At 33.9% G+C, this 72089-nt stretch overlaps 5 protein-coding genes across 5 annotated transcripts; 3 read left to right on the forward strand and 2 right to left on the reverse strand.

Annotated features, from left to right (window-relative positions):
* Positions 1-4519: 4519 nt before the first annotated feature.
* On the reverse strand, positions 4520-23897 carry LOC118276328 (circadian clock-controlled protein daywake). Its single transcript, XM_035594592.2, has 5 exons — positions 23551-23897; positions 14898-15117; positions 11715-11845; positions 9830-9985; positions 4520-4858 (listed from the first exon to the last, which is right to left on the reverse strand). The coding sequence occupies exons 1-5, from the start codon at positions 23630-23632 to the stop codon at positions 4692-4694; spliced, it is 756 nt and encodes a 251-aa protein (XP_035450485.2). The 5' UTR covers positions 23633-23897; the 3' UTR covers positions 4520-4691.
* Positions 23898-33794: 9897 nt separating this feature from the next.
* Positions 33795-39194, forward strand: LOC118276317 (uncharacterized). The gene is made up of 5 exons (XM_035594578.2): positions 33795-34004; positions 34392-34617; positions 37324-37475; positions 37909-38070; positions 38923-39194. The coding sequence occupies exons 1-5, from the start codon at positions 33935-33937 to the stop codon at positions 39096-39098; spliced, it is 786 nt and encodes a 261-aa protein (XP_035450471.1). The 5' UTR covers positions 33795-33934; the 3' UTR covers positions 39099-39194.
* Positions 39195-42491: 3297 nt separating this feature from the next.
* Positions 42492-45295, reverse strand: LOC118276283 (uncharacterized). Its single transcript, XM_035594536.2, has 5 exons — positions 45164-45295; positions 44453-44681; positions 43894-44045; positions 43329-43490; positions 42492-43013 (listed from the first exon to the last, which is right to left on the reverse strand). The coding sequence occupies exons 1-5, from the start codon at positions 45228-45230 to the stop codon at positions 42838-42840; spliced, it is 786 nt and encodes a 261-aa protein (XP_035450429.2). The 5' UTR covers positions 45231-45295; the 3' UTR covers positions 42492-42837.
* Positions 45296-49577: 4282 nt separating this feature from the next.
* LOC118276352 (uncharacterized) lies at positions 49578-52951 on the forward strand. The gene is made up of 5 exons (XM_035594627.2): positions 49578-49732; positions 50031-50256; positions 50858-51009; positions 51597-51755; positions 52618-52951. The coding sequence occupies exons 1-5, from the start codon at positions 49669-49671 to the stop codon at positions 52794-52796; spliced, it is 780 nt and encodes a 259-aa protein (XP_035450520.2). The 5' UTR covers positions 49578-49668; the 3' UTR covers positions 52797-52951.
* A 7677-nt stretch (positions 52952-60628) lies between these two features.
* On the forward strand, positions 60629-69674 carry LOC118276414 (circadian clock-controlled protein daywake). Its single transcript, XM_035594713.2, has 5 exons — positions 60629-60746; positions 61717-61954; positions 67132-67262; positions 67679-67828; positions 69464-69674. Exons 1-5 carry the CDS (start codon positions 60686-60688, stop codon positions 69613-69615), a joined length of 732 nt encoding a protein of 243 aa, XP_035450606.2. The 5' UTR covers positions 60629-60685; the 3' UTR covers positions 69616-69674.
* The last annotated feature ends 2415 nt before the right edge of the window (positions 69675-72089 follow it).

The following is a 72089-nucleotide window of genomic DNA, read 5'->3' on the forward strand; positions in this document are numbered from 1 at the left end:
TGCCAAGTTGGATCAAGTATTATTGGAGGATTTTTCCATATTTTCCATTTAGTATTGGGCGCTGTCTATTATAGTAATAAGTTCACCCTTATTGCATGGAATTAAAGTCTTAATTAAATGTTGAAAAGACTACATTAATAATTCACTACCTTTTTTAACGTGTGGAAATCCTCATGGATCTTGCATAGCGGCATTACGTGCCGTAATGTGCACCTCTGCCTACCCCTTCGGGGATAAAAAGGCGTGACGTTATGTATGTATGTATGTATGAAAATTACCCTTCGAACACCAACCTACTAATTTTACTTCTTGCTCCTTGAATTACAAAATCAAAGTAATTCATCTGTCAATTTCCACTAGTAAGGTCAGAACTCGGAACAAGTTTGATTACGCCTTGTTATGTTTAATTACATATAATCTAATCTATGTTCCCATACATGCCTATATAATACAATGTTGAAGAAAAAACAAGCAACAAATCAAAAATTACAGAACCAAAATAACAGGTTTTGCGAGATTTGAGGAAACAGGTATTATTACTTATATCATACTAGTTATTTCCCTTGACTTCATTTTTGCGAAAATCCATAAATTGCAATAGTCACAAGTTTGATGAAGTAAAATAAAATCGTGAAATGGAAAGATTAAATAATCTTTACATAACAAATATTATGAGAGAGTGAGTTGTGTGAGTGAGGCTACCGGAGACTCAATACCCTTCCCAATTTTCCCAATCCCCGATTCCCCAACAAACTTTAAATTTCTAACCCCCAAAAGGACCTCGGGTGTTTCAAGAGTCTATGGGCGGCAGCGATTGCTTACCATCAGGTGATCAGCTTATTCCATAAAAAAACGAATCACCTGATGAAGTGACCATTTTCTACTAAGAACAACCTTAACACGCTAAAGAAGTCACGGGTGCATTGCGAACATCTTAAAAAGGAGAACGATTTTTTCTTATCGTAAACTCATAATACATACAATCCCATAATTCATATATGCATGCATAGATATCTTCATAAGTATTAGGAGGTTAATTGGCAGTAATTTGATTGATACAAAAAATATTGATGATTGAATGTTAGAAAAAGTTTATAACCCAATCATGCTAAACGACTGACAGGTTTTTAGACATTCGGAAAAAAATATGATTACGGTTACTCGATTAAAAAAAACTTGATGATAATGGGTTAGTCAACTTGATAAAAAATATATCGTTTTGATTTATCTTCCAACAAAATACAGACTTCGTCGCTGGTCCTGCAATAAATACCGATTTTTTTCTATCATGAGTGATCACTAGGACTAAAAATACCACGGTAAGAAGAAAATTTTCAACGAATTAAGGTACACAAAGTCCCTTGTCAGTTTCTAACATTTTCAGTTAATTTTCATAAATATTCGTTCATTGTCCTGTTTCATATTTCATGGAAATCTTGAAACAAAATCTCTGTTATTTAGCTGAGTAATAGGAAGCACAGTTTAACTAAAATACTTTTACCTCTGGACCTTATTTTATGATCGCATAGAATTTAATAAAGGTCACATTTTTGTTCTCAGGAGAAACGTTTCTAAAAATATCACCGACTTGTTCGCATTCCCTAGTCATACGCGTAATCATTTTCTCTTACTTACATTATTTCTAAATGTTAGGATTTTTTTGTACAGGAATTTGCCCTGGTGCTCATTATCCAATGCTCTCCGTGACTGCTGAGCAAGATATCCAAAACTCCTTAAGTGTGGATGCTTCTTTATGACATCAATCTGGAATCACATCATTGTTAGGGTTCCGTAGCCAAATGGCAAAAAACGGAACCCTTATAGATTCGTCATGTCTGTCTGTCCGTCCGTATGTCACAGCCGTTTATTTCCGAAACTGTTGGGCCTACATAGTTGAAACTTTGTAGGATGGTGTATTTCGATAACCGCTATTCGAATTTTGAATAAAAATGAATAAATTTAAAAATTAAAGGGGGCACTCCATACATGGGACTGATTCAAAAAAAAATTTTTTTCAGCTAACATATCCGTGATGGGTGTCTATGGATAGGTCTTTAAAAAAGACATTAAGGTTCCTAAAACCAAAAATCGTCAAAATCAATCGTTTGAAAGTTAGACGCTTCCAAAGTGGAAAAATGTGTGTCCCCCCCCCCCTCTAACTTTTAAAATAAGAGAGTGAGAAAACTGAAAAAAAATATGCTATAGATTTCAATAGAAACTAACAACGAAAATTGGTTTGAATGAGATATCATTATTAGTTTTTAAGAAATAAAACATTTTCAAAAACCGCAAATATAACTTTGTCGTTCATACAAACACTATGTAAAACCAAGTTATTTTACAACTTTTATATTATGTCATCTACTTGCTGCTACGGAACCCTTCATGGGCGAGTCCGACTCGCACTTGGCCGGTTTTTTTTTTTTTTTAGCTTGTCGTATACTTAATTAGAAGAATTGCGTCAATAGCAACAAACGATGTGAAAAACTTGTTGCTGTCCGCCTTGGATCAAATCTTGTTCAGAAATCATTTTTTCCCTAAAATATCTGATTGGTATGAACATAAAGCAATTTACTTAAAAAATCTTATTGTTCGAAAACTTACTGTATCAACCACTAACATTAATTGTTCCCACCAAAATCCACACTAAAAACAAATGAAATTTATATTCAATCTAAATTCGTGTTCTTGCGCATACCAGGAATTGGAATTAATTGAGACACACTTAGTTATACATTCAGGACCTGTACCACACAATCAGTGTTGGAACTAAATGCAAAGCGTTTTCGAAACTACACGGTAGGTATACCAACACATATGTTCTTGTTTTCAAAATTATTCATAACAGAATATAAAGTTTGTATCAAGCGGATAAACGTTTGTAGGGAGTTTTGGTAATTTTATTAGGAGATTGTTTGGGTTTATAAAATGTTTTTCGGAAATACAGGTATCAAATCAATTATACTTTTAAACCAAAAACTAAACCAATTCAGTGAGTGAGTGTCTTTAAGTCTTTGATTGCCAATAGAAAACTATTGAAGACAAATCCTTCGCTAACCTCGGTCACCGGTGACCACCACGGCGTTCAATGTGTTAACCTAATTAAGTGAGAATTAGTCCTAATTTTTAGGCACTTTATTCTCAATTCCTGAGAGGACGGCAACGTACTGGAAAATCCTTTTTTTATGGTATAATCCGGTAAACGAGCTGATGTATCACCTGATGGTAAGCAGTCACCGTTGCCCATGGACACCTGAAACACTAAATATACAAGTGCCTTACCGGCCTTTTGGAGGTGAGAAATTTAGGGATTGTTGGGAATTGGGAAGGGGGATAATAGGGCTTTCGGTAACCTCACGAACACAACGCAAGCGTTATTTATTCAGCCCAAACCAAAATTCAAATTACCAAAATCCTGTAGTGTTGCGTCAATAGTCGGAGTCGATAGCTTTCTATCAGAACATAACAAATATCAGATATAATTCCAGGTACCGTACCATTTATATCAAACCAAACAGAATCTACCTTTACTTCATTGTATAGACGCCTGTAATAAAACAAATAGCAATAACTACACACAGTAATCTACACTCTAATGTTTATCCAGTACCATCAATGAAATAGACTTAGTTATTACATAAAAAACTTTTTATTTAAAATACAACTATCTAATTACAAATCAGCTTATGTAATATTGAATCTTAACACTTTTATATTACAGTTCAGATTTATATATAGTTTTTATTTCTTTTACTGTACAATATTTATATGGTGGTTAATTATGGTAATACTTTAAGACATAACCTACGCATATATTAATATGTATCAACAGTATTTGTAATTTTAAAGCTCTTTTTATGCCTCATTTCTTTATTACAGTTTGTTCTTAATAGTAACCTTACATTTTAGTCTTAAGAAAAAGTCTAGGCAAGAAGAAGTCTACGTAAAAATAATATATATTTAAATTTGACATAAAAGGGCAAAGAAGACGAAATTATCTAAGGTCAAGGTGTAAACCGTAAAAATAATTTAATTTTTTAAACAAAGTAAATACCTGTGTAAACTTACAACGAAATGTACAAAAACTATTTACAAAGATTATAGGAGGTGTTTTTCTTTTGTTTGTACATGAAACAAAACAAAATAAGCGAAGATTATAATTAGTTAGGGATTTAGAATACAAATTATTTGGTAAAATGGTTTGATAAAACAAATTTTAGTTCGTAAATAAACATAAAAGGAATTGCTGTGAATAATAAGTTATTTCAAATATACATTTGTATTTGCGTGTAAAATAAAATTTTCGTTTATCTGAGTACATTGGCCCATTAGTATACGGACACATCTCTGTGTTAAATAACTTACTAGCTTTAGCCAGAGGCATTGTCAGTGTTCCCGTGGGATAAAGAGTATCCTATCCATCAAAATTCATTTTTAGCGTGATTGACGGACAAACATCGAAACAAACAAACTTTCACAATTTTAAATAAAAAGTATATCACAACTTTTTGTTCCTATATAAATTTGACATAACCAACAAAGTACCTAAGCAATTCAGGCTCTTTACTTATAAATAGGTATACGTTTCGCATAATCGAAATCAATATTAATTTTCTCAAATTTTACTAAGAAAAACATACAAGATCTTAAAAGATTTTGTAGAGTAATAAGTCTAATAATTGAACCTCGTTTTAATACTTAGGTATAGGCACATAAAGCAATTCGTCATATGGTACGGCGTCAAAGAATTTTTTCGCCGTTGTTACGGTGACATTCAAAGCATAGTCCACGACTGGTTGCCCGAATTCTTCTGTGACTATTCGCCAATTTTCATTCAGGAACTGTAGTACTGTGTTACCTGGAAAAGATGAGAAAAGTATTATGAGAATTGAGAAAAACTGCTATTTTATTGATGTTATATTATGAGTATCTTCTTATTTTTGTATATTTTCTTCTGAATAATACGCCACTACGTAGGAAAAATAAAACTTTTATACATAATGTTTTTAAGCTTAAATTGCTCAAACAATGACGCAAAATTACAATTGAAAACTAGAAAAAAATATCCGTAGTAAAAAATCTTGCTCTTCTAAAAACATCAGGCGATATGCATTCTTATGCAAAAAGTTAAAAAATAAATGAAATATTACTCCTGTGTATTTATATGTATAGTAGCAAAGAAAATGGCAGAAGTTCTTGGGGTATGATACCATTTTTATAATTTAAAGTCCACTTCTTTAATGAATGCTCTTAGATATTAGTCTTGAACTCAAACTCCCATTTGAGTTTTATAAGCTGTGCTAAGAAAAACCCTATAAGTTAAGGACGCGTTCTCATAATTGACAGGTATCGGATCGCATCACTACATTGACACGACTCTCGACAATACACACATACGCACGGATAGCTGCGGAAATTATGACAAAATGAACTTGATACTTTGAAAGTTTGAATATTTTCTTACTTTCTTTTTTAATATTTTTATTTTGTTTAGTGCGTGCGTAGACTCAAATGTTTTGTGTTATCTGTTGTTCAATTCCGTTCAGTGCCGAATTTGGGCTCGGATTATTCGATTGGTGTCATTTTCATAGTTTTCGGAAAGTAAGCGTTCGAAATCAAAAATCAAATGGTGCCAACGCAAAACTAACTTTTTACATGCTTTTATTTAGTTTCATATGTAAAGGATGTATGTATGTGTGTTTGTTTGTATGTTTCTATATAACCGACCTCTTCCAACTCGATTTTTACCCATTTTAAACGGACCGATTTCGTTCAAACTTTGTAGACTTATCAAGGACCGGTGGCAAATTAATACCTCGTAGAAATTAATCAAGGGTCAGGAATCCCTGACGTGGACACTTAACAGCCCAGATGAACCTGAAGAGATATGAATATACTATCTTAAGAAAAGTTGTTCAGCGTGATGAGCACATTTTAGCGCCATACGAAAATCGAGGATGTAGAATCCCTGACATGGACTCCAGCCCAGCCGAACCTGAAGAGATTTGAATATACTTTCAAGAAAAGATATTTAGCGTGATGAGCACTTTATATGAATATACTATCTAAAGAAAAGTTGTTCAGCGTGATGAGCACATTTTAGCGCCATACGAAAATCGAGGATGTAGAATCCCTGACATGGACTCCAGCCCAGCCGAACCTGAAGAGATTTGAATATACTTTCAAGAAAAGATATTTAGCGTGATGAGCACTTTTTCGCCATATCTTTTATACTAATTATTCTCATAACAATACTAAATTTTCCGCCTACTGTTAGTATTAATATTAAAATTATTTTGTTCGGTTCATCACAAAAACATGTTTTTAAGTTTTTTAATCTACAATGTGATAGGGGTGGGACTTCTAACCCGTTAAGGCTGAGTACTACATCTAATTTTATCGACAAAAAAAATAATATGGGGGTTGAACCCCTAATTGAAAATATTGAAAAATTGTGATTTTTTCGGTAAAAATAATTCACAAATGATTTTTTTCTCACCAAAACATTATCAAACATTTGAAAAAAGTAATGAATTAGTTAGCCAAGGTTATTAGCTACCGTTTGTCGTTTTTTTTTGTTTCTACGACGCATACAACCTTTGATATCAAAAAAAGTAAAAAAAATATTAAAATTGCCATAATTTTAAGGGGGAGGGGATTCGACCCCTTCGACCCCCGACTTTTGTCGATAAAATTAGATGTAGAACTCAGCCTTAACGGGTTAGAAGTCTCACCCCTATCACATTGTATATTTTATTATGGTTTTATATCAATGGTTTTCGGGGTCGCCAAGATAAAAAAAAAAACAATTATGGTAACGAACGTGACAAGACCTGGGTGGAACAAACAAAGAAAATACATAATATAAATTAAACATCAATTCTTTATTTTCACGATATTTGTTTGAATATGCGAGGAATGAGCCCGTAAATTCATATTTCTTGCCTGTCTTGGGTCAATTAATTCCGGAAGAAGACAATTTTTATAAAATCGAATGATTCACTCCGTATTCGATATTAGCGACCCCAAAAACCACAACAATGACACTCATGTCGAAAAATGACAATGCCAGAATCTCTATAGAGCTTTGTCCCACCAAAAAAATATAGTGTACAGACATGCCAAATGTAGCATTCTATTGCTGCTCTATTAGTGATAACTAAAAACATGATTAAAAGCCTTTAGATCTTGCGGTTTCTATATGAATCTAAGTACAAAATATTACATTTAGGTTAGGTTAATTGCAGTTATAATGGTAGAAATAATTAAATTACAATGCTATCATAGGGTGTTTAGCTATGAAAGGAAGGAATGTCATCACTCATCACCAATATCACCTTTAGTAATCCTACTTTAATTCATAATCATAACGAAACAACAATGTAAACAGAACAGACAGAGCGAATGTCAAATAATGACTTTTTGGACATAATGACACACGCACGCCAATGAGGTTTCGTTACATCTAATCACTAACGTTCAAACACGAAATCATAATTATAATATGCATTCATTATAATATATATTATAAAAAAAAATTAACTAGCAGTATGTATTAAAACCAAATTCATATTAAAATTCGTACACATTACATTAATAAATCTTTTTTTTATTGAATTACTCGTTTTGTTCCTTGTGCAAGCGTACTAAGAAACGCAGAGGGTCGCGATAAATACAGGAAATAGGCCTTGGGTTTTTAAAATTCTTTTTATTTCCTAATTTTTATCCGCAAGTTTATCAGAATAATAATTAAGTAACCAAGGGTCTTATTTTCATTGCATAATTTTGATTAATTTACATTTTTTGTACATTGATGAAATTAAGTGGGGCAGGATCTGGCATGGTCATTTATATATTTATGTCGGCGCCATCTTGAACTTAGATTTTCACTTTATATTCGTTATAAGCGACCCCAAAAACCATGAAAATGACACCCATGTTGGAAAGTTGGCAAATCTTGTCGGCGCCATCTTGGATTTTGATTTTGACTCCATATTCGCTATAAGCGACCCCAAAAACCACGAAAATGACACCCATGATGGAAAGTTGGCAAATCTAGTCGGCGCCATCTTGGATTTTGATTTTGACTCCATATTCGCTATAAGCGACCCCAAAAACCATGAAAATGACACCCATGTTGGAAAGTTGGCAAATCTTGTCGGCGCCATCTTGGATTTTGATTTTGACTCCATATTCGCTATAAGCGACCCCAAAAACCATGAAAATGACACCCATGGTGGAAAGTTGGCAAATCTTGTCGGCGCCATCTTGGATTTTGATTTTGACTCCATATTCGCTATAAGCGACCCCAAAAACCATGAAAATGACACCCATGTTGGAAAGTTGGCAAATCTTGTCGGCGCCATCTTGGATTTTGATTTTGACTCCATATTCGCTATAAGCGACCCCAAAAACCATGAAAATGACACCCATGGTGGAAAGTTGGCAAATCTTGTCGGCGCCATCTTGGATTTTGATTTTGACTCCATATTCGCTATAAGCGACCCCAAAAACCATGAAAATGACACCCATGATGGAAAGTTGGCAAATCTAGTCGGCGCCATCTTGGATTTTGATTTTGACTCCATATTCGCTATAAGCGACCCCAAAAACCATGAAAATGACACCCATGTTGGAAAGTTGGCAAATCTTGTCGGCGCCATCTTGGATTTTGATTTTGACTCCATATTCGCTATAAGCGACCCCAAAAACCATGAAAATGACACCCATGATGGAAAGTTGGCAAATCTTGTCGGCGCCATCTTGGATTTTGATTTAACCTCATAAATAATATAACGAAACATTCTATATTCAGTAAAGTGTTGCTCGTACAGAATGTGTAAAAAAAACATACAAACAGCCGAACATAGTACCTCCTCCTTTTTGTGAAGTCGGTAAAAATATCAAGATTGGTTTGTGAAGTATAATATCAAATATTTTGTACTCGTACAGCGATCTTTTTCAAGGCCATTTTTTGTAACAGGCGACGCAGCGTCCACCCACGACAGCGCTCGAGCGCAGACTGAAATTTCATTTGACATTTTCTATCCAATAAATCTAAATAGTAAACAAATAAAATAACCCTTATTGCTACACTTTAAAGTTGATGTCTGACAGCAAAATAGGAGAAAAAATTAAACGGGAACTTTTATTTATTTCCGAGACAATTTGAAATATTTTCGTAATTTTTTCCCATAGTATAATTTTTGATTATGTCTGCTTCACCGGGATATTTTTTTGAGATTCAGAGTTATGCGTGTAGTAGCAGTAAAATGTTCCTAAACTCAACCCTTTTTTGTCAATTTTGTGTGAAGAGGTAAAGAAAAATCGTGTTTGCAATAATAAAATATAACTTTTTTCACATTACAAATCAATATTTTGGAGATAAAGAAGTGATCTATCTATTGTAATTGTTAGTTATGTTCAGTTAAGTTTCTTTTGGTCGTAATATGTACTGAAAAATAGCTTATTTACGTCAGATTTGAGAACGCGTCCTTAATTATGACATTTAATTTTGCTTGGCACTTTGAATTTAATTTCCTATTTAAAATGAGTCCTGAGTATTTTAAAAACTTTGTGTTTGGTACTCGTAGTACTTTACAAATGTACGTGGAGCATTTTACCACATATAAAAATATTTTTTCTTTTTTCTCATACAAAAAAGTATTTTTTGTTTTTTAAATATTTTTGTACACAAATGTAACAGATTAATTAAAATTCTAATTTCCTTCCATAACATACTAAGTGAGCAGACCACAAAATTGCAGAATTTTAGGTAAACATATTTAGGGTTTCCAGGGCACCTTTATAGGTGAAGCCTAGTACTTACTTAATTCAGGGTTGCCTTTGAAGAGGTTGTTGATCGTATAAATGATTCTCTCGCCGTAATCGAACGTGTACTTATAGCTCTTGATCCCGAAGTGATCACGACCGTCAGCGTCCTTGAAGTACTTCGTGTTGATGTTCAGTTTGATGATTGAGTTCACTGGAATAAGTTTATGAAAAATGATTAAGAAAGCAAAATACAAAATTAAAGTATTAACTGCCGAAAGAAGACTGATCCTCCGATCCGAGAACTGTTGAAGGCAAATCCTCCCTTAAGCGTCGGTCACCAGTGTCCGACGTGGCGGTTAACGTGTTAATAGAGTTTTTAATTAGCGTAATGGGATATTTAAAATTGAAAATAAAATGGGAAATGGAAAATAAAAAAACATCATCATCATCAGAATATTAGAGTCCCACCACTAGGCTAAGGCCTCTTCCCACCCGGAAAAGGAATGAGTATTGATCACTACGCGGGCTCAAGGCAGATTTGCGATATGTTTTTCCCTGAACGTTTCTCGAGAGATCGGATTTATTCTCATACTGATTCCTATTCCTACAACTGCATCATGTAAAATTAAAAACCGTTTTAACTATGTAGGCCCAACAGTTTCGGAAATAAATGGCTGTGACATACGGACGGACAGACAGACAGACAGACAGACATGACGAATCTATAAGGGTTCCGTTTTTTGCCATTTGGCTACGGAACCCTAAAAACTTGGGAACATACACATAAACATCATTGAAATGAACAACCAGCAACCTTAACCGATGTGTCCAAAAGCATGAAATTTTGCACAAGAGTTCCTTGGGCTGCGTCAGTGAGCATCAAGAAAGGGATTTCTCAACTTCCCGTGAGAACGAGACTTAAGGGCAAAGCAGTTACTTCATATCCTTGAACGATGTAGTTTCAAGTATGTACTTTTGTATTATTAATATTTTACATTTTAATAAAGCCTTGTGATACATGAAGATGATTGGGATGGTTGAAAATGGTCCATAGATAGGCTTTCGGTCATAGGAGAACGATGGCATTTTGAATTCTTAATGTGATTTATACAGTGTGTCCCTGAAGTCGACGTCCAAGTGGCACCAGGAGATCGGTAAGGTAGTAGTAGTAGTAAGGTATTGTGAAACTAATAATATAACCTTTCAAACCCAATATGAATGCAAGTACAAATGCAGTTTATTTTTTTAGGAATAACTGGTGTTTTATTAATCGAAAATAGTTCAGAGCAGAAATTAAATGTGTATGTAATTACGTATGTGTATAATAACTAATTGCTTTTTCCATGAAATCACGAACTAAATGCGCTAACGCAACAACTTTCAATATTAAATATTCCGAACACACGATTTCTATTTCAGCGCGAGTTGGCATTGTATCCGCTTATAAAATACATTGATATTTGCTATTTATTTCCATGTTGCGTGTGTGGTTTGAATTGTGATTCAAGGAATGTTTGGTAACAAAAAATATGTTCGACTATTCGTCCTTTACTCGTGTCGTTGATGTAATTTTGAGAGTACTTCCTTTTTATTTTAGTTATTGATTTTAACTTTTAGGTATCTAATGGTTCTTGTCAAGGATAAACAGTAAGTAGCAAACAAAAGTGAAACTATGAATGAATCAGTTAATTGGAAACTACGTTTTAAGACGGAGTTGGACTGACGCAAAGGAAGACGTAACGTGGGCAGACCTCCCACTAGGTGGAGCGACATCATTAGATTCGCGGGAAGCCAGTGGATGCAGTTAGCGGCTTGGACTTCTACGTGAAGGACTAAGGGGGAGACCTTTTTTCAACATCGGACTTAAACTTATACGTTGTCAGAAAAATACAGATTTTGTAAATACTTAAGTATTTCAAATCATATCTATGTGTACTCACCTATTTTGATTTTAGAGTCACCTTCACCGTTGATCGGGAACAGCAGTAGCCTTCCCACCGCTGTGTATTTGCCCTTGATCGTTATATTGCATCGCACGTCCAAGTTGAATATATTCTTCTCTAGGTAAGCCCTGAAAAATACAAAGTATAAAATTGTAGGTTTAAAGATTTTTTGGTGGCATTTTGTCATTACATAATATCTGATTACAGAATCATCAGTATTATTCTTAGCAAATAATGGAGTGCAGATGGCAGTTGATCTAATTAATACATTTGGAAACAGGTCCAGAGAAAAATAATTAAATGATAAATGATAAATGATAAATGATATTTATTTCTGTAAATAGATTATAAAATAACACTTTTACACGTCAATATTTCAAATAGCTAGATGAGGCCGGCATTTCCTATCCGACTACTCTGAGAAGAAATGCCGAAACAAACTCAGTATTGTCACCATTAGTTTAGTTTTATTTGTCTTAACTCTAAATGAACATAAATTACTAATTTATTCATCAACATATTATCTGTTTTTCCAAACCTTTGTCATATTTTCCCAACAATTTGTAACAAACCTTTTCGCACACACGATAAAATTTGACGAAGCAAAAGTTTTAAACAACTGTATTCATCATTTTCAAACACAATGTTTGCGTAAGCCTTTTTATCTCACATCTCAAAACCTTCAGCCATATAACAATAGGGAAAACAATTTAGATATGTCATACCCTTTTACTCGACGACAACAGCTTCATACAACGTTCCAGAAAGGCTCAGTTGTACCTACTTATAAATTTTCTTTCGTCTATCCTTGAAAAGGTTGGGAAGTGTCAGTATCTTCTAAATCTTTAGATGCCAAGCCCTTTTCTTAGAAGATTTGAGCAATGTTTGAAGGGTCGATTCTCTAAATATTTCTAGTTTCTCAAAAATTTCTTTGAACAACATAGTTTGTTTTGTTAAAGGCTTGTAAAAGGATTTTACTGTATTCTGATTATGAGGAATTTAATACGGATAAAAATTATGGGTAATCCTGTGTTGATAGATTTTAATGTTGACTGCACGGTTGGCGCAGTGACAGGGCAACCGGCTGCCGCGCAACGTGTAGCGGGTTCAATTACCGCACGGAACAACTCTTTGTTTGATCCACAATAATTGTTTCGGGTCTGGATGTCATGTGTATGTGAACTTGTATGTTTATTTGCACACACGACACAGGAATAAGTCCTAGTGTTTAATCCAACGTTTAAAAAAAGTAAAGGTGGGTATTTTACCATGTTCAGCTCAAATAATTGACTAACAAACTATACACCACCATGTCATTTTTGCTTGACATATTAGTAAAACAGTAATAAACTGTCATACAAAATTGTTATCCTTGAAGGCCCTTTTGTCAATCATATATTTAGTACCGAAAACAAAGGGTTTCGACAACACACAGCTGGCGTGAGAAAGAACCGCATTATTGTGGTGTGGCAACGTTTTCACAGTAATCACTGCGTTAGGTAAGCGCTACTTTTAAGTAGTGTTATGATTGCGACGTGCGATAAAAGTAAATTAGTTTAAATTGACAGTAGTTTGTAAGAGTCGTAGTAATTGGTGATCCATTATCTCTGCCCATCCCTTGGGAGACGTGAAGGTATGTATGTATGTAGTTTGTAAAATGGCTGACTTGTCATCACGGTCGGTCCATGGTGGTGTTTGACATTGATAAAGGTTTTTGTTATAGCTTTAAGGTTATCCTTAAAGGTAATAATGTAAATAGTATTTGATATTAATGTAATAAAAACATAATTTGCTTTTGTAAAAAATGAGGTTATTGGTTAGAACCATGAGAAACTAAGAAAAAATCCTTCAACATTTTCTAAATATTTATTTCCAATTTGTACTAAAATATAACTTAAACTGATCTTATAAATTACCCATTCTAGGTAGCTTATAATACGATGCCTGTATACAATTTAATCTGTAGTATCTGTAAATGCAGGTACTATGTTTGTTTTGTTCTATTTTCTCTATAATAGTATACTGACATACTATCTCAGATCTCTGTAACAATCCCCTACATCGCGATACCACTGCACTGAACTTTACGTCCCAAGTCCAGTTTAATACCAACTTCGAACAATAGTAAGACTTAAAGACTCTTACTGTTTGCTGTTTGCAGCGACACGATTAAAACTATAGCTTATAGCTTTAGCTTAATGTTGAAACTTCTATGTGCTATGTGCTAGAGAACTATTGACTTTTGTTTTACCTACAATTTTCCGATACATATTTTAAGCAAAATAATCTTGTTTAAATTATAAGATGTGTAAGGTTAAGAATAATTAAGATTAGTTTGTTTTTGTGAGTATTTACAGTATTTAGTACCACTACATAAGATAAACTAATAAGCACGAAGAAAAATTAAATTACACAAATGGTGAAAAGTGGGTGTACATTGTGTAGTGGCATTACATGCCGTAATGTGCACCTCTGCCTACCCTTTCGGGAATAAAAGGCGTGACGTTGCAACAACAACAAAATTAAATATCAACATTTTTGATCCTATACACCCTAAAGATGAGACATTTGAAAATGTTTCTGAAACAAATCAAGGGGCAATTACTGTTATGGGCGGAATATTGTATTTTTACTCAAATTGATGATACTGGGATCTGCTTTCATATAAAAGCACGCAAGCTAATGGCTGTGGCATACCATGGCCTTCAAATATCTTTATGTAGACAAAAGCATCTCTTCGCAAGAATTTCAAAGATAATCTCCGAAGCTTTGGAGCCATTTGAAGCGGATATAATCGTTTCTTTGTTCAAATGTGATTCAGGGCACAGGGCAAGAGTTCTGAACAATTTTCTCTAAATCCTTGCATAGAAAAGGTTTTGTGTATTTCCATTGTTTTGTTATTTTGTATACCTGGCCAATCTGCTGTTTAAATTTTAATATGCAAATTAGTAGCGTAGAAGACTTAAAATTTTGTTTTATATTTTTTAATCGTTTAATGTTCTATTTATAAAGTAAAATACAAGAGAAAATATCTATTTTTAACTTAGGATTCGTTCTATTGCATGGATTTGTTGGTTTATTTTCAGTAGGGTTTTATTTCCGAAATACATTTCAAGCCGATACGCAGTCAGACTTGCAACAAATCAGCTATAAAGTAAAAATTAAACAATTGCAACTTACTCGACATTCAAAACTTGGCATTTTCTCAGTCCTGTTGCTTTTCCGTCGTAAAACGTGACCTTGATACCAGGCAGTTGTATGGGCAGCTCGTCGATGACGAAGGGGTCCAGTGATGGTACTCCTAAGTCCGGTAGACCCTTGGTGAACTGTGGTATTGCATCTTGAGTCGCTTTTATTAGACATGCAGGCTCTGTGTTGTTGCAAGGGTGGATGAAGTCGGCTGTGGATGGAGAGAAGAAAAGTGTAAATTTTTTTGAGGTCATAATCGTTGATGCTAAATAAATTCGGAGTTGAATTAATACATAATCTTCTGTACATTGTGATGGCTTCTGCTTAATCTAAATGTAGTCAAAGTTTAAGTAACATTAATGTATTGCTAAAGTATATGTATTATGTTTACAAAAGTCTTTGTTCACATGGCAAGCATGCAACATGCAACAGCAAAATTTTACGTTCACATGCTAACGCGCGTTTAGCGCGCGTTCGCATCGTAAACGGCCTGAATAAACTGCATTTTACAACCTTTGCCATGTCAACATAAGCTAAGATGCGAGATACATAGGTACAAGATCATGCTATGTTTCCACTAGCGCTTGATATTTAGATAAGAATTTTGTTAATCATTAAACAATGCTATTCATCATCTGATTAAAACACACTCTATGTCGGCAATTCTCACTAATAAACACGTAAAACAAATGATTGCAAACGATATTGAAAAGTTTGGATCATAAAATATTACGATGTTTAGTAATAGCGCTTCCACTAATGAGTGAAGGTACTGATTCAGAATAGTTAGGCAACACCACACTGCAGTCGTTTCGTGATAGGCACACGCGATTTGTTAAGGGGATGCACTGCGAGTCTGCGATGCAAGCGTGGAGTTTGTGACTAAGTCCTATAAGGAGAGGAAGCTTATATAATTTTTAATATTATATTCTGATGTAAGGATACAATTTAATGCTTTTCTTGGTTATATGATATTGTCATTAACTTTGTAGATTATTAATCATTGTACTCACTGAGTCATTTAATGCTTACTTAACTATGGGTTAAATTTCGATACAAAATCAAAGTTACTAAGGAATAGTTTAAGTAATTATTAAATGTCTCAAAGCGGTAATATATTTTAACAGATTTTTTTCTGCAACGTTGCATTATAAAAAGACTGTTTGCCTTCAATTTAATGGATATACATTAATGACATACAAATGATTAAAATAATAATTTCACACAAGACACATTTCAATGAAATGCCTTTTCGTACGTTATATTTACTTTCTTTTCAACAAAATAAACCCCCACAGTGAATTCGTGTTAAAAGATTCGTTTAAATATCAAATACATAAATGGTATTTCGCAGTAAAACCTTGGAGACACGTACTGTCATAATAAACGCAATGTAAGAACGAGCAATCATTTTAAATAACTTTCTGGTATAATAGTAATAATCGTCAAAGGTACAAAATTTTGTCAATTCTACTAATATTGTAAATACGAAAGATAGTATGTTTGTTACTCCTTCACGTCAAAATGACTGACGAGATCGTGGTAAAATTTAGAACAGGGAATATTGTCTGGAATAACACATATATAATAGTGATTGCTTACCATCAGGTTATCAGGTTTACCTGCTTATTCCATAAAAAAAAACATAGACCACTTTTTATTCTAGGGGAACGCAGGCGAAGCCGCTAACAAAAGTGATATAATTGTTTTTTAATATTTGTAAGAATAGTTTTAGCAGGATGAATTTAAAGTACATATACATATATGTCCTAAATATTATATTAGAAAAATACACAATCTGGATAGTGCCTAGATTTAAGATAAGACAGATAATTTCCTCTTTGTCGTGTACGTTTCAAAGTTTTAAATAGTTAAATATCATATAATTTTCAAAATTATTTCAATAATAAATAAAATAAACAAATTTTATTATGTCGCACAAATCTATATATTAATACGTGATGCAAAAACTTTGGACCGCTTTTTACGAAAATTGCGCGGACGTAGGAACATAAAATTTGGTACACTTATAGTTTATGTGTAGGAGAAGTGCAGGACGCTAATATTTTTCAAAAATAATGCTTATAAAGTACATTAAATTAATAAATAAAACATTACACACACATGCATAGTATCTGATCGTGTTTGACAAAACGTCAAAATCGATAGACATTGCGATGATATTGACGTCTCATATGAATAGAGTTTTATAAAAGAGTTTGTTTGAGTTTGAGTTAAATAAAAATTATCCTTGAACGTATGTTAAGTGGTATTGTAAATTAAATCGTATATGGTTGAATTTCAACCACTAGGCGACCACTAGTTAAAATAAATGTGCAAAAAACAACATCCCCTTAATATCTCGTGGGCCATTGATTACAAACGTGCAATGTACGGAAACACGTATATTACTTGTAAATCCTACATATCTGTGTGTTTCATCACACCAAGTACAAACCTTTATGGGCATACCTTGATACTACACATCAAGTGAAACAAACCAGTATAAAGCGACCGTTGAATGTATGAAGATACCATACAAAGCGAGACCAAGATAAACTTGTTTTGTTTAGGTCGATGTGTCACCGTGTATACGAATCTTTATGGGTACGCCTTTGTACGGTAGACATTTTAATGCTTAAACTTGACCTGATTCGTGCAAACATTGTCTAATTTCGTTGTTCGTGTATTTTTTTTTCTTGTGTTGTCATCATAAGCCGCTTTGGTTGACAGTTTACATTTTTTTTTATAAATACGTTGCATGGTTATGATTTATTATTGGTATTACATAACTTGGATGGCTTTTTGTGTGCTGTTATGTAGTGAATAAATAAAATAATGATGTTGTTTAAACTATTCAATTCAGACTGCATTTTATTTACAGACTACAATAGACATAACATGAACATACATAGACTAAATAAAAACTATAGAACTATTCAAAAACATTTTCTAGCATTGTAGGTTTGTAAAATGAGTGTTTTAAACACTACAGTGTACAAGAGCCCAAATAAAAATTATTGTCTAATAAAAAAATCAATAATGCGAAATTGAATATCACTATCGACCTACTAACTTGTAGTCTTTCAGAATTCTTTCACCTCTCAATTTACTATGAACATTATTAATTTATAACCTTTAGATTACCTAGATAAATCAGTCTTGTCCACTTATTACCTAAGATATAGCGTGTGCACATCCACTTATATCTCAACCTTTAGAAACAATTAGGTACCCAACATAGTTGTTGATCTCTGTCATAAAAATTACATAATGTTAGAAAATAAACGCACCTACTTACACAGATAAGAAAATAAATTGCAGTTATGACCTTGATGCAATAAAAATGTTTTTAGACATGCAACATACATAAATGCTGTTGACGCCCACTTACATAGAAAATTAAAAAAATATACTTAACCCTATGTTCAGATGTCAAGCGCTAAGCGCGCATTTTCAACTACATACATTTTATTTCAGCGCGCGTTAGCATGTGAACGCCTACCTACCTACCTACCTACCTACCTACATGACCTGAAAACAAAACGGACGCTTAGCGCTTGTTATCTAAAGGTAGGCTCATAGTAAAAAAAAAATCAAAACCGAGGCGGATCAGAATCGAAATTTGAATTGTTTGTAGCACTCATGCTATGTATAGGTATACAATAACCTACATATACAGGTTTTAGTTCCCCAACTACAAGGCAAAACTAATTTTTTTTTGTATATATTACATAATTATTATTACTTTCGTGAGACATACTAAATTAATTGTTATGTTTTTCTTCTTAATCACGTATTTATTCGACGACGAACTCGACTAGTTTCATGCCCTGCTAGAGGCTCATATTCGCGAGCAGTGCCTAGTCATAAATAATTATGTGAATACGTCAAAAAACATAATAATTAATTTATTACATAATTATTTTACCTACCTTACCAAAATCTGTGGACGAGTTACCAAACTTCAAACTCAGAGAACACCTAATCTCTAATGTTCTACTACAAAACTGCAACTTTAAGATAGCTCTAATACTATGACGTATAATTACTTACAGAATCTCACTGAAGTTTAACTAGTATCAAAGTACAAAGTTCCAACACTAGACTATCCAGTTACTCGGGCAATGGAGCCAATGTTATAGAAACTGGAATTATCAGATCCAGTTCTATGACACAACCCAACTGGTTATTATGCACCTTTACTTACAATACAACCGAGGAACGGCACGTGGTGCAGTTCAGCACGCAATGTACTGAGATTAACCGCAACGATTTACGGCTATTTTGTTGTACTTCACCATGAGTCTCGATTGGGGTCGAGTTTTTTTTTTAATACTTGAAAGTAACAACATTATTTTATTATGTTTAATGTTAATGCAAAATATTTTGATCGATATTGTATTTTTTATAGAAACTCCATACAACTAATGCCGAACAATAGATCTTTATGTACAGATTTTAAATCGGTTATTCATTTCGGTCGAATGTCGTTCTAAATACAAAAACAGTCAAAAAATATTTCTGCATATTAAAAATTCCAATAAAGGAGATTGAAAACAATTTATATTAAAAGGTATTTGTGATATATTTTTTCTATTGGCAATTATTTTACAATATAATTTTGTTAGTCATACCTACATAAGGACATTATATGCACGTTTGTACATGTATATTGCGTGCTTACATATTCTTTGAATATGTAAATATGGATCTACCTACCTATTATACACATAACTGTGTCATTGTGTGCCTAATATGTTTTTCAAATGTTGTTTCGCTAATTATATCTTTTACAGTATTTTTTTTTATTCATTATAGATGTTGATGATTTCATTCAAGAAAGGCCAAAAGTTGTACTTCTTTCTTACGTGACTGATGATTTTTTTTTAAATTGTATTTTTATTTACCATTTCGCCTAAAAATAGTATCGAAAATCACGTAGCAGTTTATGAGTTACACGCATAGATACATTTAGTCTTTTTTGCCCTTTTTTTGACAAACAATATTCATTAATCATTATGTTCTTGTAAATTCATCCTTCAACAGCCTATGAACACGAAAATCGATTTGATATTGAGGAATTATTTTTCTTACAAATAAAAAAAGAAAAATTTAGTATTGGACATCAATTTAAAACAATCTTGACCTCATGGATTTGTGTTGGTTCACCAGACCACGCTATTTATAATACTTTGTTTAGTCAAGTGAAAATATGCAAATTAGCCAAGGTCATTGGTGATTACCCATTGATTGCTTTACTATCGTAGTTTAGAAGTTTTAATTTGTCGAGACACAATATTACGATAATCAATGTGAGTGTAAAAGTGACTACTCGAAATTTCAAAAAATGGCAAACTGGGTACAGAATTATAATGCGTTCCTTTATCTTAATTTTATATATTATAGTATGTAACATAATATAGTAATAATATAAAATGTAAATGTGGGAGAGCCATAGCCGGCACCAATGGGCCGACTTGACCGAAGCGATAACAGATAACACGGCCTCACAGAAAAACGACGTGAAACAACGAACGCTTGCGTTGTGTATCGTTGTGTGAGTGAGTTATCCCTAATTACTCCGTTTCCCCATCTTCCCAATCCCCAATTCCCCAACAACATTTAAATTCCTAACTCCCAAAAGGCCGGGAAAGCACTTGTATATAACGCCTCTGGTGTTTCGGGTGTCCATGAGCAGCGGCGATTGCTTACCATCCGGTGATCCGTCTGCTCGTTTACCGGCTTATACGACAAAAAATTTTAATAGAAGCATTGATTAAAATATTATTTTTCAATATTCTAAGTAATAATTGAGTAAACAAACCCTAGTACGTTTCAATATAATCATGGAATTAATCAAAATGTATGAAATTGACATCTGCTTCCAAAATATAATATGATGAAGCGTGTTGTAATTGAAACTTCAGTTGATTTAAAATAAATAATTACTGTAACTTGATTGGCAATGTCTAACTCAGCAGGCGCTGTCAAATACATGGGTGTTCAAGAAAAAATAAATATGTATACCTCTAATTTTTTTAAAGTCATTAAATTTTATTTATTTTAGGCTGGTTTAGATTTGTGTCAACTTTTTTTTTTTTTGATAGAATACTGAATAAAACCGTTTTAAGTGTAATCTTAAACCTGCTTGTGAAACGTAAAGATTATACTCCTTAGATACGACTTCAAAGGCCGATGATGGCTCGGAATATCGAACAATAATTTATAAATATTTTTTTATTTTGGTATTCAATTACCAAAAACAAATAATGGATGTAACCATTTTTTTTTTGGTTGGTCAGAATAACATATTACTACTACTGTATATGAAGACACCTGTCTTCCAACCGGACATAGATGACAAAATATCACATCTCACGCACTTGACCTTATATTAGACAAATTCAGGCCAAGTTTACCCTTTACCTAACCCTTGTAAACGAGCACATCAAGCTAAACCAATTCCCCAAAAAATCTTATTAGAATTGTAACCTTATGGCATAGGGATAAAGTTGAAAATCTTTTGAAAGAACTTGACGTGTTGGGATAGTTCTATATGCGTTTGTACATTGTAGGTTAACAGAATTACCTCTTTGTGCCACGGCCGAGCCATTTGCTATTGAACCTAAACCAATATTAGCTTAACGAAGGTGTGAAGTTTGTTATGAGGTGTTTCGATTATCTAAGAACCATTGAACCATATAGTAAAGGAGCCTGTTATTTGCTGGTCGCGTATTGTCAGTTGTATATTGAAATGTGATAGGTACCAGAATCCCAAAGAGAATTCAGAGAAATGATCGAGAAAAGTCAATAGCCTGTGATAGTCTAGTAGGAGAATTTCAGAGGGAATTCACAGAAATGACCGAGAACAATTAATTGCCTGTGGTAGTCCAGTATAGAGTTATAGGTCTCTTCTACATACATACATCCACAATGGCAACGCTTGGCAGGTGGTTTGAGCATCACAATTATGTTGGTAGAACGTAGGTAAATTGCAATATTTTGTGTAATAACAAACTACCTCGTTAAACTGAGCACATGCCATTCTGATTTTCTTACACAAGATTAATATTGTAAAAGTGATAGGATTTACATCGAAAATCACGAAACCGAACCGAAATCACAGCAACATTGACTACCCAAGGAAACCCGTAGTCATGCTCCGTAGTCACCCACGATGACTAAATAGTCAGCCAGTCAGCCAGTCAATAAAGCAACTTACTCAATCTAAGGCTTTCTAATAAAGTTAATCCAAGGTTTGATTTAATGTAATATCTAAACGCAGTTTACTCAGAATGAGGGCAAATAGAAGGAGGTATTTAGTTAACTACTGAACTTCCTCCGACTTCCTTTTGACCTTGGTAAAGATAATGTTCCTCGCAAGGATAGACGAAAATTTCTAAATCGATTTCACATTAATCGTTATGTTATTAGATTAAGATTCAATTTACAATGTACTCGTAGTATAATATGAATGTATGCTTATTTTTTTCTTTAGGGATGTCGACTTTATTGCGATCAAGGAGCATTAATTGAAAGAATTGGGAATCGTTCAATTGACTTCAGAAAAGTCATTGGAACCTAATGTTTCGCTACAACATTGCTGCTATTTTTTCATTGAAAGGCACTTAAACAAATTAAATTTTAAAAATTAGAAGATCTTCGACAATATCAAGCACTATTAGATACTACCTAATAACAGTGAGGGTTTATTTGAAATTAATGAACCTCGTCGCTTTCCGGCATATTTCTGCTAGAAATACGCATCGATAGAAGAAATAGAGTTAAAAATTCTTGATTCACTCACTTGGGAATTTTATTATTAACTGATATTTAATCATATTAATTGTAAGATATTAAAATGTTTAACAGATGTTTTAATGTTTCATTACTCTTTATATTACTCATTTACCCCCTGTAAGAAGGAATCTATCGTTTTATCAGCCACAAACCATTCTCAGCCATTAACTAAGAGTAGTTAGATAGGTTTTATGGGACAAGCCCGCCACAACCTCCCACACCGCTGCAACTCCTGTAAGCCAGGATCTACAGTAGATACAACCATGAAAACACCGGAACATTGAAGTCCGGCGCGTCCCAGGGACATGAATGACTGTCTTGGATCCCGCAACGAAATAAATCAGAAGATATTATTAGAGGAGAAGAAAAGAAAACGATAGTTTCCACTTAGATACTAAGAGTAATTAGATAGTCCAATATTGTATTTAAATTGGTTAAGGCTAAGGGGTAGTAATAAAAGAAAACCTAAGAGTCATTCACACCTGTATAGTTTTTTATCGGTTTTCAAGGTCATTTGCGCTACACTATATTTTGGATACTGAAATAGTATACAAAATATACGGACATTGAAAATTCAGTGATCCTTGAAAGATGTTTATGTATTATGGGGTTTGTACATTCACGTAGATCTTAAAATTTGTCTTATGACAATTAATTGGGACTCACAAGCACAATAATAATTTAAACATTAATGTAAGTATCTGTAGCAAATCTAAAATATTTACAAACTAGATTAACACAACAAATTACATTACAGATACGATAAACTAATAGAAATCCGCAAACAATTCAACCGCAACTCGCGGCACAAATATTGCCAAACAGAACAAAAAAAACTCACGTGCGAACTTCGCCGTACAGTCGCTGACGAAAGACGCCGCCGACACCAGAACGAAAACCAAAACATATCTCCTGTCACACATACTAACACTTTCGATCGAACCGCGCAAACGGCGAAGACCACTAAAACCTGGAGCGAACTAAGTACGCTGACCCTCGCGTCTATGCAGTTCGCTTATGTAAATAGAAACAAGTTCTTTATATCTATTGCATAAATTTGGCCAACTCTTTGCCAATGTGAAGCCTGGTTTTCACGGAACGCTAGCCACTAATCCGTTCCACAAAATGTTCGCGACGTGAATGCGCCAGCCTGCCTGCGCCTACGACCGTATTCTGGGATATTGCACGGCGATTGGCCAGCTGTGTAGTTTTCGAAAAGTCGGTTCAAGTACGAAGGTCGCGGTGTCGAAGTTTGTGTACTTAATACTTTCGTTGTACTGCTGATGTGCGGACGTTGTTTCAAGTTTTTTTTTAGTCGGAAAATGCCGTGACCTCAATTCGGTATACCTAAGTTCTTGTATTTTTCTGGATGCCATTCTTTTGTGGTTTAAAAGAGGTAATTGTATAATGTCCACACACACATGAATACCATGAAAATACTAGGGAAATCACAAAGTCTACTTAACTACATAGAAACAGATTTTCCAGTTCATATTTCTAAGAAGACCTTGTAATTCTGAGCTGAGAGGAAACTTAGCTTCGCCTTTCATGGAACCCTTATCAGTATTTTAAGTGTATATTTATTTTACACTCTTTTCTACACAAGGCTTAAAGAAAAACGTCGCGTATCATTTACTCTTGACGTTGCGTAAACAGTAAGGCAACTTAGCGAAACGGGTTAGTACTCGTATGGTGGTTGCCGGTAACATATTACAAGTAATTGTGCAAGCCAACCTTAAACCCAACAGAATTACGGAATAATAATATTTTATCTTATACTATTATATTATTTATTTTTTATCAATAATCTGAAGAGGTTGTTTGTTTATTTTTTAGAGCGCGCTAATCGTCGGAACTACTGGTCCCATTAGAATAATTGTTATTGTGTTGGATAGTGCATTTGTCGCGGAAGGTATTAGAATATGACGCTATGATCCATAATAGTAGCAGAGTGGGTGAAACTGCGTCGAAGCGCTAATATGTTATAAAATGAAAATTATAGAAATTAGAAGTACTGTAGAATTTTGCAACAATGCGTTGCTGACTATGTGGAGATTATTTCACTACGCAATCACGTTTCGATAGACTTCCCACTTAAAAAATATGGGGCAATCAAATGGGGTGTTTTATATAATTATCCATATTATTTACCTATACCTACCAATTAACCAAGGCAAGCTGACGTAAAAGGTAAAATGATAATAGAAAAACCATTTCAAGGTCGTCACTAAGATGTCACTAGGTCTTTTTTTTTTGAGGGGGAAAATCATCCAATGACTTCTCCCGCCTTGGGCGAGGCGAGAGGGAGTGTCAGACTCTTACTGACTAAAAACCACCCCGTTCCTTCTCCTGATTTTCGAGCCGGAGCCCCGGTAAACCCGCTAGGTAGTCCGCAGCTCCGGATCAGGCATCAGCCCTACTGGGCCCCATCTGTGGTGGTCTGATGGCTCTTTGAGGCGCGCGCGGAACGCGACGCGCCGCACGCACGGGTCTGGGTCTGTTCGGGCGATGAGCTACCCTTGCTCGCCGGAGATCGTCCCGCGATCCCCGACGCCCAGAGTGTCTCGCGCGACGGCTGGGGCGTGAGGAGGTTCGTTCCCTCACGCGCCCCGCCTCCTCCTTAGCTAGCATGACTGCTTCGCAGAAGAAGGAGACGGCATCCCAATCCCTCTCGCTCCGCACCATGGCTTGAACCAGTGCCGGACGCGAGAGGTCGCCGTCGCCGACCACATCCCTGAGGAATGTCACTAGGTCTGTAAGAAATGTATCTGCAGAAAAGTTAAAATGGTAAATAAAATTATAGGAAAAGAAATCATTACGAATATAAACACAAAACAAATATGCGAAACCATGAACATTATAACTTTTGACCAATAGCGCAAATGTTGTTATCGCAAATGAATATTCGATAAAATGAAAATTATGTCAATCCATATTATACAAATTTTCTCAAACGTTGTTCGAATTAGTAAAAAAATTATATCAAATGTTATACCAAATAATGTATCATTCATCAATCTATTTCAGTTGAAGTAAAGGTGCGTGTTTGTTGCATTTATGCATTTAATCGTTTCAAGGTTTAGGAGCCTACGCTGTGCATCGCGCGTGCATTGCTTTGGTGTCGAAATAGTAAATAACTTTCATGATTCATCAATATCTTCGTACTTATTGGTATATTCTAACAAATATAGAGAAACCTGATGATGATATACCTGAAATATGTAGATAGATTTAGACCTTACCGTGAAGTGATAAGGTTGAAAATATTTGTCCGATTTGGTATAGCTTGATACGCTTGCGTCTGCACGTTACATTATATGGGATTTTCCAATTGTACCTAGTCGATGTTTAGAAATCGTATGATAATTAAGTGTATTGCACCATCACTGGAGACTGAGGGATAAAGGCAGGAAGATGTGGCTGATTGAGTATATGAATGTTTTTTAAATTCTTTTAAAAATATACTTTTTTACTTATCAAAGGTGTAATCAAAAGTGTCATTTATTTATTTCAATTATAACGTTCGTGAGACATACTAAATTAATGATTAGGATATCAGTTCATATTCATAAGCAGCACTTTAGGTAGCAGCGCGATTGTCGCCGCGTCGTGTCGCGCAGAATGCCGCTTATGAATATGACTTGAAACTAGTCGAGTTCCTCATCAAACACTTAACGTGAGTAAGCTGATAGCATAATAGTTTATTTCAACTTGTAACTACAATGAGATACACAAGAAAATAAGCGAAAAGTTATCTTGGTGTCTTCGTATTAAACGAAAATCAAAAGACGTTATTAAATATTTTTATTATGTAAATTAATCCTATTTTCGTGATCGATGAAGTAATCTATCATAATGAAATATGATTATACATAAATAGTAATTAACAACATGTGAGATTAACATTATTTCTGCTATTTATCTTTTGATTAATCTTCACTTTAACACGCAAACATGCATATCACTGTAATTACAAATAATGAATAATTTATCATTTTTCAGATAACATTAGTACCTTTTTTATGGGATAAGAGGTAAACGAGCAGACGGATCACTTGATGGTAAGCGATCAGCGGTATACGGATCACCTATTCAAACTTCAAACACTGACCTACCCCAATCATTCTCACAAAGAGACTTAACGTACGGACGTAACCAATTACTACCGTACATAAACGGTACTTTGATCAAACATTTTCTTTATAAAACTTATGAGTTTCTCACAATATTTACAACCTGGCTAAAATACAATTTATTTTTGTAATCTCCAATCATTGTAGGTAAACAAACTTTGATTATGAGTATAGTTTTTTATAAGTTAAAACTTTATATTTAACTAGCTCTACCAGTGGCTACGTCCACGTTCGTACATGTGTTATTTTAGACCATAATCTACGCCTGTTCCAAATTTCATTTCGAGCTCATAGGTAGACGTGCTCTATGTCGGTCATATCACCATCAGGCGAGATGGTGGCCAAACGCCATCCTATTAAGTACGGCATATAAAAATCCATACAGCCGTTTTGATGTGAAAAAGTAAGGAACAAATAGACATACATACAACCAAACAAACATTTTTATAATATTAGTATTCAGGATTTCCTGGAATTTTCTGAGAACTATAAACAGAGGAGATTAACTAGATTAGTTCTGTCAGCTTTCAAAGACAGAAGATATTGATTGAATAAAGTACGATATGAATTCTGAGGAAAGAAGATTTTTTGTTCGTATTAGCAGCAAGAGTAACATGTTCCTTTTAAGAAATATTAAAAAACTTGCAATTCATTATTATTATTTTTTTTTTGGTTTCCATTAACACAGAAAACTTTGCTTTTAATATTTCCTATAATAGACCTAACAAAAGACCACACCTCCATATTTCTATCTTTACTTTCAGAACTAAAGCTAATCCACAAGGCCATTAATAGCATAACACGTTATACGATGAAAATAGCAAACAGAAGTAGGTTAAACAAATCTTCTGACTAGTTGGAATTCGAGGATTTCGAGGTTTGTATACCATGAATGTTTATTCCACTATCTCTCTGTAAAGATGGTGGAATAAATAGGACCACTGAGCAGGTCCATTACATTTCGACGTTACTATGCTGTAATAAATGGAAACTCAATAACGATTCGGGAATAAAAGTACTCTGTTATGTTTAGTTCGGTTAATATTCTTAGTTTATTTATTAATGTTGCACAATAGGTACAGTATATTATCAGGGCACAGCAATTTGGCTAGCTATTAAAAACTATAGATAGTCATGAATGATTAACTTATCTATAGTTTGTTTAGTATCTACGATGAGGAAGGAATCAGCTTCAGTGAGAGAACCTACAAGATATTAAGGCACTATAGAAGGTGATAACTCCCACTATTTATTTTCAACAAAACGCTAAAGATTAATGTCAAGTTATAACTACCAATCGATATGTGAGGGATTGTTCACAAACTTGATGAGTGTGTCAGTGACATTCGACTCAACAAAACTGAATGAAATCCACCGATTCAATGCGTTCACCACCATGAATGAAACCTTTGAACGAGCACGATCTACTATCGGCTGCCAGACACACAAAAAATGTGGGTAAAAAGAATTTTGCAGTACGTGTAGTAAAATACTAGCTGAACTGAAATCGTCTGTATGGCATTCACATTAAGGACGATACACGTTGACGTTTGATCGCCTAATTTGAGCTTATTTGAACACTCTTTACAAATACGGCATTGCAATAGCTGCGCCGTGCCGCATGTCTGTAACATTTCTAGCCAACCTACAACATTACAGCTCTTCTGTGGTCAAGGTACATGGAGCTGTTTTCACAGAATTGAATACTTAATTTCTTTTCGAATTTGTTTGAAAATTTCAATTTTTTACTTTCGGTTTTCGTTGAAATATTTAGTTGTGTTATGCTGCTGTGAACGAGTACTACTTGTAGTTTCATTTAAGTCATATAGTTTTCTCCATACCGTACTTATATATAAGGTTAACGTTACGTAGCTTATATCAAAACTTATTTTTCCTTCATCCATCTTCATAGGCCTTCATTTCAAAACTAAGCAAGCATTAATATTATTTTCTGTATCTAATAATACTGAACTAAAATAATAAAAATAGACAATAAATCTGTTTACTTATTTCACAGAAATTCCATTTGATGTAGTATTTTACACGTAATAAACATGTAGGTAAGGTCTATAATAAAAGTTTATGGCTCGAACTGTCTTTGCTCCAATAATATCTATCTGGTTTATTTTTATGTCGACATGCCTGAGAGACTGTAAAACTACGAAATTATTGCTTTATTTATTATTTAGGCTGTAACGTTACATAACTAGTCTTGGGCGACCTAATTTTTGTTTTTTTAGGCGACGCAATGTTATTGTGTTAGAGTTACTCTTACCGCAGCTCTCAGAATCATTTAATGGTTTTTTTTATGAAATAAGCCGGTAAACGAGCAGACGGATCACCTGATGGTAAGCAATCGTCGCTGCCCATGGACACTTAAAACACCAGAGGCGTTACAAGTGCGTTGCCGGCCTTTTGGGGGTTAGGAATCTAAGGGTTGTTGGGACTTCGGGATTAGGAAGATTGGAAAGGGGGAATTGGGCCTCCGGTAACCTCACTCGCACAACGAAACAAAACGCCGTGTTGTTTCACGTCGGTTTTCTGTGAGGCCGTAGTATAACTGCGGTCGAGTCGGCCCATTTGTGCCGAAACATGGCTCTCCCACACTTAATTATATTATGGTAACTTAAACCAGTCCTTAGCAATTATTTTCAGAACAAATTCGTTATTAAAGCATAGTTTAAGTAATCATTAAATGTATCCACCTATACCAGAGAAGAATGATCATAATCCAAACAGAATGCCTAACGTCCTATAACAACGTGAGATATTTCAAAAAGATAATAAAAATATATTAAAAATATGGTATACTTCCTAACTTCATTTAGTACACTTCCATATGAAAAAACTGCTATGAAAATAGTTCAGGCGCTGTTATGAAAAAATCGTATATATTTTTAATAATCATGAGTACGACTGGAATTTTTGTTCCATCTCCTTTTTTCATCACCAACACTTTATAAAGTAGTACTTTATTATACAGAGTTAGTCTAAAAGCGTTGCAATTATGGTAATTGATAATTATTATTATATAAATGCATTAGTTAATACAGTCTAACACTGCCAAATTAGCCACTGTTATCTGGCTGTTCATTTTAACCATTGTGTATTTATAACCATTGCGGATAGTTAGTTAATGTTTTAATTGTTAGTAAACTGAAATATTTGCTTGTTGAATAAATGTGATGTTACTTTAATAATTGTTAATTAAGGAAATGTAGTAGTTAGAGCTGTATTCCTATTTATGTTAATATTTTTTTCAGATTTTTCTTCGATTATCCTATTAATATATAGAATAGAATCAGGTGTTAGTTTGTGGAGATTCATACATGACTCCTATCGCCGAATCGACTACTCCTGAAGATGCTCCGTGGAGATATGAAACACATGTCGAGTGTTTTGTTACGTGTCGTATGTGTGTTTATGTGTTACACCTCTGCTGCGTAAGCATTTAATTACGGGCGGGAGGGTGGTGCTGCACACCTCATTGTGAAAATACATCTACAAGCGTACTAAAAATATATATAATATGCTATTTTTAGTATCCTATAAATTCTAGTGGATAATAAAGTAAGCCACAATAACTGAATGTTGAGGAGGGCCGCTTTTGTAACGAAGCCTGTTTTAGTGATTTTCGTTGTTTTGACACAGGATTCGGCAACTATCGCCGCGTCGTGGGTCGCGAAAAAAGTGTACTCCTTTTTAAAAAGCCGGGAACGCACCTGTCACTCCTCTGGTGATGTGGGTGTCCATGGGCTGCACTTACTAGCCGGCGCGCCGCCCCGCTCGGGGTGATTCATCTGTTCTTTAGCCTCCTATTCCATAAAAAAACTTATAGGTACTGGGCTATATAAAACTATAACTTCACCTAGGTATTTTTCGCTGCCGTTCTAACGTCAACGACCATTTAAAGGCCAACGAAGTACGCCTGCAATGTTTATCATTTTATAAAACGCACGCTAAAGGCAATCATTATTTTACACACCGAGTTGGCAAAGGTTTATTTTGTAGGTAAATGTGTGTAATTATTTTATGATAGTTGTTTTAAAATTACCCATTAGTGCTTTAGTACTTTAGCTCTACAACTGCGAAACATTAAATCTAAGGACGGATTTGGTGAGCGGTGGAGCGTTTAAAATGTCATAATTTTAAATTACTCGTTGCCTATTAAGTACGTTATTTGAATGATTTTAATTGAGTTTCCTTTCATTTTATATTCCAGTAAATACTAAAGTCATATTTGATTTAAAAAGCCCACACATAAAACAAGAATTTACTTACAACTATTAAAGAATCTACTATTAATTGATTGGTGTACATATGTACTTATTTTATACTTTTCAAAACTCTGTTACTAATCGTAAACACCTGTAATTGGCGAATGTGGAAGGGAGATAATTAACCGGTAACCTCACTCCACGAAACACAACGCAAGCGTTGTTTCACGCCGGTTTTCTGTGAGGCCGTGGTATCACTCCGGTCGAGCTCGTGGCTCTCCCACAATTAAATAAGCTGACTAATTCCCTAAGTGACCTTTTATTCTTATCTTTCAACAACTATTTCTTTATACCTGGTGTAGCATAATATTATCGAGTGATCAGTTCACGTCATGATATTAACTAATCCAAACATAATATTCTATAGCTGCAGCTAGCTAACTATATGTTGAGTTATCGACAGGCTGTCCATTACAAAGTAAACACTAGTTAGCTACTATAATCCCCACTCGTAAATTAATAATGGATTTAATCGAGCGAAGTTAATCCTATGCAAGTGAACATTTAATACTAAACTATTTTGCTAAGTGTTAAATTAGTCTGACACTAACTGATGCGCGCGGCTTCGCTCGCGTGGATTTTGTGACTAATAAAAGTAGCTTAAGTTACACCTTAGTATATGAGCTGTCTGTCAATAAAAGTCCCGTCAAAATCGGTCCAGCTATTTCAGAGTTTAGGTAGAACAAACAGAGGCACGGGTATGAAAACACCACCGACTTCCTAACTCCAGGCTAATAATGGTCATTTTACTCAGAAAATATCAATATCACTTTTATACGACGGAGTGGAACCCGGGACACGTTGCACAGCAGCCGATCACCCAGCCACTATGCCAATCAGTAGTCGACTGACATTGACAATGGTACACATTGCTATGTAGGAAATGAGTTAATTTTATGTATAATTTTAAATTAAACATTCCCAGCGAAGTTTTTTTGAGAAATAAGTTAAGAGCCTGTAATGGTAGACAATTCGATAAATGGGGCTCGTAATACAACTGGTTAAAAGAAAATGTGACAGAACATGTATTTGTGGACCTCTGTGTGAATTAACTTCGGTACGGTAGCCCTGGTCATTAAACCAGATACATTTAAAAGAAATACGTAATCTAAAGTTCAATATTGTTTGTATAGAGCGTTTTGTGATTCGAATATTCTTTATAGAATTCAATGCTAAAACAGACATCAGTTCAAAGAAATATCGCCCCTAATGACATTGTTTTATTCAGTCAAAGCTTTTAAATCGGTTTTCTTAAATTTGAGGATTAGTTAAATCTGTTTTTAGTGCCTAAAATGGTGATTCTCTTTCGAGTAGACGCGAGATTGGCTATTTGCAAGATAAAGTAGGTAATGCGCTGAAAATTAACGTTTCAGGTACCTATTTGTTTCTTTAAATATATTTTTATGACGTAAACAGAATTCTTATTGTTTTTATTAGAGATTTTCTGGCAGAATCTTATTTATGTATAGGTATTAATACTGGTATAAATGAATTGGCCGAAATGTATGTTGGTGAATAGTATAAACGTAAATAACTAACGAAATTTTATAACTTTTCTTCCTAATTGCACTTATTATTTACAGGATATAGTTGTGAAGAAATATTTTTTAAATATTATAATTATTATATCGTTCATACAGTACAAAACGCCTGAAGTTAATTGGAAGCAATAAGTTGCAGTTTGCCAACAAGAAGAAATACAAAGTCGTTCACAGTGGGTAAGGGTTCACTATTCAATATTATTCATTTAATTAGTAAAATATTACTTTCCATATTATTACTCAGACTAATTATTTCATAACAGTTCGACAAGTAAAATCAATACAAACGACTATTTTACTATCAAATATTTTGACCGAAATGTAAAAAAAATAGTTTCTTCTGATATTTTGTAAAGTAACAATTGTATTAAAAATAAAAGTTTTGTAATTAAGTATAGGTAATTAGGTATAGACATTATTCGCCTTCCTTAAAGTTACAATATTTTTAACAAAATATTATATTTTAAGTGTTGTATTGTAGCTTTAAAATTTTAATACAACTGTCAGATTTTAAATTAGATGGTTGTATCATGTATGCCACTATTATTCACTGAGGTAATAAATTTACTGTACCATGCATCGTTTTGGTCCAGCGAGAATGCCCGGTTGGCTTTTCGAAATTCTGTGCATTTAAACATATATTGTTTTTTGTTATTATTATAATATTATACTTGCCTTTAATTGAAGAGGTTTCTTTTAAGTAAGGGGGCAGTGTTGGGCTGTAATCGAATTTAACAATTATTTTTTTAATGAAAAAATCCGGTAAACTAGCAGACGTATCACCTCGCTGGCCTTCTGGGGGTTAGGAATTTAATAGTTCTTGGGGAATCAGGGATTGGGAAGGGTAGTACTTGGGCCTCCGGTGACCTCACTCAAACAACGAAAGCGTTGTTTCACGTCGGTTTTTATGTGAGGCCGTGGTATCACTTCGGTCGAGCCGGCTCATTCGTGCCGAAGCATGGCTCTCCCACACTTACACAAATACAGCAAAAATATGTACCTTGCTGATAACACATCACGACTTGTGGATCTGTCGGACAAAGAGTAATTACACTTCATATACGTTTATCTCTTCCTCTATCTGCTTCCTTAAGAAATTAAAAACAAAACGAATCATATTTCGAATACCAGTTTGCGCAATTCAACCGTCATAGTAGGCATAGGTAGAGAATAATAGACGTACGTAATTTATCATTTAGTTTTATGATACCTCGCTTCAGTGTTCATGCAGTACGTTCTTCGTACATTCATGTTATACGCATAGAGGTTAAAAAATGATCTTCCAAAGAGTCACGGTGTTTTTTACGTTGTTCGTATTTTTCGTTTTTTGTGACACTGGTTTTGGTAAGTGTCCAATTTTTTTATTTATTTATGCAGCACTGTTGTTGACTGTGTTTTTTTTTCATTTGTTGTTATTTACAACAACTACTCGTAGTACTTTGGTGTAACCTTTTATGTCAATTTTTATTGGCATTGTAAAAAATATTAGTGCTCTTGACTACCTGTCATTATTTTTAGAGAAAAATAAAATATGATTTAATATATTTTATAGAGACCTAAAAACCTCAGGCTAATCGAAAAAAATGTGTTCTTTATTATTTGAACGTAAACATTTTTATTAATCCTTTGTAAGATATGTGAGTATTAGAGATTAGACTTCTTTGGAAAATCCTCACTGCATAACACGTAGGTACATGAACTGCAGAAATAATCAAAATAAATTTGTTCCAGTTGATAACCTTCCAAAATGTCACCTCAATGATGATGAATGTTTAAGAGATCTGTACGAAACAGTGATCAGGGATATTGGTAAGCATGGAATACCAGACCTGAACATTCCACCAGTGGACCCAATTCGTCTGACAAATGTAACTGTGTCTGTACTGAATATTATGAACATCACAATGATAGAAGGAGTTGCCAAAGGCATTAAAGACTGCCTTTTTGAAAAATTCAGGTAAGAATAGTTTGTTATGATGATGAATTAAATACATAATGATTATATCAATTATTCTGTCGCGGTACTAAGTTTACTGGCTTGCTAATAGGTCTTAATTATATTTCCAATATCAATAATCTTATGACTATCCTGTAATTTTTTTTTATCCGTAAAAAGCATCTTTCTTATACGAGTACTTTGTGCACTGTATTACCATCAATAATGTGTATGTGGCAGTCCAGTGTTGGCCATACTGCAACGCACAGCTTAGAATTTCTTAGGATGGAAAATAAATATTTCCTAAGTCTGACTAAGTGTAATATTAAACATATCCATATACGGTACATAAACTTAGACAGCATTCATTACCATTTTGTATAATGCAAAATGCATAAGCACCTCTATGAAAACACAACAAAATCATCTGAAGCATAGCATTATGACAGTTTTTTCTGCTTATGAACATAGTCATTATGGAAATCAAGTAGACATGACGTTGTTAGTGCCAAATGGAGTGAATCTAATCGTCCTCTTGAGTAGTGACCCTGCACTTAATAGCTGGTATGAGTTCCTTTGTTCTTGCTTATAGTAGAAACATATTTAGTTTAAAGGGCATATTATAGCAGACTTGTTTCGTTGGTCGAGTGGTCAAGAGAGACAGTCGAATAGGTACAAGAGCTAGAGTTTGGGCTAAAGGTCTTTCAAGTTTCCTATTTGTTGGTTTCTTGATATTGAGATTCTCAGTAGCTCTTTACTTGCAGGACGAAGTGAGAATGTCTATTTCTTATTGGATTTAAATTGTAGTGTCTACACAAGTATTTGACGAAACTTTTGTGTGCATGTATTAATTATTTAACCATGCGAATGCATGCATCTTTCACGAACAATAGGCGGCCTACAAATCACAAATCTACACTAATATTATAAAGAGGAAAACTTTGTTTGTTTGTTTGTTTGGTTGTAATGAATAGGCTCAAAAACTACTGGACCGATTTTAAAAATTCTTTCACCATTCGAAAGCTACATTATCCACGAGTAACATAGGCTATATTTCATTTTGGAAAAAAATAGGGTTCCGTAAGATATTTAGATTTTTCGGACACAAACTGAAAAAAATCAACCAAAGAAGTTACTTATTTTGCGTACGCTGCCTAAACTACAAAAGATAGAACCATAAAATGTTATAATTAATTGTAGATCTCATAAATATCTACAAAAAAGTCCGCGACACACTATACCTATCTATGTCGAGTGAGGCATAACAACCACATTTTTATTTAAAAACTTGAATTTTTTTGGACTACATTTAAACGCGTTTTTTTTTACTCATGCCTTATCAAAATAAATTATTTCATCAATAAGTACAGTTTATGTTGATAATATTTGGTCTTTGAATGATTAAAATTGGACGTTTGGTTTTGAAGTTGTGGTGAAATTAAAATATTACGATTTCTGCTGCACGGCCCGTTGCGAAGTGAACGTCGCCAAGGCCCCGTGCGCGTGCGGGAGAGGGGTGTTTAGATCTATGAGTAAGGTACCCCCGAACATTTTGATGAAATTTGGTACAGAGATAGAATAGACCCTGAAGAACAACATAGACTACTTTTTATTGCAAATAAATAGGGGAGAATGGGTAAAAAGGGGGGGGGGGTGAAGGTTCATATGGAAATTCGTCATTTTTAAAGCTGTTACAGTGAAACTTTGTATTTAGACACTTAATGGGGAACGAAAGATAACAGGCTACTATTTACTGCAAAAAAAATAGGGGAGAGTGGGAAATTCGTCATTTTTAAAGTTTCAATAGTGAAACTTTGTATTTAGACACTTAATGGGGAAAGAAGAAACATAGGATACTTTTTATAGCGAATAAAAAGGGTAGAAGGCGTATTAATTTTGACCACCAACCACTAACACAACCACGCGGACGAAGTCGCGGGCAAAAGCTATGCTTTTATATTACTAGGAAACAATGAAAACTGCCCACGTCCAGGGGCAACTTTAAATCAGCCTGTCGTTTTCGACGAATGCATGTATTCGTCAAAATTGTTAGGACTTAGTGATAATGTTTTAGCCTTGACAAAGAAATAAAATTTGATTGTCACTTTTGAATGAATTGTGTGAAAATGTAAATCAACTAGATATTCAAGATTTTGCTATGCAGCTGTGACCTTGATGTAAATTTATATGCATCAGTTCGAAGTCACAAAAGTAGATCGTTTTATCTATTTGAAATATAATACTAAAACTTGAATAATTTTGCGTGATTTATGTCAAAAAACAAATTATTTTTAGCAACATAAAACTAGTTGTCCATGACAGGTTTGGAAACTAGTATTTAATACGTGCATGTAGTTTATTATTTGTTGAAAACAAAAATTAAATAATTTACCGGAGTAGTGTCGAACTATGCATGTGTTGTTTTATCATTTGGAAAAAAAAACAAACAAATGCAGGCTGATAGTTTTATAATTTAGTATGGATTAATTTACGATTAGTAAATACTGCTAAGCCTTTCAATACTTTTATCAGAGATATTGTAAAAATATTTTTTTTAAAGAGTAACGATGTAGTTTCTTGCTCGTTCTTCTCCATTCGAAGCAACACTTTGGAACGAGCGCCTAGCTTTACTGACGAACAGACTGACGGACAATTCAATTTGATGTTTCAAAAGTGCCTAATTTAGGATTAGTTGAAATAAATGCTTTGACTTTGACTTTATTTCAGTATAAACATTACTTCAGAAATCGGCCATCAAGAGAACACATGTGATCTGACTATCAAAGGACATTACAAGATTGATACGACGAGCTCCTTAGCAGAAAACATTCTGGGAGGAATGTCAGTACACGGTGATGGGAATGGGAAAGTCAAAATTGGTAAATAATTTACATAATGTTTGTAACTACTTCCTACCAAACTTTCCGCAGTGAGTTGATGGTGCATATTATAAAGCGTTAGCTCCTGTTGAATTATTAAAACTATCAAAATTCATACATAAATATGATCTAAACTTTAATATTGGTACAATATTACCTATTGGTAAAGTATTGAAAATTTCTCAGTAGTAGTACGGAGTCTAGAATTATGGCAATAGGCTTACCCCTATTACAGGAGATGAGATCTTACATCTCACATTCTGATGCGAATATTATCTGTTAGACACTGAACTAAACATCTTATTTAATTCTGAACAAAAAAGCATACAGAAGTAAATTCATGTATTCATTACGTTATTGAAAATTTTACCATCAACATACTTTACGTGATACATCATTTTGTAATTCACACAAACCTATCCTTGTGTTTCAGACAAAGTGCATTTGAAATTTGATTTTCCTTTTTACGCCCAAAGGCGCGATGACGGCGAGATCTACATAAAATGCATTTACGACCTCATCAAGTACGACTATGAATTCGGAGGGAAAGTCACTTTCTTTGCCGATAATCTTTATGTTGGTGAACAGGAAATCAGTAAGTATAAAAATTATGTCATAAACATTTTAGAAGCTATAAAGTTTAAATAAATTGCGGTTTTTATTCGGTTTTCTAATGCAAATGCATTTTCCTATAATAATATAGATATCACTGTTTTAACAACACCAAGTTAAATATCACGTAGGTACATTGAACAATATAAAACTATAGATACTCAGGAAGTGATATTTTCTTGAAGTTTCTCTGATAATTAAAATCTACTGCTGTTAGTAATTTTGTATCACAAATACAATATCTTTTGTTCGTAATTAAATAATTTCACCTAAATTATTATTCAGTTTAAACCTTTTTGAATTTTCAATTTTCAAACACCGCATTACACACTAATATTACCTGAATAATTAGACAACATTTTTAAAATTCGTATGAGCATCATACTTAACAAAAACTGCAAGTCTTTGTTTAATTATTAAAATTAAGATGAAGTTTTCTCAGCTTCCTTGAATAGAATAAACAAAAATGTGTATAGAAGATAATTATTTCGAGATTAACGATGCATACAAAATATCGAAACTGATTGTAAATCTTATGAAAAACTTTGTTTGGTCTTGAAGGATTTTTTGGAATATTTTGAATTTTAGTTTAATTTTTGTAACCTTGATTATGTTACAAAATTTAGATTCACAAAGACTTCCTTGATATAATCTGAACTTAAGACTAAATTTATTAACGTTGTAATGCTTAGTTAAATACTCAATAATAGTACGTATGTATAGACATCCCTACATAGATATATTTTGACAATACATACATATCCAATAAATCATTCTTTTTTAAAATAATACATTTCAATATTGCTGTAACTTTAACTAATATTTTTATTTGCAGGCGCTTCTATCATACCGATGTTGAACGAAAATTGGCGTTTCGTGATGTCAGGTTTTGGTCAGCCATTCGTGGACAAAGCCATGGAGTTCTACTTCAGATTCGCTGGTTACTTCTTCGATAATATTCCTGCTAGACATTACATCATTGATGACCTGTCGCCTTATGCTAAACCCTAATTTGAAAAATTGTCCTCAATTTGGTTGTCAAGGTTGTACCTCAGTTTTGTTGTTAATTGACTTAAATAAAGAGTATTATGTATTAATTGTTCAATACGGTTTTGTTTTATTTACACATATAACGTAATATACTAATGCCTTTTAATATAAAAGAGAGAAGAGATTAACATCCAGTTTCCATTAACCATAATAATATGAGTCGCTAGTAAAAGAGATGGTGTCATTCCTGACTCCGTGTTACCTACTATGAGAATTTCGGAGACCCGAAAAGTCCCATTAGATAGAGAGAAAAAACATTTATTCCACACGCTAAATAAACAAGTGACACGTATAGTTTACACAAATATTTGTTAACACCTGAGATTTTATAAAATATGTTTATTCATAAAATGTAAATGTAAATATTCATTAGAGTAAATGTCAATGTTTATTAGAGTACATTTATGGTATGGTTGCTATATATTATAGTCCAGTCAATTTAGGAATTCACCTCGGAATTCGAGATACCCAGCTGTAATTTTGTATATACTTGTATATTGACCCCCTAAAACTTGTCTCAAAACCTACATATGGTAGGGTGTAAGCAACCCTTAAAATTCAGGGTCAAAGGGCCCAAAAATCGTTTTTTTGCGGTTTTTTCGAAATATCTCATTTCCTATGGGTTTTTGGTAGTTGTATTCAATAGCAATATTGTTAAATACAAAATTCTCTACAACTTTTGTCTAAACTTTTTTTTATACGGTGAACCGTTTTCGAGATAGAGGGCGAAGAGCGCGCGGTCACTGCATCTCTTCAAAAAAAATTTTTTTCGTCTAACCTATCCGTGATGGTTGTCTATGGATAGGACATTAAAAAATACGTCATGGTTCCTAAAACCATTTTTCGTCAAAATCAATCGTTTGAAAGATAGACGCTTCCAAAGTGGAAAAATGAGGTCTATAGAATGTGCCCTGCCCTCTAACTTTTAAAATAAGTAAATAAGAAAACTATAAAAAATATATGCTGTAGATCTTAATGGAAACTTTCAACGAAAATTGGTTTGAATGAGATATCATAATTAGTTTTTAAGAATTGATTAAAAGAATTGAGAAAGTGGAAAATTAAGTGTGTGTTTTTTTTTAAATGTATCAATTGACCGCGCGCTCTCCGCCCTCTAACTCGAAAACGGTTCACCGTATAAAAAAAAGTTTGGACAAAAGTTGTAGAGAATTTTGTATGCTACAATATTGCTATTGAATACAACTACCAAAAACCCATAGGAAATGAGATATTTCGAAAAAACCGCAAAAAAACAATTTTTTGGCCCTTTGACCCTGAATTTTAAGGGTTGCTTACACCCTACCATATGTAGGTTTTGAGACAAGTTTTAGGGGGTCAATATACAAGTATATACAAAATTACAGCTGGGTATCTCGCATTCCGAGATTCTTACCTAATTTTGCCTTATTTGACTGGACTATAGTTTAGAAAGCAAATTGAACGCCGGGTAAGCAAAGACGTGATCATCACCTTCTTTTTTGGTTACACAGCAAATTACCTATATTTTTGGGGCGAAAAACTGTTGTGTGTGGCAATCATCTCCCACAGAAACCACCATGGTGTAAGCATCAGCACCTAAAGTGGTACCGTGTCGTCTTACTAGACCAAATCCCAAGTCCTCACTCTGCGATGAGCGTCGAGCAATCTAGCGTACAAGTCATGAAGATGATTCTGTTAGTAATTAAGTGATCAGTGCCGCACATGAACCCCAACACCAGAGGAGTCACAGGTGCGTTGCCGACCTTTTAAAAAGGAATACGCTCTTTTCTTGAAGGTTTGAAGTTCGTATCGGTTTGGAAATACCACTAACGATAGTTCATTGCACAGTTTTGCTGATCATCATCTATATGATTACTGCGTCTCCATCTTCTCTGAGATCACTGTGTGCCGACTAGAGACTCCTATTATATATTCCTACAGGATTGCAATCTACTTGACAGAAATTTAAATTCTAACTAGTTAACTAAAATGACGTATAATTATAATATAGGTAACAATTAAAAGAACAATAATAATCTTGACAGATAATGAACGAAAACTTCTTCAAAAAAAAGGAAACCTTCAATTTTCATTACCGCTTTCATTATTTTTAAGTCAGATAATATCCTTTTTTTTTTTTTTTTTTTTTGAGGGGGGAAAATCATCCAATGACTTTTCCCGCCTTGGGCGAGGCGAGAAGGAGTGTCAGACTCTTACTGACTAAAAACCACCCCGTTCCTTCTCCTGCTTTTCGAGCCGGAGCCCCGGTAAACCCGCTAGGTAGTCCGCAGCTCCGGATCAGGCATCAGCCCTGCTGGGCCCCATCTGTGGTGGTCTGATGGCTCTTTGAGGCGCGCGCGGAACGCTACGCGCCGTACGCACGGGTCTGGTTCTGTTCGGGCGGTGAGCTACCCTTGCTCGCCGTCCGCAGGCCCGCACTTACGGTGGCCGGAGATCGTCTCGCGATCCCCGACGCCCGGAGTGTCTCTCGCGACGGCTGGGGCGTGAGGAGGTTTGTTCTCTCACGCGCCCCGCCTCCTCCTTAGCTAGCATGACTGCTTCGCAGAAGGAGGAGACGGCATCCCAGTCCCTCTCGCTCCGCACCATGGCCTGAACCAGTGCCGGGCGCGAGAGGTCGCCGTCGCCGACCACATCCCTGAGGACTTGGCGGTGGTCAGCCCACGCAGGGCACACCGCCACCGTATGTTCTACCGTGTCCTCCGGGCGGTCCTCACAGTGATGACACCCGGGCGTTTCCTCCCGCCCAATAAGGAACAGGAACCTACCGAAACTCCCATGTCCGGTAAGCACCTGCGTCAGGCGGTAGGTGAGGACGCCGTGGCGCCTCTCTAGCCACTCCTCAAAGAGGGGACTTACCGCTGCGATGACAGCGAGCCCAGCCCTCGGTTGCGACAGTCGTTGCTGCCATTCCGCCATGAGATCGCGCCGGAGCTCGTCCCGCCACGCACTGATCTGGCGCGGCAGTGGAGTTTCGCCCCGGCGACACGCGTCGGCGCGCAAACTGAACACGCGCGCGAGCACCTTCGCCTCCAAATCCCACGGCGGTAATCCGGCAAGGAGGTTCGCCGCCTCCCCGGAGATCGTGCGATATCCACGGATCACCCGGATGGCCATGACCCTCTGAGACGTGAGCAGCGCCCGAGCTGGCCGCCGCATCAGGTTCGGCGCCCACACAGGGGCGCCGAACATATATAGATAATATCCCTAAAAGCTTCTCCTAATTCCGAAAACTACTATACGGAAGACCGCATCAAAGTTGACTCAGCCAAAAGCGAGATAATCTTGCACAAACAAACATACATACAGGTCAAACTGAGAACCTCCTATTTTAAGTCGGTAAAAAAACGAAAACCATTAATTTATAACATTTTATTTCATATTGTAAAATATTATAAACTCACACAATTTAAAACTAAATTATAGTGTATTTTATAATAATAGCATATTTTATAATTCAACACCATTGTACAATTTATGTTCAATGCAATTTCAACCTTTTAGATCTTCGATAAAACAAACACGAAGCTTTGCATTTACATTTAATTATTTTATTCACACTTTGGTACGTTTTGGTTCTAAATTATTTAAAAATAGACGTTTTGGCCGCAAATTTAAATTGAGAAAGAATATATTGAACATAACCAAGTTTTATGTTTAAATCATAAAATAAACCAATATATTAGATTTTCTATTTCTGGTATTAGCTCTTAATGTAAGGAGACAAATCAGTATTATACAAGTCCTTGATTGGTAGTACATCAAGAACCTTTTGACCGTTACTAGTGAATAGTGTCATAGCCAAATCGACGACGGGTTTTCCTAGATTCTTTGCGATGAATTCCCAGTTTTCGTTTAAGATATTAGTCGTCACGGTACCTGAAAATGACAATGAGTTAGTAATTAGTATCTATTATAGTATACTATTTCAGTAGAAAATTTCGTTTCGTTATATGTATATATTTCGTTAATGTTTATCAATGGGCTCGTCTTCTCTTATTACATTAGGGGATTTATATCTCAAATGTTGAAATCCTCGAATAAAAATTATCCTATGTCCGTCTTCTAGTTGAAAACTACATCTCCATAAATTATCAGTCAAATTGATTTAGCCGTTCTATAATTATAAATAGTATGACTAACGCAAATTTATTTAAATTATATACTTATAGATAACAATAAAACTATACTCACTAATATCTTGCGATCCAATGAATACGTTGTCAGCTGCAAACGTTACTTTTTCCAAAAATTCAAAGGTATACGTGTTATCTTCTGGTTTCAACTTAAAACGAATGTCACCATTATCATTTTTTATTACCTCGTAGGCAACATCAACGTCCAGTTTGACTTTATCTGTAAATAAAATACTCTTTAGTAAAGATAAATAAAACAATCGAAAAATAAGTATGAAAAATATGCGTAGCACGAAAAATATGAAAGTTGATGTTTTGAGTTGATGACCAGTTGATATTTTGGTATGGGTTTTATGAAAATGAAGGAATATAAATTTCGATTGATAATTTCTATTGTCTACTCCCTAGTATGTATTTTGTAATGAAAATTCCCTCTTTTTCATTTATTAAAATTAACATAAGTAATTACAATGTAGTCAAGAGTCAGGTTTCTGGTTATCATACCAAGTGTTTTATACACTTGCCTGACAGTCTGACTAGAAGGGAATGTGTTAAAAAAAAAATTATTAAGTATATTATTATGTACGTTTTAGAGACTTTTGTTTGTAAAATAATGCACTTACCAATTGCAACTTTTCCTTGTCCTTCTCCATGGATATCAAGAGTTCCAATAAGAGCTTTGAGTACTGGTGTGACTTCAATCTTATACTTTCCTTCCACGATGAAGTTTTCACAAGTAAGACTAGCTTGGATATGCAGAGATTCTATGTCATTGCTGAAAATGAGAATATCAAGAAATTAATGTTAAGTTGGAATATAATGCATAGCTTACTAAGCTCAAGAGATCTAAAAGTAGAGTTATTCTGACACTCAAAATACTTTTTAAATATTTTTGGGAATTTTTTCCCTTTTTTTACATTTTAGCATCTGAATTTGGAAAAAGCTTGTGGTGTGTGGTAAAAAGACTATGGCCTTAGCCATAGTCTCGAATTACTCTAAAATGTAACTGACAAAAATTGGAGCTATAATTATAATAATATCTTGTTTCTCTCAGTATAATAACTTTAGTGGGACATACACAAATTATCTGTAATTAAAACAAGTAAGCCGAAAAATAAAATAAATATTAGTGTTTATAGAAATCTATATGTATAGAAATAAAAAGTAACAAAAACAACTTACTGAAATTTATTTAGAGCACATTTTTTAAATCCATTGACAGTTCCATCGATTATAGTAATGTTTATCATACCAAGAACAGATACCCGTTCATTTTTCAACACATAAGGGTCTAGTTTTGGCACACCTAGTTCTGGAATGCCATTATCTGTTGCTTCTTCTATTATACCAAAATACAAGCTTTTCAAACACTCATCGTCCGTGAAGTCACATTTTTTATTAAATTTTTCAACTGAAAAAGGAAAATCAATTAAAAACCTATTTAATATTAAATTAATAATTATATTACATTTATTACACTTAAGCACTATGATTCTAAATTATTCTATACTATTTTGGACAAGTAGAAAATGATTTTAAGATGTCGTCAGTCGATTGATTGCAAGTACGATTATCAGACTATGAATCGATACATGTGCGAATTTTGGTTTGAGCAAATCACATCACATCAAAAAGCATCACAGGGATTTACGAGATTACTACCTAGTGTTTTTAATCTCCTTTAGTGTTGAAAATAAACTGTAACTAACAACATAAATTTTAAATTTAAATAAAGAAATAACTAGTTTTTAAAATGTCTTCGATTGTTTTGCGGTGTATATAGTAAAACTTCTGTACATCTGCCTACAGATTCCCGAACAAATAGGTTGTTAAAAGCTAAACATGATAAAAATCCCGTCTTAACTTCTAATGTTATTGTCAAAAGCTACTTACAAATTGCTACTGCGTTGCATAAAACTAAAATGGCACTACTAAGAATAATCACTTTTGATTGAAACATTTTGGCACCGTTTAACCAGTGTAGAACTAATCTAATGATAATTCACTGAAGCTACTGAATTTATATAGTTTGAAGCAGGTGGTTGATGAATTCACAATTAATATTTTGGCAACTAGTGGTTCCGCAGATAAATAAAACATCAAATATGTTATCATGGCTACTCTATTGTTTGCATTAAATGGGTAAAACATTTTTATATGACATTTTATGATACTTATTCATATTTGTGCAAAGCAAAATGCCTGAATATTATTATTAATTTAATTTGTATTGATCGATATCAACAATCTTAATTTTAAAATATCAGAAGAATAGAACATTTTCTTTGATTTTAATATGCAATTCAATTTTTTTTCAATGAGCCCGTTAACTTAATCAAAATTAATTACACAAAACTATTGTAAAACCTTACTGAATCCAGTTATAGAGATAAAATTCAGTACAATGTGAATAATAAATTAGACAAATGTTTCTTTGTGTTGACTGCACATTTAAAATCCAGTTGGACCACTATTTTTTTCTGTATGAAACAAGAACTTTTAAAAATAATACGTCAGTTTCAAGACAAATATAAAGTAATGTTTGGTTTTTGTTATAGTTTAGTATTTTTTTCCAGAAACTGGTATACAGTCAGACTAGTTTTTTGGCATGCAAGTGAGGAAATAAAAACTGACTCCACGAGAAACCTTAAATGTTACAAATAGAATATTTTATTAAATTTATTAAAATTATTCATTTTTAAAATCTTTAAAAACAGGGAACCGCTTTAAGTTTTCTTTACCGCCTACATCGAAAAAAAAAAAACAGAAATAAAAAGAATCATACGTGACATAATCGCGCACAAATATACATACATAAACGTAGGTTAAATGGAGAACCTCCTTTTTTAAAGTCTTTTAAATTAACATCATAATACAGAATACTTCAAATTACATTTATAAAATTCTGAGCTTACTTGTGTGCACCTAATTTAATGTTTTAACAAACTTCTTTCAATTTAATTCACTGATAGCGGACCAAACAAAAAAAGTATTTTAAGTCTTAACCTAGGTCTCATCCGTCTAGGCAATATCTAATCTATTAGCGAAAGCTGGATACTGAAGATCGATGCTATTTCACTAAGTAATTGAATCGTAAAAAACAGCGTTTTTCAATGAGCTCTAACGGAACCATAAAAAGCATTTTTTGCATGCACTGTGTTTTATTTTGGGAAGTGCTTGAAGGTTGAAATAAAATATAATAATTCTTTAAGTATCTATTAAAATGTGTGCTTAATATATGATATTATGCTTTATGTTAATTATTATAACAAAAATATTTTGCCTTTGATCACAAAAAGTGCACCATTGTTTTAGATTTTTTTCTTTGTTTTATATTTGATGGTATGATGAATTTAAATAAGTCATGGTACATTATGGATTACATTACAGATAGACTATAATCATGCTCTTTCAGCTGCTTCACTCTTGTAGTATATATTCAGGTCTTTGCTAGGAACCAAGAAGGCTCCATTCATTGAGCCGTCAATTCAAATGACGTATAAACTTATTAAGTACTTTTTTCTCTCATCCTTTAATACATATAGTAATTCTGTTATCTATAATAAATTCAAAATGTAAAGTATCCAAAAGCTGATTAACCCTAACATTAGGATAGTGACTGCACAGTGGTTGGGTACCGGCCAAAAAGTCAAAATGGCATTTTATAGGTAAAATGATCATTATTAGCCCGGAGTCAGAAAGTTTGGCGGTGTGTGAAACACAGGCCTCGGAAAGCCCGTAAAGTCGGTGGTCCTGCGCTTGACCTCTCTCCAGTTGTAGCGGCCTTTTTTTCAGGATGGAAAATCATCCCATGTCTTCACTCCTGCTTATCGAGCCGGAGCCCCGGTAAACCCGCATGGTAGTTCGCAGCTCCGAAGTTGTATCGGTCTTTTTTTTTTTTTTTTTTTTTTTTTTGAGGGGGAAAATCATCCAATGACTTTTCTCGCCTTGGGTGAGGCGAGAGGGAGTGTCAGACTCTTACTGACTAAAAACCAAGTTGTATCGGTCTGCCGTCCCATTGGGCTAAGAAAGTGAGGAAACAGAGAGTGCACCTGTCCGTTTGCACACATACTTGTGCAATATAATGCGTAGTGGGCTATTCTAGTTAGACTAGTTAGGTTAGTCTAGTTAGGTCACCGTCATCGAAGTCGATCGGGGAGTTTATAAAGGATAATTGTATTAAAATAAACTTCCTAATATAATACACACACATTATTTTCTTCCATAGGTACAGTTTATTGTTTCATAAATTACTTAATCTATTTTCGTATCTAACAATACTTCAATGTTTACTTTTTCAGTAACATTGTGATTTTAATGGTCCGTTTATTATTATGTAGCAATTAATTTAGAACAAAGAAACTTCCTTATAATTTTGGATATATTAAATTAAAAGCTCGTAATTCAAACAATTAGACTCTAGGAGTAATTGTATAAATATGGATCAGCCTATTGCCATATACTGGCTACTATTCTAGGCACCATGCTACTATTGAGAAATTCGGGTATAAAAGGCGTGACGTTGCATAGAAAAAAAAAAAAAATACTTCACAATGGGATTTTCTAGTCCCGAACACGATAGCAATATTATTAAATTTAACTTATTCTCAATTCATTTCGTATCAATCAGAAAAAACTGACCTTGCGCAACTCTTCACATGTTACGATTTCATCAAAGGGTACTCGATCCAAGTAGATAATTTTATTTTTTCTTTTTGAACCTAAGCCATGAGTTCATTGGCCTAGAAGGTTATATTGATTGTAAATCATAAAATCATTTTTTTGAAATGCCAGGTGCATTTTGAAAATAAACACTACAAATGTATTTGAGTTATTTTGACCTTAATAGTACCTATTCATAAATGGTATATTGACCCTAAGTCCTATAAAAAGATACCGATATTTTTATCTAAATCGTTTTTATGCTGCTAAAAGGTATTATTTATTACTAATTGATGATCATGCGAAACTATTTGTTTTGTGTTCATATTACCATGAAGAGTTTCGAGACGTTTTTTGTGTGACACATGCACAGAAACAAACTTTTGCCATCGGATTTGCTTATCTTAGTGTCAGTATATTTTCTTCATTTACTGCCGTACTTAGAGACATTGAATGATTACCGGACTTAAACCATTCCTTAGTAATGATTTTGGCCCAAAAACAATAGCTAAGAACTAGATTAAGTAGTGCGGTAGTTAGAAAATATTGAGATGTTTTTTTAGGCGTACTGCAATTTTTGGAACTTGATCAAAATCAAAATCAAAATCATTTATTTCAAATAGACCAGGAAGGCACTTTTGAACGTCAAAGGCTGCTTTGAACTTTAGATAATGATGTCAATATTTAATACTTTGTCAAGAAATGGGAGTTTTAAAAGTCCTATATCGAGATTACTAATACGAATCACAAACCGTATTTGACCATGACGATCCGGAGTTGCGGATAACATAGCCCTTAGCTGCGGACAACGTAACAGGTCACCGGGTTTCGACTCAAACCCAGAAAAGGAACGGGGTGGTTATTAGTTTGTTAGAGTCTGACACTCTCTCTTTCACCCAAGGCGAGAGAAGTAATCTGGATAATTTTACCACTTCAAAAAAAATATACCATGACGTTCAACAGTTATTCGTAACACAAAAATAGCTACGAATCAAACAAACTATTGAACTTAATCGTATTTGATACAAATCCTTAAACATAGAGGCCGTAATTTTTTCTAACAATTAACATCGGTTAGCAACATCTTAAAAAACCTATAAAACTAAGATATTTTTTGCATTTATGTCCTAATTAGTGAATGAAACCTCCATACAGTAATAAAATGCTTCTGAATGCTTGTTTGTCTGACAGAATATTTAATAACCTGCTAAATGAAATATGTTCATCAAGTATTAATATACTATGTTATGATAATTGTCTGTCCATATGTTTGCTAGAATTTAAGCTTAATTTCCGAATTGATCTTGTAAAAGATCCTTCAGCCGTACAAAAAATTAGCATTTTTTCTATTTTATCTTTTCATGTGACTCGGTCACTATGCAATAAATATAATAATGTTCTGGTTCACATTATTTAGCTACCCCTATCTAAGAATATAACATTCAATGATTATGTTTATAGGGAGATTTTCTACGATATAGCAGGATAAGGACAAGCAAAGTCAGGCCAAGGTATTAGTACCTGCCATTGAGACGTCGATTTTTCTTAAGATTGCCATCAAGTTCACAAAGGTACAATTCGCAATAAGGTCTCTAGGTAAGATGACCTTGATAATTTTTTCTCTATTTTGCACTAAATGGTTACGTTTGCGTTTATTTTGTGGACTTTATATATGGTAAAGTCTGTGGGACAAGCATCATCTTCAGCAGTACAACCAAGTAATTCATGGTAGAATCATGTTCCTCAAAAAGTCACTGGTTTTAGCGTTCACGGCTTTTGTTTTGTGTGAATCTGGATTCGGTAAGTGAAATTTGGTCAAGTAAATTATTTTGTAGTAGGTGTTTGATAGTTTTTCCTAAAATTGCAATGACTTGTTCTTTTTAAGGGGGTAACATACACCCTTATACGCAAGGGTGTTGTCAGTTATGTTATTAGTAGGGTTTAGTAGGTGACAAGTCTATTATTGATTTTAAAATCGTCTTATTACTTTGTTTATTTTGCGAAATAGTTCGAAAGTTACTCAATCATATTTTAAATAAAATAATAATTTAAGATATTCTTTTGATACACATTTCATTTTTAAAATTCTTCATTTCAGTGGAACAATTACCAAAATGTAAGCTGAGCGACAATGAATGTAAAAGAGGCCTTATCGAGTCTGCGCTAAGGATTCTTGCCAAAACGGGACTTCCTGAGAAAGGAATTCCTAAAATCGATCCTTTCTCCATTCACAATGTCTCTCTGTCAATTCCCGATGTTATTGACCTTACTTTAGTCGACGGTCGTGTCAAGGGCATCAAGGATTGCGCTATGAATAAGTTTACGTAAGTAAATAATATTTCTAACTAGCTGGCCCAGCAAACTTTGCGCCGCCTCAAACATTATTTTCACTCCTTTTAAGTCTTTGACTGCCAATAGAAAACTGTTGAAGGCAAATCCTTCGCTAACGTCGGTCACCGGTGACCACCATGGCGTTCAATGTGTTAAACCTTCCCTGGACTTCCGCAAACAATTCAAATTTTGGTCTTGAATTTTTGTAGTACAAATTTTGCTGGGTCGGTTACTTTATACGTAGAGATAAATATTTTTAATCTTCATGGTAAGAAAAAGTTTAGTACAAATAATGTAATACTACTTTTTGCAAGCTATATTATGATTTTCATAGAACAGGAGACCATTTTGCGACCCAATATTATTTTGATTAAAATTTTGGATAATTTAAATGCCCAATAAATTGTATGGATCTCGACAGCCCACGATAAGCAGTAGCAATTGTATCCATTGGATTTCACAGAATTCCTTTAATCTTAATATAGCTTTAAGCAATAATATAATTATGTTCTTATACGTAAATACATGACAAGAACAAAATGTAAAATATAGGAGATTTTATAAGTTTAATATGCTTTAATTTATTTCTTCTAGCGCCAGTATTGAAGATGAGCATGCTTCTTTGGAAATGACATGTGACATCACAATCAAAGGGCAGTATAAAGTATTTTCTGACAGTCCTTTCATCAAGACCTTCTCTGGCGGTGAAACTGTTAATGGCGAAGGAAATGGAAAAGTCAAAATTGGTAACGTTTTTTTTTTTTTTATAAACCTAATTAATACATGTCACGGTTATGTAGTAAACACGGATAGTTTTGTAGTAGACCGAAAAGACTTTTGTTAAGCATAAGATGTCTTCCGACTGAGGATGATTACGACGGTTACTAAAAATTCACCTGGAAACAACATAAAAATGTGTTGATGAATAGTGCTAAAAATCTTACATTTTAATCTGAGCGCTTACTCTTGAAACAAATCTCAATGTCAATGCAATTCAATCCAATATAATCATTAAATGTCAAAATTATGCAACCCAAATGGTAGCTTTTAAATAGCATTCGGAATACGGAATATAAAGCCAAACTTAATACCATTTAGTTCATTCAATATCCACGCAATACGGATGCAATGGGCGCTAGTGTTGCAACTCAAGAGTATGAAATTTCACAATATTATCAATGTCAAACGATCGGAATTGGATTTAAGAGTAAGCCCCCAAGTCGTGAATTCATTACCACCTGAATTGAACGTACCTTCTTGCACTAATTTAATATGGGTAATGTGTGAAGTGTCTAAACGATACGCATTGTAAAATGTATTTTATTTGTTCCAGATAAGATATTCCTTAGATTTGACTTCGATTATTTCTTCCAAAATCGAGATGGACAGGTCTACATCAAATGCAAAAATGATAAATTGAAGTATAACTATGACGTCAAAGGGAAAATGGTGTTCTACGCTGATAATTTGTTCATAGGAGGCAAAGAGTCCAGTAAGTACCTTAATCATTTTACTCATTATAATTTAGTATAGAAAACAAAACCTTATAGGTATAGTCTTTTTACCACCACTTGTGAGAAACTGAATGAAAATAAACACTATGAAAATGTTAGTAGGTGCAATTAAATTTTACGATTTAAGTTGAGTTCTTTGAGCCGGTTCAATGTTTCAAAAAATAACTACTTCTTATATTATGTATTGTATTTCTGATATCTCTTCTTCTATCTACTTAATTTTATTGTTACTGCCACTACGCCTGCATTTAAAAAAAATATTCATATTCTATGAAATCTTATTTTGTTGTAATCTTGGATTCAATCATGGTCATCTTAGAAATGATATGCAACTTAGTAGTTTCCATAATAGTTAATAATAATATAATACCGCCATTTAAGATTATAGTGCCTTGGCTAGATAACTCAAAAGGTTATGAAGTTCAGTAATAATTGACGATGATATTGACTACAAAGAAACTAGTTAGTCAGGTCTTACTCGAAGGTAATTTATAATTATCTTTAACGAAGAGTTTCCGTAATTACCTGTCTATAAGGCTTTGTAATGTTGTCGTGGTCTGGAGGTTTAAGACGCCCGCTTCTTATACTTGTTATACGTTCTATATAGGTATATATATATAAGTTCCTACTCTTGCTTGTCGAGCCGAAGTCCCGCTAGGTAGTCCGCAGCTTCGGATCAGGCATCAGCCCTACTGGGCCCCATCTGTGATGGTCTGATGGCTCTTTGAAACGCGTGCGTAATGCGATGCGCCGTTCTGATTTACACTACAATAATGACTCTGTCCTTTACTTTTGAGAAACAAAAAGATCTTATTCTTAATTGTAATCTCTCTTTTCCAGGCAAGTCTGTGATGGACGTGATGAATCAAAACTGGAAGTTCTTGATGACCACATTCGGAAAGCCGTTCATGGATAAGTCTACTGATTTTATCATGGAGTTCCTTCAAAAACTCTTCGATGTGATACCAGCAAACAATATGTTTGAGGATGATTTAAGTAAATATGCAAGGGATGAGTAATAATTCTTGTTTGTAATTATTACTATTATTTTAACACATTTATACCTCTATAGTTTTATAGGAATTATGTGCGGTTATTGTTACATTGTTTACATCAAGGATTAAGGATTCTGTATAGTTTGTTTTTTTAATAAATATTTTCTTTTTATAAAAAATGTTGTTCTTTTATTTTTGTATTGTAATATTTTTGTTAATACGAGTAACTCACTTTTACATTGTTAATAGAGTTATGTGAGAGTTTTAAGTACTTGTACAGTTTTGTTCATATCTATAGAGATTAAGTCCTTAAGATTAAATAGTTAAATTAATAATACCTTAATCAATGAAAGACCGATGACGCGAAAGAAGGGTGTATTTTGTAAGATTCGTAGCAATTGGCGTTCCATAGTCTCAGCCTACCCCCATGGGAGACAGGCGTGAGATTATGTATTTATGTATGGAATTAAGAATAAGTACATAAGATTTCTATCAATAACGCAGGTAAAACAGACGAACCATTCATAAACTATGAAAACGAAGGTATTTTAATTAATTTTAATTAGCTTCTGATACGATAAAACCCACAAACCACTTCCTAACACCTAACTGGTATATTAATATTCAACACTTTGTTCACGCATCGTGATTTCAACGTCTTGTGGCAAACGAACCTTAATATGGTTAGTATAATAGAGTGAATTTGAATAAATAAACTAACCTACCTCGTATATACATATGTGTATACCATATACATACATATACTGTCTGTGCCCAATGGGATTAGTTAGTACTGTGTATAGTGTAAATGTTGTTAGTGTTAATAACATAAGTAGCTTCTGTCAGCGGCTTGGCTTACATTCCCGTGGGATAAAAGTATCCTATCACCCAAGTCATATCTTGTCTTTACTAAATTTCATCCGAATTCGTTCAGTAATTTCAGCGTGATTGACGGTCAAACATCCAAACAAGCAAACTTTTACATTTATAACATTAGTTAGTGTGATATGCACCGAATACTCGTACACACTGAAAATGTCGTGTGTCTTACATGGCAAAACAATTTGCCATAAGAAGTATTCTTTCGATCCATAAAGTAAAAACAAATATAAAACACAGACATTTTTTATAGTAAAACTAGCGACCCGCCCCAGCTTCGCATGGGTGCAATGGTGATATATTATGCCTGTATTATACATATAAACCTTCCTCTTGAATCACTCTACCTATTACAAAAAACTGCATCAAAATCCGTTGCGTAATTTTAAAGATTTAAACAAACAGACAAATATAGCGGCTTTGTTTCATACTATGTAGTGATACCAAAATAATATTAAAAAATAATCTCTCAAAAATTCACAAATAATTATTTTGGTAGTTAAAAAGCAATTAAACATCTATTCTACCAAAATTAAAATTCATTAGAATACCAACCACATCCTACTAATTTGTTATTATGTATTGCATTTTGTGATTTTAAAAAACTAGCTAAAGTTTGAATTTTGAAATACAAAAAAAAATTACAATATATAAAAAATTTAATAACATAAACTCAAATTAATTTATTATTTTTGCACTGAGCATTATAGACAAAAATAACGCATTTTTTGGAAAATTTGTTTCATTTATGATCTAAGTATTATGACATTTTTAGTTAATATTTTGATATATTATAACCGACTTCAAAAAAAGGAGATTCTCGGTTTGACTTATCACTATTATCTCGCGATTGGCTGAACAGATTTTTATGCGGTTTTCAGCACAGTATTCTTTATACTTACGAGAGGGTTTTACGGATAGAACCAGACTTAAAAAATGGAGAGGTAAGGAAAAGAGAAGGCTATTATTAAAAAAAACTATTTAATTACAGTATTTAATTACATTTTTATGTAAAATATAAGATAATATCGCGGTTATGTTTTTGTTGCCCATGTTTAGAGATGTTTGTTTTACCTTTGAAGCTCAGTGTGAAAATGTGGAGCTGTAATTCTTCTGTGCAAAGCATAGATTGCAGACTAAAGCAAATGTTTACTCTATGAGAACGTTCACAGAATAAAAATGTTCTCTACGATGTTCTCTTTACAGAATTATCCAATGTACGTACTCCGTGTAATATTTTCATTTTGTTTTTTTTTTTTGCTCTTTTCACATTGTGTAATATTATATCGTGATATAAACATCGGATGATGTATTTTCAATATAAATTTTACGCTATATTTTTATTGTAATTTTTTGTGATGCTGTTAAAACGGTGTTGATTTCAGAGTTAATTATTTTAGATAGGTACTATTTATACATAAGAAGATCATTTATAATTGCGGTTGTTGATCTCAACATGAATACAGAATTTAAAAAAATACAGGTACCTATTTAGTTGTAATTAATTGTTCAAAAATATGGTTCTCTAAATTAGCAATTTGAGAAAAATTATGGGTTCACTGTACCCACTCAAATAACACAGCAACAAAACAAGAAAAACGCTATGTTTTTGTTTTTTTTCTTAACATAATAGTTTTGTTTCGCGTTTATTTTTTAACCACAATGTATGACATTTATTTTAAGCGCATTGTTGCCCACAAATGTCAGGTACACTGAGGTTATGTTACAACGTACGGTGAGCTTGTCTGTCCGTCTACATTCTGCTAACGTGTCCTACACACGTTTTGTTCGTTACGCCTTTTATCCCCGAAAAGGTAGGTAGAGGTGCACATTTCGGCACTTAATGCCACTGTAGAATGGACTCTCTTCACCATTTGATTTAAGGTCCCATGTAATAGGGGGTGAGCCTTTTGCCATATACTGGACAATGCCAGACTCCGTGACTCCGTGATTGAGAAATTTTCGAAAAACCGAAAAATGCCCAGCAATACTTTGCCCGACCCGGGAATCGAACCCGAGACCTCTTGCCGCGCAGTTGCACTTGCAACCACTCGACCAACGAGACAGTCACGTTTTGTTGTATGTCCAATGTCCAAAATTCTGACGACCAGTTTTACAAACAGTAGATTAACAAACAACCAGAGAATGATTTAATCCTTGTATCGCTATAACTTTGTCTGTTGTTTGGCGCTTCCTACAGATGTCGTAAAAGTTGACTTTTGATAGAGATGGGGCAATGGCGTTCCTTGATAAACCTGAACCTTTCAAACTGCTTGCGCGCTTTCGAGCGATTACGACAAACTCTCCTAAAGAGGCTTAAAGTCCAGTAGTATATTTTCATTGGCTATTGATAATGCTATTTTGCTTTTTTTATTTCAGCAGCGGGGGGAAACCTTCAAAAGGCGCCTAGGTTTTTGGGTACAAATACTAGGAAGTGTGGGATTTTTATCTCACTACAACTACCCGGTTGGCCACTCTCAGCACCTATAAGGTGGTGTGGGTGAGCCATGCTTCAGCACGAATGAGCCGTCGCGACCGTTGTGATACCACGGCCTACCAGGTGATCGATTACTGGCTTATTTGGTATGAGCCAGAAAAACCTGTACTTCAGTAATAGTGATAAGATTCAGTGCCCCACTGATTCTTCTAATTCGACCTGCTCCGGAGCCCTCATGATGCAACGCTTGTTATGGCACATCCCTAGGCAATGCTATTTTGCCTAGTAATTATTTTTCGTACTAAGACAAACAGAAATTATTGTTTAATCACATAGCATAATTGAATTGACCTTGCTTGGATGGCAATAAACCGGCATAGTGATTAAAACGAGTACAAGTCTACTACGTTCGAAGTTACCTTACAACTAGTAAGTAATTATGTTACGGTTATCAGAAATCGTAAGTATATTTACGTCGCAGTGGATAACTCAGTAAATTGCGTGGATTATTGAATTAACAACTTTTGTTTACTGTTTTGCTTAGGTTAAATAATAATTTGTAAGAATCTGGGTAAATTCGAAAACTACTCAGTGCCTTAGCTGACTGCAGACAGCTACTCCCTTTTATCAGGGAACGCTTCGCTCAGCAGTTAACGCCTTTCAGCTATGATTCCGAAATATATCAAAACTATAACAGTAATATAAATTATAAGTTAAAGTTTAGTTTTTGAGTAAGAGTGCTTGAGTTTTCCACCAGGGACGTGCTATACTACGTTTGGCTTCCACCAATCATATTCATTGGTAGGCCAATCACATTTTTTAGCGATGGTGGAAATGGACTCAGCTAAGCTATGTCTTTTATGTGAAAAGATGCGTGCAAAGTATGCGTGCTATAGAAAGCTATCCATTCATCCCTAGAATCGGTACATCGCATACTCGAGCTGCGGATCGTGCACGCACAGCTATTTTGCGGTGGCGCATCTTCGTAGCGCAAGTATATGTATAGCTTAGTGTCAGCGGATATGGTCACATAGCGCTCACAGCTTCGCTATTATATCTTTGTTGCATAGTTACTATGGCACATATCTGATGAAAAGGCTAGTTTACATACTTGTCTCATTAACCCCATGTTAAACCCAGTCTAGTCTTTTCGCTTAACAACGTGCCTACTGAAAATTTTACAAATAAACTTTCTCTACACTGCTTGAACCATGTTCTCGTAAAACAACATTTAATTTCGTATATTCAACATAGATGTTGTATAAACTAAAGTGGCTTGCTTCCTGTCACTTCCAACATAACTATTTTGTTAACGTTTAACAAGAAAAAAGAACATTACCACCACATTATTATCCAAAAATCAACCCAAAACACAAAACGATACAGTCCTATTTCCCTTAAAGAAGAAAACAGATATATTCATTATTCAAATTGTATTCTGCACACGAGAAAATAAGGTCGAATTTTATGTGAACATTATTCATACGTCAAAGATGCATCTTGTTATGGTTATGTGAGTGATTTTGTTTACATTTTCCACAGTGATACATTGTCGTGAACATTTTTCATTTGCGACGCTTTTTTTGTATGTTCTTGTCAAGTGGACTTCTTGGCTTTTAGCGTGGGATTTTTGCTTGGAGCATTATTGTTAAACACAGGCGTAATTAATTATGGTATGAAAAAAAAAACATGTATTTGTATTAAAAGGTTCCATGCCCCGATGTTAAAGGTATATTTTGATAGTATAAGGCTTTTCAAATCTGTTTTATATTACACATATCTATACATATAATAAAATCGTAGAAAAGTGCTGTCTGTACATTTAAAATAAAAAAAAAAAATACCAGGGGTTATTGTTATGTCGATGTCGAACCCAAAAATGTTATTAACTTTTTTTTGTCTGTTTGTCTGTTTGTCTGTTTGTCTGTTTGTCTGTTTGTCTGTTTGTCTGTTTGTCTGTTTGTCTGTTTGTCTGTTTGTCTGTTTGTCTGTTTGTCTGTTTGTCTGTGTGTCTATGCGCGCTAATCTCAGAAACGGCTGATCCGATTTGGATGCGGTTTTCACGAATATATTGTGGTATGCTTCAGTTTAAATTAGTGTTTGTTTCATGTCAATCGGTTCATAAATAAAAAAGTTATGTCAAATTAAAGAATCACGTCGAACACTATTCTATGCTTATACCATTAATCTCCGCCACTATTTGACGGATTTGGTTGAAATTTGGTACAGATATAGTTTAGAACCTTAGAAAGGACATAGGTTTTTATTTTAAAAATCTATATCTATACGTATAATAAAATCGTAGAAAAGTGCTGTCTGTACATTGAAATTCTAAATAAATTGGTTTCGTGGTATTTGTCAATTAATAAGTTTATTTGTTGGGTTTTCCTGGTTTTCTGGTTAAATTATTTAACGTAGGTTTAGTTTGATATCGATTATTAGTAGTTACTGTAGTTAGTTTTTTAATAAAATTGTAAGTCTAATTTCTTAATTAATTAGATAGATTAGATTTAAGTCGTTTCTTTTAAATTATAGCTTGGTTATTATAGCATAGAAGATAGGTTGTAATATAATTTCTTTTTTAATTGTTATAAATTCGTAATTCGTAGCTTTCTTTAGTTTTAAGTTAGTTTTCATCTTAAGTTCGGAAAGATTATAATATTTCTTTAGTTTAAGTCCGTTTTTAAACTATTTTTTCAATGCCCTAAGTGAGTATACGTCTATTAAATTCAAAAGCTCGCAGAGCTCATTATATTGATTTTTGAAGAGTTCCCTGGAATATCTTCTACATCTCATTTTTGAAGAGATTCCGCGAGATCGGGAACTATGTGGTTAAAACCAAAAATTTGCCGGAAGTCACTATTCCACGCGAACGAAGTCGCGGGCAAAAGCTATACTTATAATAAATCTGTAGAGAGGTCAATTCTGTACATGAAATATATTTCCAAAATAACTATCAGCGGGTGATTAGTGATCGATACTGACGCCAAAAATGCAATCAGAAAATTTTTTGTCTGTCTGTCTGTCTGTCTGTCTGTCTGTCTGTCTGTCTGTCTGTCTGTCTGTCTGTCTGCCTGTCTGCCTGTCTGTCTGTCTGTCTGTCTGTCTGTCTGTCTGTCTGTCTGTCTGTCTGTCTGTCTGTCTGTCTGTATGTTCTTTATAGAAACAAAAACCACTTGACAGATTTCAACGAAACTTGGCACAATTGTTCTTCATATTCCTGGGCAGGTTATAGTATACTTTTCATCACGCTACGATCAATAGGAGCAGAGCAGTGAAGGGAAATGTTGGGAAAATAGGAGAACTTACTCCATTTTTGAAGTTTCCGTCGCGTGTGCAGCCTTTATGGTTAAAGCTACACAGAAATCATGTATGACGGAAATATTCTCCTTAAAATTGTTTAAAAAATATTCCACGACAGCAAATGTCTATCTTTAATGGTTGACTCACAATAACACGTATAACTCCCGATAGCTTAGCAGTTCGGAGCTTTCTGATTATATTTGTCTACTCTTACGTTTATAACACTCATTCATTCATTCATTCATTCATTCATATTATAATAAATCTGTAGAAGGGTCAATTCTGTACATTGAAAATATTGAAAGAATAAATAGCAGGGGGTGTTACTGGATCGATACCAAACCCAAATATGTGATTAAATTTTTTTTTCTGTCTGTATGTTCAGGCGTCACGTGAAAACGAACGGTTCAATTTCGATAAAACTTGGTATAATTATACTTTATTATCTGATAATTTAAAATAGGATACCGTTTATGCTGGAAAAATATGTAGAAAAAAAAATATTTTTCAGTTTTATTCTACAGAACGCGAGCTCAACAGCAGTAGCTCAATAGAGGGATCTCCTTAATTATTATGGGCCTCGCCGTATTTGTGTCCACGATGTCATTGTCAGAGTTACTCAAAACGGAGAAATAAAACATCCACGCGAAGACCGACATGCGCGCGGACGGAGTCGCGGGCGGAAGCTAGTATCTGTATAATTCAGGTTTCATAATTAAGTTATTTAGCATTCACAAATAGAGTTGACGCATTTAACACACAAAGTATACTTAAATATCAAACTAGAGTATACTATTATTACACTAAATAAAAATGTTATTTACGTCATACTACACATTACAAAATATTACGCAAATAACTATACAATCTGAAATAATATCTAACACTAATAAAATAAAGTACAATTTTCAATAAATACATTGATAATATACAATTTCATTATACTTCAATTGAATTATGTAACAATTAATTAAACAATATTAAATTGGACACTATACATTGCTTCTTTTACACTACAACGTCGCTTAAGAATCAGTACAAAACCAGAAATGGAGTAGAAATTAAGTCAGAAAATCATTTTGAAAGGGATTGTTGAAAATGTTACTAAGTACACATCCACGTGAACAAGGTTTCACGTGTTGACTGAAAATGAAGGGTTGTGTGTTTACGTTATCTAATGAAGAGGCTGGAACATGTAATTTTTACTTTATTAGTTTATATAACGGAGAACAAGGTAGCGTAGGACAGTTACGCATGTTTCCCTGGAGTCTGTCAGTTGGTTTTTATTATTAAAATGTTGCTTTTGATTTTGTTTATGAGTATTTTTGTTTCTAGTGTCTTTTCTATGGGACTACGTGAGTATTTGTTTTTTGTTAAGTATTTAGTGTGCTGTTAAAACAGAGATGTGCTATGTAACTATATGCGAGGATGTAATAGTTAAGCTGTAAAACTATTGATCGTTTCCATTGATACTAAGTAATGTAGCGGTGCGAGTAAGATATGCTATAAAAAAAGGTGTCGTCGCTAAGTAGTTGCTGTAGTTACTCTGCTCTGCATATAGCTTCACCACTCGCGATCATGTATAATACACATCCATAGCACGCATCCTTCCATTTATATAAAAAAAAATCTTGGTTGAATCCGTTTCCACAAGTACTAAGCTATGTGTATGTACCAATAAATATGATTAGTGGATACCAAATGCATCTACAGCAATGTAGCACAGCACATCTCTGGTGGAAAAGTACCCTAATTTTAAAATTCAATCTTTGATTTATTTATTTTTAAGTGGATGATATATGATGATTATAATTAAAACATTTTGGTCTTATGTTTTTTGTTGCCAAAAACAAACTAGATTAGCTTAAGAAGTTTTTCAAAAATGAAAAGGTCAATGAGACACTAAATCAACGCGGTATTTGACTAACAAAAACTATTGAACTAAACATTTAGAATGTATGCAGGTCTGCAGGTGTCTTGTTACATTATTTTAATGTTATAAAGGTTGCGTCAGTATGACATATAAATTATATTATAACGCATCGACACAACGTGTTGCTATGTTAAAAATAATGGAAGAAATAAAAAATAAATTTAATAAATATTATCATGTACTTGTTTAATTTTTGTTAATCTACTGAAATGTAGATTAGAATACTAAGTGAAGTGCCTTATTTTGAGGGGGGGAAATTATTTCATGATTATCAATTAATCACTCTATCTATCAAAGAGCTAAAGATTAAGTTCTGGGCGTTGTATTGGAGATGCCTAAGTCCAGAAATCAATGGTAATGTTATGATAATAAGGATGAATTTTCTGTTTCAGCTTCCTACATTTCTTCATGTTCAAGAAATGATCCAAACCTAAATGAATGTGCCTTAAAATCAGCTCGAGATTCTTTACACCAGTTTTCTCAAGGAGACCCAGAGAGAGGTCTTCCACCCTTAGACCCATTGTATGTGTCAGAGATGACTGTGTACTTGCCAAATAAACAAGGATTCAAGGTCACATTCAAAGACAATTATTTCACAGGGTTATCGAAACTGCATTTGGAAAATTTGAAGTAAGTTTCTTTTTAGATTTTATTTCGTTAGTAGAAGGATATTACCTGTCTAGCTGTTGCGATACATCAGTACCCTTAGTGTGAGTTTGCTTTACGTATATAGTTATCGACACAAGAGCTCGTTCGGCACTCTGATTGGCCTACCAATAAGAGCGCCGAACGCTCACAAGAGAGTCGTAGTTTAAACTACGATTACAAAAACAAAGTCATACTAAAAGGGTACAGGCATTATTAACGAAATTGTGAGGATTTTAGACAAATTGCTTCAGGATATATTTCTGCACTATCCTATAAGTATGACTATAAAATGCCTTAAATTGTTAAGGTTATAATATATTCATAACTAATTTGGTGATTAAGAGTAAAAAATACTTTAATGATAATACAAAAAACAATCGTAAACAATAAAACAATTTTGCAAACAATGTTTACTATCATTGACTGTAAAATGGTTCGTTATAATCTTTACGCAATATAATTAATTATCAGGTTATGACCGTTTGTGCAAATACCGGGCAACCAATTAAGGGCCTATTAAAATGTTCTGCACCAAAATAATTAACCTTTAAATTCAATTTAGCGTCAATTTCGGTGAAATTCTGTAAAGTTGATTAATTATTACGGTATTCAATCAATCATTATCATAATCTTTGCATTCATTTAGAGGTGAGCTTAGTTGTATTTGAATAAGTATTTAAGCAGTGCTTCACTCGTTGATCGAGAAGTCATATGTTATGTCATACTGGATACAAGGGGTGTCGGGTCCAACTCCAAAGCCAGCTGAAAAAAAGAGCACAAAGTTCAGATTTGTGCACTTAATTACATCACTAATATTATGTTAGTCGACTCTCCTATTATTAAATGGGGATCATTACTCACATTGTGTTAACTGAAGTACAAAATCTATCTAGAGATAGATAGATTCAAATTCACCAGTTTTTCTGACAAACCTAACGTCTGCCAGCGAAAAAGTCCCGACTAAAACCCCTGCTCCAATTTTCATTCTGATCCCCGCAACCATTTTGACGTGATTGAGTTACAAACATACACACAAACACATAAACTCACAAACATTCGCATTTATAATATTAGTAAGATAAATATTTCAAACAAAATAATATATCATAACATTTGTGACAAATGTTTCCTGATATGAAAAGCCTACGAGGTAATTGACCAGATAAGTATCCGAGAAATGGTTTTGAATATCTCCATATATCAAAATGATATGAGGAAGATGAAATCCCACATTTCACAACTCACATTAGTCGGTTGAATGTCACAATAGTGGGACAAGTTGTGTACTAAGTTGTGATGATATCTTGTTACATTAGTGTTGTAGCGTTTTGATAGGTAGGGTTAACAGTAGTATTCCATAAATGTAATATAACGAACAATTGGTACACTTGTTAGTAAAATACAGGTCCAGGTTAGATACCTGGACCACTAATGTCTTAGGGTGCTTTTCTACCAGAGATGTGGTATGTAGCTATGCTACAAAAATACAAAAAAGCTAAGCTGTGACCATTAACTATAGGTAACGCTAACAATGTGACTGTTTCCACAGATACTAAACTATTTAAGAAACCTCCCTGTAAGCTATGTAAGAAAGTCCCTAAGAAAAGGAGGATCATTCGACCAGGCGAGGTGATCGTGGCTGCAAAACTTTCTGCCCAACTGTTGTTCGTTGGGATTTTCTATCTAGGTTATTCGCATGTAAACTTCATATGCGTGTAGGATTTATATAATAAATCTGTTTTTTTATTCGTCAATCGTCTATGTGCGAATTCTGCAATCGGTCACTAGTCACGTCATGTGTCGCCACAAGTAAATATTGCAATAATATTTTTATAACTCTATGTAAAATGAAACTGTGATTTAAATTAACAATTAATTTTATCATTTTAAAATAGGTAACACTTTATTATTTCATTAAAATTACCTAGAATTTTGATTCGTTATTTTATTTAAAGTTTAAAAAATATAGAATCATAATATTTAATTAACTGATGAATGAGCGTTCACAATTCATTTTATTTACTTTTGGCAGGTACTCTTTGTTTTGTTTTTAATTAAAAGCAAAACGAATGATAATTTAAATTATGAATGTTTTATTAATAAAGAAATATTATTTTAAGGAATGTTAAATATTATAATGAAATGTTATTTTAACAACTAATTTACATTTGCATCAAAATGAATCAAAAATATCAGCTATGCCTTTAAAAACATTCATGTTAAACTATAAAAAATAACAAAAGTATATTAATTATTTTATGTTATCGGCTTACTCACGTAACTGTTTGACGAGGAACTCGACTAGTTTCAAGCCATGCTAGATTCTCATATTCATGAGCAGCATTCCTCGACACACGACGCGGCGACGACAGTTCCTCTTCAAACAGTTATGTAAGAATTAATTTAGTAATAACTAGCTTTTGCCCGCGACTTCGTTCGCGTGGAATAGTGACTTCCGGCAAATTTTTGGTTTTAACCACATAGTTCCCAATCTCGCGGAATCTCTTCAAAAATGAGACGTAGAAGATATTCCAGGGAACTCTTCAAAAATCAACATAATGAGCTCTGCGTTTGAATTTAATAGATGTATACTCACTTAAGGCATTGAAAAAATTGTTTAAAAACGGACTTAAACTAAAGAAATATTATAATCTTTCCGAACTTAAGATGAAAACTAACTTAAAACTAAAGAAAGCTACGAATTACGAATTAATAACAATTAAAAAAGAAATTATATTACAACCTATCCTCTATGCTATAATAACCAAGCTTAAACTAAATAATTTAAAAGAAACGACTTAAATCTAATCTATCTAATTAATTAATAAATTAGACTTACAATTTTATTAAAAAACTAACTACAGTAACTACTAATAATCGATATCAAACTAAACCTACGTTAAATAATTTAACCAGAAAAACCCAACAAATAAACTTATTAATTGACAAATACAACGAAACCAATTTATTTAGAATATACGAAACAGCAGGACCACTACAGACAAATAGTCATACGACTGATAATACACTTTTTCTACGATAGTACCGAAGCGCTCGGCCGATACCCAACCAAATGAATGTAACGAAACCATAGCGCGATCTATTTCTATTTTTATTTTTTGATTTTTGAAATAAAACTATCCTATGTCCTTTCTAAGGTTTTAAACTATATATGTACCAAATTTCAACCAAATCCGTCAAATAGTGGCGGATATTAATGGTATAAGCATAGAATAGTGTTCGACGTGATTCTTTAATTTGACATAACTTTTTTATTTATGAACCGATTAACATGAAACAAACACTAAATGTAAATTGAAGCATACCACAATATATTCGTGAAAACCGCATCCAACTCGGATCAGCCGTTTCTGAGATTAGCGCGCATAGACACACAGACAAACAGACAAACAGATAAACAGACAAACAGACAAACAGACAAACAGACAAACAGACAAAAAAAAAGTTAATTACATTTTTGGGTTCGACATCGACATAACAATAACCCCTGCTATTTTTTTTATTTTTATTTTCAATGTACAGACAGCACTTTTCTACGATTTTATTATATGTATAGAAGATTAATTTAGTGTCTCACAAAAGTTATAATAATAAAATAAAAGTATAATTAAAAAGGCTTTATTATGAGCAAATATGACTTTTCCTCAAATTACTTAGAGGCTTTCCGAGGACAAACTCGACATTAACAAATTCAATTACGTCAGCTTAATTTTTTAATTCGTTAATTGTTTTATCTTGCCGCTGTCCTAGTCTACAATTAAAATTCTGTTAGAAGGGATATTTTCCTGTCTTGAAAAAGGTAAGAATAAAAAATCTTTGTGGCTGAAGTTAATTACAGAATTTTATCTTGTTAAGCAAGATTTCAGAAACCAAAACATGTACTGCTTAGTGCAAACTTCTTCATCATCATTATTAGTCTGTTCTCATCCACTGTTGGACATAGACCTCTCTAATGGCACGCCTCTGACCTCGATCTTCAGCTCTAAGCATCCAACCACTACCAGCATCGTCACTGCACCTAGCTGAAAGGCGCCCTACACAACGGTTGCCTAGACGCGGTCTCCCTCTAGAACACGTTTACCCCAACGGTCATCGGTTCTTCACTAAATGTGACCAGTCCACTGCTACTACAGCTTGCTAATCCTTTGAGCTACGTCGGTAATAGCAGCCACACACGATCCCAAGTATACTGGATCGTGTGTGGCTGCCATAACTTTAGTTCTCTGTCGGATCACCTCGTTACAAGATTTGAGTGCAAGCTTGCTAGTTAAAAAACAATGTATTGGATACGATTAAGCTGACGACACTTATTTAAGGAAAACCAATTCGTTTTCTAATTACATAATTAATAAAAAAAAATGGTTTTTCTTATTACGTAATTGATTAATTAATTTAAAAAATATTCTACGAGCAGTAGGTACCTTAAATAAATCCATAATGAACTATGCGCCTTACAAACGACGTCATGACTCACGGACAATTAGCTTCGCGCCTTTTAATTACGAATAATATTATGAAGGCGCCTTAACTTAAAGGGTCCGATGTAATAATTAGGCTCAGACGATGATTCATCGAGAACAAAAGGAGTAATGGTGTGAAAAACCGCGCAATGATCGAGCGAAATTTGATTCAAACTTGCTAGCCAGCTTCGTTAAATTGATGCAAATACATTTTTGCATATTCATTACATTTGAGCTTTGTTCCCTAAGTTTTCTTGTCCGGACTTCGAAACTTGGATTAAAAATCCGTGAACGTTCTTAATAGTGATTTCGGAATGAGTATTTTGGATGGATAAAAAGGTCAGGCTATGAATATAATTTGATGTTGTCTAACTACTATCTAATATTTGTTACAATCTTATATTAAGTACAATAGCAACTAAATTGACTCATTTAATGACAAATATGTCTAGTCAGGGGCTTAAATAAAATAATCTCATAACTATTTTTCAACGAATTTATCTTATTTAATAATATCTTGTTCATTATAGAATATGTCAAATATACATCATCATCAGAAATCATCATCATACAATCATCAGAAAAAAGAAACCATAATTTCAACATAAGTTTTTTTGTCCCTATAAAAATAACATATTTATTATTGTATTTCAATCACACATGGCGTTTTTGTTTTAGATTTGATTTAGAGAACAAAATGATACTTGCGGACGCTCTGGTCACCTTGGATGTGAAGAACAATTATGACTTAAGCGGCAAAGTACTTTTAATACCAGTGAAATCAAATGGAGACTCTGCCATACATTTGAGTAAGCATCAACATACATATTATATAGGATAGTGATTTATGTTCAAGTTCCTCTGCTAAGTAATATACTACTATAGTGAGTGTCAAATACGGATCACATTCTCATGTCACATTTTGTTACCGAAAAAAAAATGCAATATATACGACCGAATAAAGACAAACAAATGTATAATAAGTTAATAGAAAAATACATACCGTGGGGTATGTATTAAACCGTTTTTTTTTCGTTGGAAGCCCTTAAGACGTTAACTGCCACGCTTAGTGGAGGATTTGCCTTCGATGGTTTTCTTTCGGCAGTTAATACTTTAAAATTATCAACAAGAATGTATTTCAAAGTCATCATTATCTCGTATGATATATATCATGTGGTGTCAATATACAGACATAAAATCTGATGATATTTTTATGAATTTTCAGAAAACACACTTTTACATATTCGTTTTTGGTACGAGCATGTCGAAGGAGCTGATGGTAAAATTTATTGGAAAATATACAAACACGATATTAAATATGAAGTGGAAAAAGCATCATTTAGACTGGAAAATCTCTTAAATGATCCTACTTTAGGTGAGTAAATTTCACTACACTGTATAGTTGTATACATGTATACCTACATGCCGTTTTTTTCATGATCACATGATGGTAAGCGATCAGCGCATCTCATGGACACCCAATGACTCCTACCGTGTTGTACCAGAGGAGTCAAAGGAGGGGTTGCCGGCCTTTTAAAAAGGAATAGGCTCTTTTTTCATGCATGCTCGTAGGTTAAGGGTGTTTTTAATTTGGCCCTTCTATCTTTTGCTTTTCTATCCACTCCGTATACTTTTTCCGTAAATCTGGTTTTATCCATCCTTTCTACTTGTCCAAACCATCACTTTATGCAGTGTGAATTAATTTTATAAAACCCAATAATAATTACCTACTCCAGACATTGAAACTTATAACCTCTCGTTACTTTTGCGATATTGAACTTTATAAGTAGGTATATAAAACATATTACATAATAATAATTTGTGCTCAAAAGATAATGCACTAAATTAAACCCGTAATAGCTTTTGGTTGAAATAAATTACTTGTAAAATGTTTGAGTAAACTCTATTAAAATGTAATACACTGTTTGGCTATCCACTGTGTCTGTAAACTGTTTTCGTAAACACGAAACATTTAGTTTAATCTAACATAGTATGAAATCCATTTTATTTGTTCCCTATAGAATACCAATGCATATGAAATAGGGTTTACTTAGGTATTCTAAGGCTGAACTACGCAAAAACTGGCAAAAATTTTTGATTGATCGCTACGGAAGCATTTCACCACACGATAACAATAAAGTATAACAATTTATGTCAAAAAAGTTTAGTAAATGGGCGGACGAATTGCATGTTTTTCTGTTTGTTAATTTAGACGATTGGCTATACTTCAAATCAATGCATAAACATGATATATCATATGTTATTTTTAGACACTAGGTCAATGCCTTTTGCTTATAGGGTTATTTGTGTTATTGAATACGTTATGAATAGTAAATTCGTCCTTCAAAAAACGCTTTGTTTTAAATCATTGTTTTTTATTTTTATTTTAATGTTAACAGCAAAAAGTACTTCAGGTACTAGATCTTTAAATCGGATTATGTTATTACAAATGTTAAACACATAAATATTTATTAACTCTAAGGTTTTTTGTATATTAATGTATTTGACGCTTGTATCTGTGACACAATCTCAAAATGCATTAGACTTAACTCCAACTTAGAATTAAGTAGCTTCTTAGAACTTGATCGTAAGCGTTAGAATACCTACCTAGCGGGTTACCGGGGCTCCGGATCGAAGAGCAAGAATAGTAACGGGGGTTTTTAGTCAGTAAGTGTCTGACACTCCTTTTCGCCTCACCATAGATGGGAGAAGTCATTGCATGAAAATCTTTCATGCAGAGTCTCCAGTATCTTCCAATATATTAAAGTTCAATTGAAGACATAACTGACCAGCCACCCTATTACACCTGGTAATCAAATATAAAGAGAGACCTTAAGAGCACCCTGGGTAGATTAACCTGAGATAAACCAGTGAAGGCACAAACTAAATACTTGAATACACAGGACTCATAATAATATACTTTGACCAATATGAACATAATTCTGTAGAACTATGTAATTTTATAGTTTCTAAGACGGATCCAACGAGTTCATTCGCTTGTACTTTCCAGGTGACCAAATCAACAAGATCCTGAATGAAATGTGGCGTAAAATTGTCGCAGACGTAGGCCCATCCATCTGTCAATCCCTTAGTACGGCTGTTGTGGAGAATTTGTCTGTATTGTTGGAACAAGTGCCGTATGATGAACTGTTGCCGGAGTGAATAAGGTCTATATTTGAGTAAATGTTTGTTTGTGAATGAAATAAACTGTAGGAATGTGATTTTGTTTCGTTTTTTTTTTTCTTGTTCATAGATATTGTTAATATGGTCAGTAAGTTACAATACTGTAATTATTAAGGATGTAGTACTTATTAGTACTTACTTACTTATCAAGTCGGTAGATAAGTATAGTCGATTGAAGGTAGATATCCCACCCACTCGCACGAAGCGCTTCGCTTCAAGCTTCCTTGTGCGAACTGCTAGGGAGTGGAACTCCTTGCCAGAGTCTGTGTTTCCTGATGAGTATAACCTGGGTGTCTTCAAAGCCCGAGTGAATAGGTTGCTTATGGGCAGATGTGCTCCATCGTAGGCCGCATCATCACTTATCATCAGGTGAGATAACGGCCAAACGTTGACCCATCAAATGTACAAAAAAAAACAGGTAACTTGTGCAAGTTTTGTTACACACACGCTCCGGTATACTTGCACAAGTCTTCAGTCCCGATATACCGCGCACAGGTACACCTCTACGTGTGTGGCCACCATAACATACCAAATGAACTAGGTAAGTATGTCTGAATGTTTATCAGGAAAATATCAATTTGTGAACTAATACAAAATAATAATTATCTTTTATATACATCACGCTTTTTGACTCCTTAATGGGTTTGCCATTTAGAGTTCTCCGCGACATTTCGATGTTTGATCTCAGTGATATTTCCTCAATCAAATCTAAGAGAAAAAATGGACCCAATAACAAAATATTATTAAAATTTTCTTTACTCTAAGAAAATTCGCAATAGAAAATACTACATTCCTGGCGCGTGCCACTAAATCGGCCACCAAAGAGATAGAGGAGTGTCTCAAAAATCCTGTTCCACATTAATTTATCGTTTGCCCCAGCGTGCTCTTAATTAAACCCCTGCGGACCAGAAATTAAATGCCCAGAGAACCTCTGTTTATTCACTAATTGCTGACTTAATAAATATCGGGTTACCTATTACAGACTGCCCACATTTTCACCTATTAATCTGATAGTTTTTTAGGATTCCACCAAAAAGGTATGGTACGGGTCATATGTTTTGATTAGGGAGTGTCGAATTACTTGTCCGTTTCTAATGAAGGCTGCTAATGAGTTTTATTTTTAGATACCTGTATTAATATCCTTTTTAATGATATTAAAATATTTTATTTATTTTATGTAAGATTACATTTTAATAAAGCACAATGAATAGAAATAAAGGTATTATTAAGACCTGCAATTGCTTTTTAGCAGTTGCTAACGTCATTCAACTAGAAAAAGAATATAACGTTAGATATCAGGTAATCCTCCCAATATATGTACCACTCAATGAAGTTAATTTCCTGATTAAATAAAAATGAAACAGTATCCTTACTACGAGTTTGCTTTACGTTTAAAGTAATCGAAACCTGTGTGCATTCGGCGCTCTGATTGGCCGGCTCAAATAAATCAACAAATCAGAGCGCTGAGCGAGTCTCGTTTCAATTATTTAACTCGTACTAAGGGCACAGGTTCAATATTTCACCAACAACCTCTATATCTTAAACTTTAAAAACACAACCAAGACTACTATCACTATTAACTACTCTACCGAGCGAGGCTCCAAGCAAAATTGTCTTTGCCCCGACCGCTATTTGCTCAGACTACAAACATCATCGCTGACGGGTGGACGTGGGGGGAAACAGCTCCTGATTTAATTAAATTTTAAGTTTATTCGCATAGAAACCGCAGCACGCTATCCTTGAATATTATTGGATGCTAACGGTGTAGGGTAAAATGTATACAAAATGTTTCGTGAACCAGGTTACAGTGTATCAGCTTGGGTTTTATAGAAGAAAATTGTTAAGTTACGATACGAAGCTGTATTGAGTTAAGTTGTCAGCGATTTTCTGCTAAGAATATTGAGAGAGATTGAATATAACACCGTTGGTTTTGTAATACAGGTAAAAACAAGTAAAAGTAAATGTATTAAATGACATACAAAATAGCAAGTATAGATAGCCTTCTATATTCTTTACCGATTGCATTTTATTTAAGTCAGGTAATATTACTAAAATCTTGTCCTAAATACTATGCTGGAAACCGCATCGAAATCGGTTCAGCCAAACGCGACATAATCACACACAAACAGACATACATAACAGGTCAAACAGAGAACCTCCTTTTTTGAATTCGGATAATTAAAAATAAATAACCCAATTGAACGACATCACCTATTGATATGATGTCCAATCAAGAACGAAAAAGCAATCAAAATAATTAAACATCAAACAACACAATTAAAACAATCAATGAACACAAAGATTTATTAAAACTAAAACTGCAATTACACAAGAAACAAAACAAAAGACAGGCGGCAAGGAATACCTGAGCCCAAACGTAATTTACCTGAGATAAAGGTGGAACAATGTGTCCGCCTTACCGACGGCGTAGCAGATGAGATTACTAGGAAAGG

The sequence above is a fragment of the Spodoptera frugiperda genome, chromosome 31, assembly GCF_023101765.2.
Source record: "Spodoptera frugiperda isolate SF20-4 chromosome 31, AGI-APGP_CSIRO_Sfru_2.0, whole genome shotgun sequence".
Classification (NCBI taxonomy): Eukaryota; Metazoa; Arthropoda; class Insecta; order Lepidoptera; family Noctuidae; genus Spodoptera; species Spodoptera frugiperda.

Bases quoted from the DNA above. Each gene is read 5' to 3' on its own strand.
- LOC118276328 (XM_035594592.2), bottom strand. From the start codon at position 23,632: ATGTGTGACAGGAGATATGTTTTGGTTTTCGTTCTGGTGTCGGCGGCG. The intron at 15,118-23,550 runs GTGAGTTTTTTT...CTCCATCCACAG, and splicing joins CTGTACGGCGAAGTTCGCAC to CCGACTTCATCCACCCTTGC. The intron at 11,846-14,897 runs GTAAGTTGCAAT...TGTATTTTTCAG, and splicing joins TGCCAAGTTTTGAATGTCGA to GGCTTACCTAGAGAAGAATA.
- LOC118276317 (XM_035594578.2), top strand. From the start codon at position 33,935: ATGATCTTCCAAAGAGTCACGGTGTTTTTTACGTTGTTCGTATTTTTC. The intron at 34,618-37,323 runs GTAAGAATAGTT...ACTTTATTTCAG, and splicing joins TGCCTTTTTGAAAAATTCAG to TATAAACATTACTTCAGAAA. The intron at 38,071-38,922 runs GTAAGTATAAAA...TTTTATTTGCAG, and splicing joins TGTTGGTGAACAGGAAATCA to GCGCTTCTATCATACCGATG.
- LOC118276283 (XM_035594536.2), bottom strand. From the start codon at position 45,230: ATGTTTCAATCAAAAGTGATTATTCTTAGTAGTGCCATTTTAGTTTTA. The intron at 44,046-44,452 runs GTAAGTTGTTTT...TCTCATTTTCAG, and splicing joins TGTGCTCTAAATAAATTTCA to CAATGACATAGAATCTCTGC. The intron at 43,491-43,893 runs GTAAGTGCATTA...TTTTATTTACAG, and splicing joins ACAAGGAAAAGTTGCAATTG to ATAAAGTCAAACTGGACGTT.
- LOC118276352 (XM_035594627.2), top strand. From the start codon at position 49,669: ATGTTCCTCAAAAAGTCACTGGTTTTAGCGTTCACGGCTTTTGTTTTG. The intron at 50,257-50,857 runs GTAAGTAAATAA...TATTTCTTCTAG, and splicing joins TGCGCTATGAATAAGTTTAC to CGCCAGTATTGAAGATGAGC. The intron at 51,756-52,617 runs GTAAGTACCTTA...TCTCTTTTCCAG, and splicing joins CATAGGAGGCAAAGAGTCCA to GCAAGTCTGTGATGGACGTG.
- LOC118276414 (XM_035594713.2), top strand. From the start codon at position 60,686: ATGTTGCTTTTGATTTTGTTTATGAGTATTTTTGTTTCTAGTGTCTTT. The intron at 60,747-61,716 runs GTGAGTATTTGT...TTTCTGTTTCAG, and splicing joins TGTCTTTTCTATGGGACTAC to CTTCCTACATTTCTTCATGT. The intron at 67,263-67,678 runs GTAAGCATCAAC...ATGAATTTTCAG, and splicing joins AGACTCTGCCATACATTTGA to AAAACACACTTTTACATATT.